The 71,201-nt window shown below is 46.5% G+C and overlaps 4 protein-coding genes, 1 long non-coding RNA gene and 2 pseudogenes across 7 annotated transcripts; 4 read left to right on the top strand and 3 right to left on the bottom strand.

The window, feature by feature from the left end:
• Positions 1–4,804: 4,804 nt before the first annotated feature.
• On the bottom strand, positions 4,805–7,081 carry LOC136499523 (putative F-box/LRR-repeat protein 9). The gene is made up of 2 exons (XM_066495144.1): positions 6,624–7,081; positions 4,805–5,507 (listed from the first exon to the last, which is right to left on the bottom strand). The coding sequence occupies exons 1-2, from the start codon at positions 7,079–7,081 to the stop codon at positions 4,949–4,951; spliced, it is 1,017 nt and encodes a 338-aa protein (XP_066351241.1). The 3' UTR covers positions 4,805–4,948.
• A 14,640-nt stretch (positions 7,082–21,721) lies between these two features.
• LOC136499522 (uncharacterized) lies at positions 21,722–22,285 on the bottom strand. Its single transcript, XM_066495143.1, has one exon. It carries the CDS (start codon positions 22,283–22,285, stop codon positions 21,722–21,724), a length of 564 nt encoding a protein of 187 aa, XP_066351240.1.
• A 1,902-nt stretch (positions 22,286–24,187) lies between these two features.
• On the bottom strand, positions 24,188–25,244 carry LOC136500304 (uncharacterized). The gene is made up of 3 exons (XR_010770003.1): positions 25,126–25,244; positions 24,842–24,957; positions 24,188–24,474 (listed from the first exon to the last, which is right to left on the bottom strand). It is a non-coding gene; the product is annotated as an uncharacterized lncRNA (long non-coding RNA).
• Positions 25,245–27,485: 2,241 nt separating this feature from the next.
• LOC136499521 (uncharacterized) lies at positions 27,486–28,170 on the top strand (annotated as a pseudogene).
• Positions 28,171–37,532: 9,362 nt separating this feature from the next.
• Positions 37,533–39,400, top strand: LOC136498842 (BTB/POZ and MATH domain-containing protein 1-like; annotated as a pseudogene).
• Positions 39,401–41,178: 1,778 nt separating this feature from the next.
• LOC136499197 (BTB/POZ and MATH domain-containing protein 1-like) lies at positions 41,179–42,441 on the top strand. Its single transcript, XM_066494898.1, has 2 exons — positions 41,179–41,274; positions 41,423–42,441. Coding segments are annotated over exons 1-2 (1,011 nt in total). The 5' UTR covers positions 41,179–41,272; the 3' UTR covers positions 42,432–42,441.
• A 14,995-nt stretch (positions 42,442–57,436) lies between these two features.
• Positions 57,437–64,754, top strand: LOC136501340 (large ribosomal subunit protein eL20z-like). 3 transcript variants are annotated; one of them, XM_066496850.1, is made up of 5 exons: positions 57,437–57,850; positions 57,950–58,070; positions 62,187–62,301; positions 64,004–64,290; positions 64,417–64,754. In XM_066496850.1, the coding sequence occupies exons 1-4, from the start codon at positions 57,637–57,639 to the stop codon at positions 64,061–64,063; spliced, it is 510 nt and encodes a 169-aa protein (XP_066352947.1). In that variant the 5' UTR covers positions 57,437–57,636; the 3' UTR covers positions 64,064–64,290; positions 64,417–64,754. The 3 variants fall into 3 exon arrangements, with proteins under 3 accessions (XP_066352947.1, XP_066352945.1, XP_066352946.1); XM_066496848.1 differs by having other exon boundaries at positions 57,437–57,853; positions 64,417–64,751; XM_066496849.1 differs by lacking the exon at positions 64,417–64,754 and having other exon boundaries at positions 57,437–57,853; positions 64,004–64,333.
• Positions 64,755–71,201: the final 6,447 nt, after the last annotated feature.

The following is a 71,201-nucleotide window of genomic DNA, read 5'->3' as shown; positions in this document are numbered from 1 at the left end:
AGTCGTACGTAAGTAGGCCTCATTGTGATCAAGCCATACGTAAGTAGGTTCGTCACCCTCTTGAAGGATAGGTAGGGGTACGTTCGCCCCGAATGGAGACAATCTTCCTTTTTCCTTCTAGGACTACTTTTAGCCTTCTTTTGTCTTGTTGTCCCTTGCATAGAAGACTTGCATAACATCTCTTGCAAGGACGAAGGGGTCGTCTCTGTATGCGGTCTTAGTGAGATCAACGGTAGTGAACCCTTCATTGTTAGTGTTGATTTCTTCGAGCTAGACCCACTGGCAGCGAAAAAGAGCTGCCTTCAATGGACCATAGGCTAGCTCCCATATCTCCTCCATGAAACCATAGTATGTCGCCTGCACGTTGCCGTTTTCATCGTGAGCATCAAAACGAACACCAGAATTTTGGTATGTGCTCTTTCCATCTTGCTTTTTGTGTAAAATGTGAATCCATTGATCTCATACCCTTGGTACTTAAGATATGTACTAAAATGTCCCTTGGCTAAGGCATCTAGTTGATTACCCAACTTTATTCCAAGCAAGCGACGTCGCAACCAGTTGACAAATTCCTCCTTATTTTTTTATCCAGCCAAGCCTGTGACCTGCTCGGATACAGAGTTTGTAGCGATTGCCTATGCTCGTCAATGTATGGCATCACACCCTTTGCTTGTTGGAGAACAGTGAACTATGCCTATCTAAAAGAAATAGGGTCATCTACTATAACAGATTTCTCCCCAATCGTTCCTTTGCCACGTAGTCTTCCCTCGTGACAAGATTCTAGAAATCCGACTCTTTTGATGTCCAGATAATATGTGCAAAACTCAATGGCCTCCTCCGTTGACCATCCTTCAACCATGCCCCCTTCTGGCCTGAATCTATTCCTAACATACCTCCTGAAAACTTTCATCAATCTTTCAAAAGGGAACATCTGATGCAGGTACATTGGGCCAAGGGCTCTAATTTGGTCAACAAGATGAATGAGCAGATGCAATAAGATATCAAAGTAAGTCGGTGGGAAATGCATCTCAAGCCTAACGAGAGTTTCATCTATGTCCCGCTGTAGCTGCTCTAGCATGGACACATCAATGACCTTTTTTGTGATCACGTTGAAGAACGAGCAAAGCTTTATGATTGGGGCGTGGACCTTTGGGGGGAGGATACTACGTAGGGCAATAGGGAACAGCTGAGTCATAATGACATGACAGTCATGGGCCTTCATAGGGCCATAGTTGAACTTGAGTTCTCTCATGTTCACTAGTCTCTTTGGGTTCACACAGTAGCCCATCGAGACTTTTGAGTTCATCGAAGAAAGAAATAAACGCATGCTTTTCTTCCTTCTTCAATGTCCATGACGCAACCGGAAGTTTGAACTGTCCATTCTCTAGCTCCACGGGATGCTGCTCCTTCCTGATTCCCAAGTGTCGCATGTCCAGGCGTGTGGCTAGTGAATCCTTCGATGTCCCCCCGGTATCCATCAAGGTGTTAAGAGTGTTAGCGCGCACATTTTTAGTGATGTGCATGGAATCAAGACAGTGGCGTACACTCAGAAATGACCAGTACGGTAGTTTCTACAAAACCGATTTTTTCTTCCAAACGCTCCCATCAGGCGCTGCTACTGCATTGTCCCCCTTCCTAAGGACAACCTCCAATTTGTTGAGTTCTCGATGTATCGCATGCCCGTCTTGATATTTTGGAGCTAAGTGTTTCTCAATAGTACCATTGAAATCTTTTCTGTTCCTGCAGTAAGGGTGATCCTTAGGTAGGAACCTACGGTGTCCCATATAAACTATCTTTGAGTTATTTGGCAGATTTACCGCATCGGTGTCATACAAGCACTCGACACATCAAGTATAGCCCTTTATCTTCTCTTCGGACAACGAACCTCGACCTGGCAGGTCGGTGATTGTAGTGATAAGTACTCCCCTGATCGTGACATGTTCCTTTTTGTACTCGTCCCAAACATCCGGCACACCCTTTTTAAACATCTTCACTAGTTCATCGATCATTGGTTCTAGAAACACATCGATGTCATTCCCATGTTGTCTTGGCCCTTGGATTAGTAGTGGCATCTGGATGTATGATTGCTTCATACAGACCCAAAGTGGAAGGTTGTATATACAGAGCGTCACTAGCCAGGTGCTATGATTACTTCTAACCTAGTCGAAAGGATTCATCCCATCTGTGCTCAAAGCAAACCAAAGGTGCCTTACCTCTCCACCGATGTCCTTATAGAACATAGTATTGATAGTCCTCCAGTCATGCCCATCGGCGGGGTACCTCATCATTGTATCTTTCTTATGCTCTTTGTCATGCCAGCACAACAGCTTAGCTGACTTTGCATATGCAAACAGCCTATGCACCCGGGGAGCTACAGGAAATACCAAATGACCTTTAAGGGACCTCCTCTGGTCTTGGTACCCTCATCTAACGGCTCTTCCTTGTACCGTGGAGCTTCACACTTGGGGCACTTGTCCAAGTCTTTGTATTTTTCTCCACGGTACAATATACAATCATTAGAACACGCGTGGATTTTTTCAACCTCGAGGCCGATGGGGCAGATCATTTGCTTGGCCAAGTATGTCTTTTCTAGCAACTCATTTTTTTTGGGAGCATTTTCCTTATTATACCTAACAACTGATTGAAGCCTTTATCACTCAATTCGTTTGTCGATTTGAACTCTAACAGCGTGATATCGGCTTCTAGTTTGCTCATTGGACAATTCCTATACAATGGTGTTTTGCCATCTTGTTTTATTTTCTCTAGCTTTCTCAGTTGTCTTTTACTAAGACATCCGGTCTCTACATTACGTAGCAGCTGAGAAATACCATCATTATCCTCGGTGTCGTCAACTAGCGTGTTCCTAAACACATTATTAAATGTGGCCATAAGTTTTGTGTTGACACCGGGTTCCTCGTCAGCATCGTGGATGGCTACGTCAGGCATGTCCATATCATCATCATTTTCCTGCAGAACATCCACACCAACCTCACCATGCATAGTCCATATCGTATAGTTTGGCATGAACCCCCTAGTAATCAAGTGCGATCGTATAGACTCAATTTGACGAAAGTTCCTTTGATTCTTGCAATCTTTGCATGGGCAGAAGACAGGGTTCCCATTCCCAGCATGGGCTTTGGCATCGATGATAAACTGGCTGACGCCATGCATGTACCGCTTGTCCGTCCGGGACAGATGCATCCACTCTTGATCCATCTCTGCACAAAAAAATACTGAGACAGTAATTACAAAGAATTAATAAGAAATCGAGCTTCATGAACAACAATTGTAGCTCAAAAGTACCATTTTTGGAAAACATTATTGTACACTAATTATTAAAAAATTGAAATTGGTAGCCCTGGCCCTATAAATTAAAAAATCATAGTAAAAAACAATTATTGCACAATAATGAAGAACATCTATTCTACTATACTTCTAAGAACTAATTATAGCATCACATACTAACAATGATGATCTTGACCACCATGGAATAATTAGCTAGGAATTTAAATGTGTTCATAGACACCAACCTTTTGGATGATGGATTCACCACAATTTGAGCCTTGCACAAATGTCTAATTGGAAAAGTGCTCTCTAGAATGAAAAAATAACTAGAATGAGAATCAAGCAATGTAGCCATCAAAACGAAGATAATTAAGCAACAAAATCAAAGGAGTGGATGTTTGTTACTAACCTTAAAGCAAAAAGATCAAGCCATTCTTCAAAATCTAAGCGCTAGCTTCATAGTGAAGAGCAGACGCAACAATGGAGGGAAGGGCCCAAACGCGTGCCTCTGTTCTCGGGATGGAAGAGAGGAGGAAGCAGGGGACGGCTGCAGCCTTTTTGTGCTGTAAGCTTATCACCGTCGGTTGTTAGCTAGAACCGACAGTGATAGATCAAAATCATTGTCGGCTCTTGGCTTAAACCGGCAGTGATGAGTGGCCGCTAAAACACTACCGGTTCAAGCCACAAACAGGCAGTGATGTGGTCCTTCACTGCCGGTTTTAGCCCAGCCCTAATCATTTTCTCATTTTCAAGCTCATAACCGACAATGAAGGTACATCACTGCCGGTTGTCACAAATCCGGCAGTGATGTCCAAATCTGGTGTAGTGTATCCATTCTATTTTCTAAATAATTACCCACCTATGTTATTAGGAAAGACAACATAAGTAACCACATAAATCTATATCTAAACTACCACCTATGCCATTATGAAACATAACCTAAAACAACCCCCCAAAAGTTTCATCTAACTATCTACCTGTTATTATGATAGATAATATAAGTAATCATTTAAATTTGCATCTAAACTCCACTTTTATCAATATTAAAAAAAAACTAAATATGTTCTCAAATCTACATCTAAATTACAAACATCTAGGATGATGAAAAATGTTTCAATAACCATACAGTATGAAATTTATGTTCATAAAATACCAACTTCTGTTAATTATTAATATACAAAAACTTAATACAATAAACAAACTTGTTGTGTTATCATGTACATCCGGTTTGGATTTCCTAAATCATGAGAATTTGGATTCTAGATAGTGATTATAGAATCTGGATTCTGGATTAAAAATAGATCTTTTTGGATCTCTTGATTATAGACCGAGATTATGGGGATCATATAAGTCAGATTTCTTTGTTTTTGGGATAGGTAAATTCTTTAGTATCCATCCCCTCTGAAAGTCATTTATGTAGCAGTGAAGATAAGCTCAATGCCAAAAGGAAACATTTTAACGAGTATAGCGAAGACAACAAATATATCAGGTATATATACAAAACTCAACGTGTACATGGTGTTTCGATGCAAACTCGATACTTAACACCTCACAGGTTTTCAGCCTCTATTGTAAATGATGATAGATATCGTTCAAAGTAAATTGTCGATCAAAATATAATACCATCATTCAGGTCTAGGGGAATACCCGTTTTAATAACCATCTGCTAAATATTGAGTAACCCATCATAGTAGGGATCGTAGAAATCGATATAGTAAAAGTCGTCATCAGAGTCCATATGATCCCCATCATCATCCTCGACAATGGAGCATTTGGCCTGCAGCAAAATTATGTCCTCACGACTCAGGCAGGGAATATGGCTGATGTCAAGAGACTGCAGGTTAGGGCAGCCATCTGCAATGCTCAGTACCACGTCTCTAGTGAAGCTGTCCCCAAACAGCTGCAGATACCGTAGCCCATGCATTGTTGGGATTGCAAATCCTTGAGGGGACAGAGAAAGCCTTTGACAGTAGTAGTAGCCATCGCTTTTGCTACCACCAGCATGGCGCACCGTGAAACACTTCAGATGGCTGCAAGCTTCACAAGCTGCTTGAAGCAGCTCTGCCCAGCATCTGGTTGATACTTTCATGGACGTCCAGGTGTCAGATTTTATCACGAGCTCAAGCTCTTCCAGCAGAGAGAACTCTTTTATTACCTCACAGAACACTGTGGAGGACACGCCGTCGTTGAGTGAACTGACATGTAGGCTTCTTAGAGACGGTGCCCTATAAAAATGTATCGTTTGGTTAGAATCTGAGGGGGTGAACAAAAAATAATTTAGAACTGTTTCTTGGATACAAGGTTTTTCAGGAATTTTGGAAATTACTATTGTTTTCTATAATACTTCAGTTTAAGTAACCTAAAAGGTTTTAATAACTTCTATCTATAGCTAGTTGACAATTATGGTATTGCAAAATCTCTAGTATTTTTTTAGTTTTATAATTCCACTCGAACTCGCTAAACTAGTTTACTGATATCAAGTTTTTTTTCGAAAGAAAAACATCAAAACAAGTTATGTGTTTATAAAAACTTCCACAATACCGAAGCCAAATTGCATTCACTTGTGCTTGGCTAAATGGATAGGAATTTTATTGCTACCATAACTTCAGCATGCTAAATATCTTGTGCAAGGTCTATCTTAAGATTATTAATTTTTCTGAAGATCATGAACACAGCATGGTGAAAAACAAACAGAAAAGAGGTCGGAACAGAATTCTTACTACTCCATACCAACATGTATAACATTTGTATCTATACATTTGTTCTTGTAAGAGTTGCAAAAACCAAAAAAAACACTACAACACACAGTGGTTATGGACAGGTGGGTTCCTAGGCAATGTTAGTTAGATCAGAGGAACTATTAATTAATTCACTCATACACTTGCGAACTAAGTATCGTCCTTTATACTTTTGCCATTTCAAAATATACAAGTCTTCTTCTATTTGCTCCAAGTCAGAACCTTTTTGCTAATAGTTATTCATATAGATCAACAACAAAGATTGGCTTCTTTCTTTTTTCAATAAAATATATTTCATAGATTACATATTGCAAACAATGACCATGGTCCATGGTAAATGCCTTAAAATGAGCTTAGATTTGGGATGAAAGGTAATATGTTGCAAACAAATACAGTCAAGTGTTCTTTTTTTCTAGAAGTAAATGAATGGAGAAAAAACATTACATATATTATCTGGCATTGTTTTGAATTTACATAATTCCATTGGCTACTAAACTCTGTTACTCTTTTGTTAATTTGATTGACCTCTAAATTAAATAAGCGCCAGAGTACTAATAAATTAACAACGTAAGGCTCCATCAAAGCGAAAAATCAGAACGTCACCTGCCGGCGAGGTACCGGATGACCTCATCGTCGGCGCGGCCCGAGAAAGCCTCGCACTGGCCCGCGCTGCGATCCACGGCGGCCCGCGCCCTAGCCTTCCACGTCACGATCTTCTTGTAGCCTCGGCACCAGAAAGAGACGTCGACGACGTCGCCTTCGTTGAAAAGGAGGCTGACAGAGTAATCCTCGTCTCCTTCTTTCAAAAGCCAGTCGCCGTCGTCGTTGTCGTCGTCCCCGAGGGCTCTGTCGTCTTCCCCGTCGTAGTCCGGAGAGGTCAGATCAATGCGGCGCCACAGCACGGGCTCGTCGCGTGCCAACCGCCGCCACGCGGAGCACACGAGCCCGGCGCCGAGGAGGACCTCGCACTGCCCGATCCTGAGGAAGACGTCCCACAGCACGTCACGTGGGAGACCCGCCCAGCCACTCGGTGCCGCCGCCGGATGGGGGTCTGAGGCCATGGAGCACCGGAACTACCTAGTAGGCCTTCTATTCGCTCCTCGCTCGTGCCTTGATCGGATTGGGGGATATTTAACTTTTTGTCATTATAACCAATCGCATCTCTTCAAATATCACTCTTAAAATTATCCCTACAGGCAAGGGCAAGCATCGTCTCGTTTACTATAGGTGTATCAAGAGGTTATGTGTTGATATCACTACTGGAGATGGCCTCTTTGCCGAGAGCCTCAGGCCCTCGGCAAAGGCCCATTAACCATCGGCAAAGGCTTTGTCGAGGGCGGCCCTCGGCAAAGAGCTCTCGGAGAATTTTGAGTCGGCGATGAGGGTCTTTGCCGAGAGCCCTTTATCGGGCACTCGGCAAAGCCTTTGCTGAGGGCTGGACCGGCACTCGGCAAAGAAAAGCAGCCGTCACGGCGCCGGCGCCTGGGACGGAGTCTTTGCCGAGGGCTGTCGGGGCCCTCGGCAAAGAATTATTCTTTTTAAAAAAAATCTTTGCCGAGGGCCTCCAACCATGACCCTCGGCAAAGAAATGTTGTAGAATTTTTCCAAAAAATCTTTGCCGAGGGCAATGGGACGGCCCTCGGCAAAGAATTATTCTTTTTAAAAAAAAATCTTTGCCGAGGGCTTCCCCTTAGGCCCTCGGCAAAGAAATTTTAATTTTTTTAAAAAAAGTCTTTGCCGAGGGCCTCCAACCATGGCCCTCGGCAAAGAAATTGTTGCAGAATTTTTTCAAAAAATCTTTGCCGAGGGCAATGGGACGGCCCTCGGCAAAGAATTATTCTTTTTTTTTTGAAAAATCTTTGCCGAGGGCTTCCCCGTAGGCCCTCGGCAAAGAAATTTTAATTTTTTTAAAAAAAGTCTTTGCCGAGGGCCTCCAACCATGGTCCTCGGCAAAGAAATGTTCCAGAATTTTTCCAATGAATCTTTGCCGAGGGCAATGGGACGGCCCTCGGCAAAGGACCCTTCTTTGCCGAGGGCCTTGGTCATTGCCCTCGGCAAAGAGGCAGAAATTTAAATTTTGTTTCGTTTTTTGCATTCCATCGACACAAGCATTTCATATATATACATATATATATCAACCATCACATATATATATATATATATATATATATATATATATATATATATCTCACAGAACCCATTTTCTCATAATATATCACAACCATAATTGTGAACCACAAATCACAATATATTACAACGACAAGTCACATGTTCACCATCATTCACATGTTTATTACGACAAGTTCATAAAATCCAAGCACAAGTCAGAACCATAAACCACAAATATTACAATAAAGTCCAACCACATCATCTAGCACTAGTCCTCATCAAGGTAGCCTATGAGACGGTGGTGAAGGAAAGGCGGGATCACCCGGTGACGCACTACTGGGATGATTGGAACCCGCGGACGGATGCTGCACAAAGGAGCAGAGATTGCATGTGTGAGTAATCCGGGAAAACCGTTTTGGAACTTAGAGATTGCATCTAGTAATCTAGGAATACAAAAAGATTAGACTCAATTGGAAATTTCGGCAGCACCTCCCCTGCACGGGGAGGTTTCCAAAACCTGCAAGAAACAACGGCACGAACGCCGACATCCACAACAGCACGAAGGCCGACATACATGCAAAGCACAAGCGAAAAGTGAACTTTCATACTTACAGGAGTAGCTGCAGGAGTAGGAGGTGGAGGAGCTGAAAGCTACACAGGTACACTCGATGCTTGCCCAAGACTTTGCATGATCACCATCATCTCCGCTATCTGCTTCTGCGCGGCCTCGAACGCGACCTGCTGGGCCTGCAGCTGTGCGGTCAGTTCCGCGTTCTGCTCTTGACTTTGCCTTTTTGTTTCTTGCAGCTTGGCCTGCAATATTTCACTCCAATATATCAGTAATGCAAATCTAATTTAGGTGTGTAAATATCAATGTACGACGAGTAAAACAGGAATTACCTGGAGTGCATGGACCTGCTGCAGTGATGGGGAATGCCGTGTGCGTATGGGCTGGCTGGAGCTCATGCTCCATGCTCGGATAGCGTCGAGGGCGGGAACAGTGGTGGGGTCGATGGCGCCGTCTGCAATCCACAGCCGCCCGTGCTTCTTGCCTCCTCCGAGCCGCATGATCGTCTCTGCATCAATGGGCTCAGTGCGCATATTGTAATCTTCCCCATAGATCTCCCTTACCGAGGACGTGTACTCTTGGACTTTAGTGTACACGTTCGGGTCGGAGTACACCTGGGGCGGGGCAGCCGGGTCAAAGGAGACAGAGGACGACGCCCTGCCCATGTGGGACATAGCCCACGCAGAGAACTCCGAGACCTCCTCGCCTGGGTGCGCAGCCTCCTACGAGAAAGACGGGAAGATGGTCAGAAATCAAGCAGAATTGAGCATCAAAATAAATGAAAGAAATCACTTATGTATGTTTATTTTTATCTGGGGAGGCTGCGGCTGCCTTGATGGTGAGTTGGACCTTGCCTCATCAGACGCTGTTCCCACTGCCTCTCGTGCGTGTCAACAAAGTCCTGTGATAACCACTTATCCACGATCATGGCCCAGCACTTGGGATACGATCGGCACCACCAGGGAATCACCTACAAGTCATCGAGTATTTGACATATAAGAAGATGAAATTGAACCTACTTAATATCAAAACGAATTATTATGAATGTTATTCGCCTACCTCAAGGTACTGGTCCCGGGTCAGCGTAATCAGTCTTGCTTGAGGCTTGGGGAGGGACTGCTTAAGTACCGACCTGTAGTAGTCTATGTGGGCTTGGACGTGCCCATGGTGGTGCATCTCGGTGACGTACTTCCTACAAGCTGCGGCAGTCGCCCGATCCGCCTGGGCCTCAAGTCCTTCTTCGGCCTTGAAAATTTTCTGCATACAAAACCGATGTATCCATTCATTATTTCAATAAAACATTTAACCAATGAATGAGATGTATTAAGCAATGTTGTGCGAGAGAAACTTACCCAAAACTCTGCCAATACCCGCTCCTGCTTGTTGCGGTAAGTGTCATCCGTGACCAGCGCGTACCTATCCCAGTTGGAGGCCGGCTCCCGCACCACCGGCTCTTCGTACAGTTGCACAATGCCGGGGTACCATTTCCTGCACAAAACACCAAGGATGCTCGCGGGGGTGCGTGCTGGAGTACCTGACAAAACCAACCAGGCCCTGCACAAGTGATTAAGAAAATTTATCAGTTTCTCTTATGATTTCCATCATATCTTATGAAGTAGTTGTGATAACATCTATAGTTACTTACCTCTTTGCCATAGGCCGAATCACTGGGCGGTTGTGAGGAAGCGGAACTGGAGGGAGGCTCGTGGGACCTCGCTCGTAGGGAGTCTGGGAAGCGGTACCCCCTCCCTCGCCCTCGAGCCCCTCGCCTCCCTCACCCTCGAGCGCCTCGCCTCCCTCGCCCATCTGCTAACCCCTCTCATCCTCCGACAAGGACGTGGTCGTGGCCGTCACGTGCTCCTCCTCCAGCACCTCGTCATGTGGCGAGGGAGGAGACTGTTGCCTCCTGCGGCTGCTACCCCTGGTCCTCCTCTCGTCACCTCCTACGGACGCTGCCCCGGACGACGACCCCTCACCTCGAAGGAGAGGGCGGTCTCTCCCGTAAATCGAGAGCATGTCACGGTGTGGACGTCTGCTCGCCATCTTTGTTCAATCACCTGCAATCACAAAGAATGAACAAGACTAATTAGTACATATATTAGAAATAGATTCAAAATATATAAACAAAACACAAATTAAAAAAACATAGTATTACATGTATTAGGAATAATATTCATGATTGGGATCATAGGTGTCATCATCACTGTCAAAATTGTCCAAATGGGCAACACTATCCGAAGGTTCTATGTTGTCATCATAGTCATTGCCTAGAAGTAATCGCTCAAGCATTGCTATGTCCTTGGCATTTACCACCACATCTCCATCGACCTCGCCATCAACCATTTTGTTGTCTACTTCCATTTCGATTGCTTCGGGTAAGACTATCTCAAACGTGCCTGGTAGCCTATCTTCTTGATAGAACTGTCCATCATATGTGTTTGCGTTGAAGTTGTAATCATCATCGTTTGGGGTAGGTAGTTTACCATGTGGAGATACCTGGTGCACAATAGCCCAACCCTTAAGATCCTCTTTGTCTTGGTTGGCGTATCAAGTATAATACACATGCACGGCCTGTTGAGCCACAATGTAGACATCTTTTCCAGGACAGATGGAATCTTTTCGAATCTCGACTAGCCCAAGATGAGGGGTTCGTCTCATTGATCGAGGATTAAACCAGTGGCATTTGAACATGATAGGTTTAAGAGGTTTGTCTCCATGAAATGAGAGTTCATAGATTTCCTCAACTCTACCATGATAGTCGAGGCCATCAGTGCCGGGCGTACAAACTCCGCTATTTGTGGTTTTTTGTTTGGGCCGAATCTGCTCGTAACTTGTGGAAGCGATATCCGTTCACGTCATAGCCGGTAATGACTTCACCCTAACATCACAGCCGTTTGCAACCTATTTCAACTCGTCACTAATGGACGAACCGGTCTGGGCCTGTAAGGTGAAGCATGATAGATCGTTATATTAATCAAACGTACGATCACCTTGGACGATCGAACGTACGAGCTAAATTGGACATTACCTTTTGTTTGAACCAAGAAATGAAATCAGGCCTCCTTGCTCCCGCACCCCGCGAAACAAGGGTGTCTTGTTCATGCGAGGTAGGATCCCTTGATTGATGCCAGATTTCACGAACAAATTCCCTGTCCGAACGAGAATCAATGGGGTTGGATGCAGAATAGTGACGGCGTATTCAAACAAGTTCGTTGCGAACTTACTTGATGAACGGCTGCACCTTGGTAAGGTTATTCAACACATATAGCATGATACTGCGCCACTCTTCATTTCCCAATAGCTTTGGGGATGATCCACTTGCACTGCCGAGTTGGCCTTGGAAAAGGCTGAGGGTCGATTCATTTTTGCTAGCATTGTAACAAGGGAGTGGATTATGATTGCTAGGAAGGTTCGGCTTGTAATATTGTGTTGTGAAGTTTGCCACCTCCTCCCGAAGGCATGCCACTGCAATGGAAGCCTCAATTTTGGCTTTATTTGTACATTTTTTGCGAAGAGTCTTTAGACATCTCTCGATTGGATAGCACCAACGGGCCTGCACGGGGCCCCCCAAACGTCCCTCGGATGGGAGGTGCACAATCAGATGCTGCATCGGTAAGAAGAAGCCGGGTGGAAAGATCTTCTCCGGCTTACAGAGCAACACAGGTGCCACTTTTTCCAAGTCCTGAGCGATGGTCCGAGATATCTCCTTGGCACAAAGCTGGCGAAAGAAAAAGCTCAACTCTACCAGCACTAGCCAAACATGCTAAGGGACATAGCCTCAGACCATCGCCGGAAGAAGCCGCTCAATCCATATGTGGTAGTCATGACTCTTCATCCTGTTGACTCATAGAGTGCCTAAGTTCACTCCCTGCTAAGATTCGCTGCATATCCATCTGGGAACATTAACGTCTGGATCCATTTTAGTACTTCCCTCCTTTGATCGATTTGCAAGACGAAATTGACCTTAGGCCTTTTCCAGTTCTTGTTTCGGCCACTAGGAGGCTGCATCGCTTGATTTGGTCTATCGCACAACGTCGCTAGGTCCACTCTAGCCTTAACATTGTCCTTAGACTTGTCAGTGTCCATGAGAGTTCCCCAAAGTGCCTCGGCGATATTCTTTTCAGTGTGCATTACATCAATATTATGTGGTAGAAGAAGGTCATTGAAATAGGGGAGCCTCGTCAAGCCGGACTTATGAGTCCACATATGTTCCTCACCATATCCCATAAAACCACCTTCTTCATTGGGCATGAGAGCATCTATCTGAGCATGAACCTCGACACCAGTCCTCAAGTGCGGTTTAGGGTCTATCACTTTGACACATTTCGTAAAGCTCTTGATGTCTTCTCTAAATTCATGGTCTAGAGGAAGGAACTGATGATGTTGGTCGAACGACGAATACTTGCCACCCTTCTTCAACCAAATGAACCTCATAGCTTCCTTGCATATTGGGCATGGAAACTTCCCGTAAACACACTAGGTGGCAAATAACCCATACGCCAGGAAGTCATGTAGGGAGTAGTGGTACCAAACGTGCATTTTGAATCTTGTCTTTGTAGCTCGGTCGTATGTCCATACCCCCTTCTCCCAAGCATGGATCAATTCATCAATCACAGGCTCCATGAACACACCCATATTACTTCTCGGGTGTCTAGGAATTATCAACGACAAGAATACGTTATGCCGTTGAAAGGAGATGTCGGGAGGGAGATTGAGGGGGATAACAAAAATGGGCCAGCATGTGTATGGGGTAGCCATCATTCCATAAGGATTGAACCCATCTGTTGCCAGCATGACACGTACATTATGGGCCTCAGCTGCTTTGTCACGATGTTTGTCATTGAAGTACGTCCATGCTTCAGCATCAGACGGATGTACCATCTTCCCAGGATTGTACCGTTTGCCATCTTTGTGCCATGGCATCTGTTTCATGGATTCCTCGATCATGAATAGCCGTTGGATCCTCGACAGGAAAGGAAGGTGCCGTAGCACTCTCGCGGGGATCAGAAGCTGCTTTTTCTGACCATCACCAGAGTCTACCTCTAGGTACCTGGAAGATTTACACTTCAGACAGTAATTTGCATCCTTGTGTTCTTTCCTAAATAGGACGCACCCCTTCGGACAAACATGTATCTTGTCATATGGCATCTTAAGCATACGAAGGAGTTTCTCTGCCTCGTACAAGTTCATCGGCAAAGTGTGCTTCTCTGGTAGCATGGTGCCAAACACGACAAACATCTTATCAAAGCCTTCTCGACTCAGGTTTAACTCGGCCTTCAACCCCATTACGCGTCCAACCGCATCTAGCTGAGAAATCGTTGTACGCTCGTGAAGGGGTTTCTGTGCCGAGTGCAACATTTTGTAGAAGTCCTTTGCGGATTCCTCCATCTCCTCCTTCTCACATCGTTCAGCGAAGTGAGCTTGGTGGGCGTCATCTAGCATGTCTGCTACCCCGGCCTCATCATCAAAAGCCTTGAGGCGTGCTCTCACCACCTCTGCTCTTATACAATCTGCTTCACCATGGTAGATCCACTGCTGGTAGCCAGGCGTATAACCATTGAACACAAGATGTCTACCCATGGTCTTCTCATCTACCTTTCTCCTGTTGTCACATTTGCTATAGGGACACCAAACTAGAGAATGTCCTCCTGCTCTAAGGCCAAATGCATGTTTCAAGAAACGATCTATCCCCTTCACCCATTCATAGTCGTAGTCACTCCTACTTCTCCAGCCCGTGTACATCCACTGACGGTCCTCCATCCTTTAACATTTACATCACAGAGTATTGTGACCACCAATTGCATCTACGCGGTGTTCCTAATGTCTAATAGGTGAGGATAGGTCCTAATCCCACCCACGGATGCGTAGATGAGGTCAGTTTCTAGGCTCCGCTCCTCTCCGAGATAGAATTTCGGCAGCACCTCCCCGCTGTTCTCCCGATACACGTCCTGCAAGGGAGAGTGTGTATCTAGAGAACAACAGGGAGGTGATGCCGAAACTCTGTCTCGGACCGGAGCGGACCATGGAAACTAACCCATCTATGCATTCGCGGGCTGTCCAAAAAACGTGGACAATCCGAAATAGATACGGTCGCATATATGCAAAGATCCGCATACCTACGATCGTATCTCTTTCGGACGGGAGACGCCTAACTGGGTTACGCGTGGGCTACGACAGACATGCGGAAAAAGAGGTTATTTATACCTAGGGTGTCGGTGAAGTCAGGCTAGCGGGGCAGTGGCGAGGCGACGCAGTGCAGGCAGAACCGTGACGCCGATGAAGACGATCGGGGTCCTTCGGGTCCCCTCCGACGTGCTCTTCTCCTGCATAAAAAGGCAATAGGTTATTGTTTGTTCAAAATTTTGGCAGCACCTCCCCTGCACGGGGAGGTTTCCAAAACCTGCAAAAAAACAATAGGATGGCCGACATTCACAACGGCACGAAGGCCCTCATATCAATTTATGGCATGAAGGCCCACACAACCACATACGGCACGAAGGCCGACAACGAGAGATTTACCTATGGTTGCGGTGGAGTCGGGCGTCGCGGTGCGGGGGTCACTTTCTTCTCCGGCGAGGTCGAGCGGTGTCGGAGTACTCCTCTCCCCCTCTTCCCTTCTCTCTTCTCCGCTTCTCCTCTTCCCTTCTTCTCTTTCTCCTCCTCCTCCTCTCCTTCTTCTCTCCTTTTCCTCTTCTTCTCCTTCTCTTCCCCTTCCTCCTTCTCCTCTTCTTCTCCTTCTCTTCCCCTTCCTCCTTCTCCTCTTCTCCTTCTCTTCTTCCTCCTACTTCACCCTCTGCCTCCTCCCCTCCAACAGCAGCCGGCGACAGGGGCGGCCTAGGGGCTGGTGTCAGGGCGGGGAGGCCGTCGCGGGGGGCCGGCCAGGGCGGCCAAGCTCCCCTTGTTCGACTGAGACGGGGAGGGGAGGCAGGGCGTGGGGGGCCGCCGGAGGGCCGGCCGGGGTGACCGAGCTCCCCTTGCTCGACCGAGACGGGGAGATGTCTGGGTTTTAGGCATCCGACGTCACAACTTGCTCGAAACCTTCTCGATTTTTTACCACAGCCTACACATGCGATAACATGACGCCTCGACAAGTTTCATGATTTTCGGACTTCGTATGGATTTTATATAATTTAAAAACACTTTTCTGACAAGTTCCTCGTCATGTTACATGAAGAAGATGCCCGAAATTTGATGCGAGTTCGTGGATAGGGACTCAATATACACCAAATACCACGAATAACATTTTTTGAATCACTAAATTGCATTATTCCATCCACCTGCAGTTCAAATTTGAAATATTCGAAAAAAATCAACGAAAAGAAATAAATTAGGGAAATATATCGAAAAAAGTCAAAATTGGCCCAAATTTTAAAATTGAGTTTTAAATAATGTATTATAGCACCACAAAAAAACTGGGTTCAAAAAACCAAAAAAAAATCGTTGCCGAGGGCCTAGCCTGGCCCTCGACAAAGGGGATCTTTGCCAAGGGCCTGGCCAATGGCCCTCGACAAAGAAAATTTAAAAAAAAATAAAAAATCTTTGCCAAGAGCCTAGCCTGGCCCTCGACAAAGGGGATCTTTGCCGAGGGCTTGGCCAATGGCCCTCAGCAAAGAAAATTTAAAAAAAATAAAAAATCTTTGCCGAGTGCCTGATGGCGGGCACTCAGCAAAGACTGACGCCAGTGGCCGCCGTGACCCATCCGGCCATATTTGCCGAGGGCCAATTTGCCGAGGGCTAGGCCCTCGGCAAAGATTTATTTTGCCAAGGGCCGTTTCTTTGCCGAGGGCCTATCTTTGCCGAGGGCTCCTGGGGCTGGCCCTTGCAAATAGAGCCTTTGCCGAGTGCCCGAGATCTAGCCCTCGGCAAACCCAGAAGCCCTCGGCAAAGGATGGGTTTCCAGTAGTGTATGGTAGTATACGGTGCAATAGTATTTCGTATGTAGAATGAACTCCCATGTGACATAAACTTCTATACGTTACTGAGGGGGAGATGGACAACCCTGCCCCCCCCCCCGACCCGTCCCTCTCCTCCGTCCTCCCCAAGCCGCTAGAACCCAATCCGGCCAGATCCGCTCCTTCCCCAGCCGCGCCTCCCCATCAACGCCCAGATCCGTCAGCACCATTGCCCGATCTATCCTTTGGTAGGTCACTCTCTAGCCCTCTCCCTGGTTTCGGTGAGTTCGAAGCCTTCGATGCTCCTACCCTTTCTCCACTGGCGTCGCCAGCGCCTCTGTCCAAGCATGGCTTGCACGCGGGCAGCAGCTGCGCCGGCGACTGCTCTGGGTTTGGAAACCACCGCCCTGCGCCGGCGCCCGCTATGGGTCTGGCGCCCACCCTCTCCTAGCCTGCCCCAGGTCAGAAGGACGTCCAACTTAGTCGGCCGGTGCCCTCCTCATCGTCTCCATGCGCGGCTAGCGGGCTTTCTCCCTCCGCCCTTCCTTTCCACCCGGGAGGTGGCTCATTGGGGAGGTCAAAGCTCCGCCGGTGGTCCGACGAGGATGAGGATCTCACTCTCTGACGACTCAGACGGTGATTGCTCTCCTTCGTCATACCTAGAGGCCGCTCGCCGAGCGCTAGCTGCTACCCCAACTGCTCCGGCCGGTCCACTGGATGTCGTGGCGCTAGGCACGATCGACGCTGCCGCTGCTGCTGTGGCCCCAACGGATGGCGACGGTGGAGCGACGGGGGTATGCCGCCCACGGCATCATCGTCGGCGCCGCCAACGCCAGCGCCGCAGCCGAATGCGACGCAAGGCCCAAAATCGTTTGGGTGGCTGAGGAGCCTAGGCGGCATCGGACCAGACGGACCCAGCATGCCTACGCACCAACGGCTTGGGCCATGCCGCCGCGTCTCAGCTCCTGACGCTGGAGCAGCCAAACGTCGGTGTCATCGCAGTCGAGTCCGATGGCCTCCCCAACGCCACCAGGATGACAAGTCGTCCTCCCATAGACGCAACCCTGTGCGCCAGTGTTTGGGGCCTCGTATCGCCCCGCTCGGCAAAGGCGTTGCCGTGGCCTCAAGGCAGAGGGCTCACGTGCACAGGCGGCTTGGCCCCTTCCAAAGGGCCTCCTCGCCGGATCGTGATGGGTGGCAAGAGGTGCTGCCTATCGCAGCCTCGCAGCACCACAGTCAGGTTCAGCAGGTCATTGGTTGGCGCTTCCCGATGAGTTCCGGGGCCAGTGTCTCAATTGCCTGTCCTGGACACACCGCGTGGCGACATGCCGCCTCCCATGCCGGTGCCTACGCTGCAATGGTTTGGGCCACCTGGGTCGTGCCTGTAAGCGTCCACGAACGATTCCTGCTCCAGGGTCGGCGACGGGAGCTGCTGGTGTTGTTGCTTGGGCACGCAGGCTGGTCGTCGACTACAGCCACCTGCCCATGTCGGTCCGGCGGAGTCGGGTGGGGCTATGTATGTGCCGTCAGCCGGTACGCCTGTCGGCCGAGGCCATCGGCGTCGACGCACGAGGCGCCCAAGACGGCCACAGGAAGGCACCAACGCCCCCTCCACCGACGATGCGGCCGACCTCGTGCCAGCCAGCGGGACGTGCCTTCCTTGGGTTGACCCGTTGACACCACAGGAAGGCACCGACGTTGCGGCCGACCTCGTCGTGCCAGCCAGCGGGACGTGCCTTCCTTGGGTTGACCCGTTGATGCTGTTTGTTTGGCCTCACGACATGCTCCCTGTTCGCGACACCACGGATGACCCAATGCTCGAGGAGTTGGTAGCCTTGATCGCCCCCAGCCGGATCGACCCACAGTTGGTCGTCTTGGAGGAGCCTTCGGGTGTGGGGCTCCCAGCAGGAGGGTCGCTCCTTCTGGCATAGCTTTGTGCTGGCCCATCTCGCTCGGCCCCTTCTTCAGACGAGGAACACTCAGACCATGTGAGGACGCCGTCCAGAGTTCCATCCCCGCCTATGGCCTTGTCGCCCATGGGCGCGGCGGTGACTGTTGCGCCAGCTCCGGTGTCACCAAGTGGCATCTCGCAGTATCTACAGTCGCAGCTTTGCTCTGCCATCACAGAGCCGATCTTGGTCGAACCTCCACGTCTTCGTGTTCCTAGGAGGCGTCGTGCGGTTGAATGCACATTCTCATCGCCACGTCGTAGCGAGAGGCTTGCGGCCAAGAGCAGATGCAGAGCCTCCAATCCGACCGTGCAAGCCTAGAACGTGATAATGGCAAAATGGGGACTCCGCCAGCAGGACCAGACGCCGCAGGCAGATGCGGAGGGCGATTTCGATAAGTACATGGCCCTATTCGGCGAGCCTCTCTCGGAGTCCAAGCGCGAGGCGATCAGGATGATCTTCCCGGCAGGCTGCGCGATTGAGGGCATCCAGCTGGTGGAGGGGGTTGACCTCGAGATTTAGCCTACCTTGGGGTACCCGCTCTAGGTTGTCCAATCGTTGCCTATGGCCTAGTTTACTAGCTCGATGTACCTTAGCCCTTTGTTGCTTTTAGTTTCTCTTGTGGCAGTAGCCGGGTTTCGTCGTAGTTTTATTTACTTTTTTCGCTTCTGTTTTTCTTCCTTGTCCTCGCCTAGGAAACCTTTGGTTACCTAGTGTTGAGCCGTTTGTTGTTTCGTTCGGTGTTGTCTACTTCCTTTTAATGAAATACGTGCTACACGGCACGTTCAAGAAAAAAAATTATCCCTACATATTTATCATTGGTGAGAGGAGATTTCATAACTTTGAGCCATTTTTGCATACGTGGCAGGACACATAGGCATGCCAGTGTGTCTTTGTGACGCGAAATTACCTTCTTGTCCTCGGGTCATCTTCTTCCTCGCGTCGCTCTCGTGGGCGGTCTGTTGCCCGACACCTATGCACGCGCACCTGCAGCCCGTGCTTCCGGCGCCCCTGCCCACTAAGGCCGGCCTAAGCTTCTCCTAGCGCCGCTGTGGCCAGGTGCCCGACACCCTGCACGCCTAAGTGGCATAGCCGGCGCCCGGCGTCCCATGGGCGAACGCCATAGCTAGTTGTCCGATGGCCCAGCGTGCCCCCGCAGCCAAAGCTCCCGGTGTCTCCACGGCCGAAGCCACCGAGGCCAGGTCCCGAAAGGTCCGTGTTCGCTCTGGCCCCTGCTCCGCATTTCTCACTTCCCCCAACATGCTTGCACGCGCAGTAGCGCACCGACGAGCCCGCCCACGGCCGCCGTCCACACGCCTCCGCGGTTACCGCCCACGCGCATCGGCGAGCCCGCCCACGCCTCCGGAGGCAGCTCGAGCTTAACGTCCGCGCCACGTTCGACCATGGGACGGTGATGGCAATAGCGACGACCGAGGTCGACGTCCTGGAGGACGAGCGCAACTCCCTCGACTACACCATCGACGGCGTGCTTGGCTCCCTACCCAAGGGCGTGTTGGACATCGGCTGCGGGTCCAGGACGTTCGAAGCGCAGATTCGGGAGCGAGGCGTCATGGTGGTGACCACGTCCAAGAACTTCGACGGGTGCACTCCATGGCTCCATGCACGTGCTCCTTCGACGGCGTGCTCTGTGCTCAGCATCAGCTGGATCCCCGACGCCATGCTGGAGCGTCTACCGGGTGCTGCGCCGCGGTGGCGTGTTCCGGCCGACGCCATCGCGGACTACAACCGCGCGCCCTCCGTGACGACAAGCTTCCAGAGGCAAGCTTCCGGCGGCAAGCTGGGCAGCGTGAGGTACCGCGAGATCGTCGGCGCGCACCGCAAACTAACGGCCTACATCCAGGGGCTCCACAACCGCGTCTCCGCCGGCGAGGCATGCAACATCGACTAGTACCTGCTGCTGGGTGTGCGGCGCGGGTTCACGCGTTCTGAGCTGGAACGCTGGCCGTCGGCTCTGCCGCGGGAGCGTGCAGGGGCACCGGGCCCGGGAACATGTCAACGGTGGCGCTGGGCAGAGTTCAGGCCGGCCTTAGTGGCTTTGCTTGCTGGGGCGCTAGGAGCTCCTGCTACGGTTGCACGCAGGGGCGTCGTGCAACAAGCCGCGGAGCGGAACTTCACCCACGGAAACAACACAAGGAAGAAGATGACCGGAGGGCAAGAAAAGTCATTTCACATCACACAGCCACGCTGGCAAGCGTGTCCTGTCACGTATACAAAAATGACTTAAAGTTATGAAATCTACTCTTTCCAGTGACAAATATGTAGAAACAATTCTAAGAGTGATATCTGAAGAGGCGTCGTTCGTTATAATAAAAAAAAGTTAAATATCCCCTGATTAGGAAGTGCCGAAGTGTTTTATGTGTCTCTTTTAAACATGTTACCGTGACGATTTATGGATTTACGGTAAAGATTGTATCGTCCCATTCAAGATGTTATAAAATTGGACTTTGTTAGCACATAATCTGTTCTAACTCATATAAACTTAAATAGTAATTCCAAATCATAGGGGCACTAGTTGAGTGCCCGTATGTTGCTACGAGCATAAAAATAATCCAATGACACACAGCCGCATGGGTAGAACATATGTAAAAGCTCATGTCCTCACAAACAATTAGCTCCAAAACACACACACACACACACACACACACACACACACACACACACACACACACATATATATATATATATATATATATATATATATATATATACTACTTGTCTCCTATTGTCCTCATGCTCTTTATATGACCTGAAATGTAGATAGATACGACAAATATGTTACAAAAGACACAACTGTAAGATACGTAATACTTATACAAAGCTGAAGACAATACCTTTCTATGGTGTTAGAACCTCTTTGTAGACAATATTTTTCGTGTATATACCATTAATCGTTGCCTTCTTTTTCTTATCCTTCTTATCACTGGGTGGGACAATAAGGATCCTAATCTTCGATCTGGCAGTGGCTCTAGATAGCGCAACATACAACTGACCATGAGAAAACACCGGTTCAGGCAAATATACACCAACATTGGGGATAGTCTGCCCTTGCGCCTTGTTAACCGTCATGGCAAAACTAAGCCTAACGGGCAACTGCTTCCTCTTGAACTGGAATGGGAATATCTCGTCATCAAAGGGGCATAATGAAATTCGTGGTAGGAAGATTCACTTTCCAGCATGGTCTCCCACCACAATTTCTGCATCGATGGTATTTCGTTGGAACCCCTGAACCACGGGCCTCGTTCCATTGCAAAGTCCACTTGCAGGGTCAATATTCCTTAACAATATGATCGAGCACCCAATCTTGAGCTTTAACACATGCGGAGGGAGACCGCTAGGGGTTAAAGTGTTAAGGAACTCGGAAGGGTAGTAGTTATGCGGATCGTCCACTGCAGAGTCAAAGCTATGGTACACGATCTCCTCACCTAGGAAACGACCTATTATCTTCATATTAATCATATCCACCCAGTCATTTCTTGTAGACAATATAGCTCTCGAAGTGACATAGTTTCGGTTCAACAAATTTTCATTGAGGCTCGGGAAAATATAGTCTATTAATGTATCAAGTTCATTGTCATTCCCCGTATATGGCACACAGATACCATCAGGAAGACAGACATCACCATCACCATTGACCTCCTCGGTACCACAACCAATGCGCAACAGATATTCAGCAAAACCTGGGTCACTCTGCGCCCTCATGTTACCCACCAGCTTTAAGTGGCGCATGGAATCCCAAAGGTATGACCTTCGTAGTGACCCACCAATTATCTGAGCCCTCGACCCCTTCCTTACAATAGGAATGACCTACGTGAAATCTCCACCAGACACAACAGTCTTACCACCAAAAGGAAGTTCGTGCCAATCCATTATATCACGTAGGCTGTTGTCTAGCGTCTCTACTGCTTGTCTCTTGGTCATAGAAGCCTCATCCCATATAATGAGGGATGTTGTCCGTAGAAGCTTAGCGGTACCACTCTGTTTCGTGAAACTACAAAAAGTGCCATCCTCGATAGTTAAGGACTATCTTGAAACGTGAGTGGGCAGTCCTCCCTCCAGGCAATATGCAAGCCGCAACGCCAGATGTAGCTGTAGCCACAGCAATCTTGTTTTTACTGCGTATTTTTGTGAGCAGGGCCTTATATAGATAGGTCTTTCCAGTGCCACCAGGTCCATCAACAAAGAATACTCGGCCTTGAGCAGAGTCAACGGCAAAAATAATGTCATCAAAAGCAACCCTTTGCTCATTGTTAAGGGACCCCTCTAGGGCATGCTTGACTCCTCAAAAATCTCCCTTAGAATGCCGTTGGCAGCATCATATGTGTCATTGATATCTGGCAGAGGGAATGACTTTATGTCCTTAGACATTGAGTGTAGCAAATTCCTAATATCAATCAAGACCATCTGCTCTACAGCTGATGATGTGGATTGTATATTGTGCCGATAGTCCTCTGACATGGCATCTAGGTGTCTATTCCAAAGTCCACGCACATCGCTCGTCTCACAGAATACTAATATTGTTGTAAATAGCCTTCGTAGCGAGGATGGCATCTGATACAGAGTAGCTTCAGTTATGCACACATCCAATGAGTCATCGGCTTCAATGAGACCCCTTCTCTCTGCAGCTTCACAGAATGTCGGTAGGATCAGTCCATCCACTGTTCTTAGACCATTGTAAGAGGTCGCACCACTCACATGGTTTACGAGAACACGGAGATAGTAGCGTTCCCCCTCGGCCGGATGAGCAGAGACGATTCAACCTACCTGGCCCTTATATTCTTGTTTCCTTCGTTGCCACTTTTTATCGCGTGGTTGCTGAGTATACCACTCGGGGAAATGATTGTACAAAATCTCACAAGCCCTTTCATCTAATCTGTTTTCCTCAAAGTATGCCGTGAGCATTGACCTATCAGCACATGGACGGTTAACCACTCTTTGTATACCTTGTCGTTGGTGAAACGACATCATGTGCATGTTCGGAAGATGGAGTTGCAGTTGTATCACAGGTGGCGAGTTCTTGCTCAACTCAAATCCATATATCCTCCACAATGCTTCTGGTGGGGTCACCCACCTAGCCTCTCTATATTGTTCAATCTCATCAATTTTTCCATTTTCATCACGCAGAAGCACGATCGTGGCCCTTGTATATGTACTTGAATAACTATTTCACGGCCTTGATGCTACCACATGCCTCAACATTTATGTGGCAATTGAAAAGTCGAAGGAGGTAAGGGTTGTAGGGGATGACCCATCTGTTATCTAGTACGGCCCCTCGAACTCTTGTCTGGCGTCTGTCTTCACGTCGCCTATAAATTGGGTAGGAGTCCTTGCCCTGTAAGGTAGCCTCGTTGTACGGTCGTGGATAATGATTCTTGCATGAATCACGACCCTTTATGCATGGGCAATCGCGATTTAGCACACTGCATGGGCCATGCATCATATGCTTGATAACCAACTTTCTGGTACGTGCCACATTGTATGTATCATTTTTGTTTTTGTGCAACCAATCAGTATTGTCATCTGGAACCATATTTTCCTCTTCTAAGGTGTAGCATTGGTCGACATTACTTAGGATGCTTGTAGACAAGATTCACATCAACCGGTGTTGTACAATACAATTGAAAGGAGGCAAGGAGTGTCACCTGTAGCAGTGATTGGGGTTGTTGGTTGTGGCTCTTCATCTGTAATAAGAGCTTGTGCTTTCCTTCGATGATAATCTTCTCGACGTTTTTTAGTAACTTTTCCTTTCGGTCTTGAGACATATTTGCGTACGCGTCCCTTGCCCTTTGCCTCTTACTTTCTTTTGGGTCTGTAACGTCTGGTTGCAGATTGGACGTTGTGGGTCCACTTACAATATTAGTAGTGTTGGATATATCTTTGAATGGGGTGTGGCACACAGTGTATTTCGAAGATGCCATCTGCAAAAAAGATTTCTAGTGTTACCAAACCATGTTGTTGTTCTTATGCATCTCTTACTCACCATTAGTGTGCTATATGGTATAGATCAATTACGAGTATCTCAAATGCAGAGTAAAGGTTGCCTAGGAAAGATTGTAGAACAGGGATTCGAAACTTTAGCTAGCATCAATATTGTTTAAATGAATATTTAGATGGGCACATTATCATTTCAATTTCCTACAGGTGATGGTGCCGCATGTCAGGTGGCAGCTAGCATGCTAGCAGCTGGCCACCTGTTTCCCGCCCAGTTGTCGAAGCACCATGGACGTCTATTGACTGCCTCAACCCAAGAATTATACAGAGTAAAAACAAAGCCCAAAATTGTACCTGTTGATAAGGACGACTACCGGAGGCTGGTTGCTGCAGAATCAAGGACGGGGAAGTCGTTACCACGACTGCAGCACGGCCGGTGGTAAGGGTGCAAGTCCACGTTGCTGAATATGCTGAAAGTATTGAGAACCATGATCCAGTATGAAATCACTAAAATTAATTAATGCAAAGGGAATCGGATCCAATACAAAAGGAAAATGACTAAAATTAATTAATGCAAAGGGAATTAGATGTAAATACAAAGGGAATTTGTTCGCAATTAAGGCTAACAGACCTCTTACCTGAGGATCTTGTCTTTGTCAGCCTGGACCACAAGTGATAGAGGTTCTTGTGGCACAGATAGTCTTTTCACACGCCTTCCACTGTCTATCGTCAACTCTTGTCTTCACTGTTTATCTATAAAAGGGACAACTACATGTTAACACTTGGAGTCACCCAACACATGAAAACACTCAACATAGTGTCGTTTTTGCTTGGTGAAATCGTACTGCAACATACTTCCTTTTCAAGTAAACTGTGTCATTTGCTGGATGAAATTATACTGCAGCATGAGATCAGTTCAATACCAGCAGGGCAACAACAAATGGGACTTGGATTCAGAACATAGTTGTTTTCAATACTGACTGATATGCGATCTGCATCCCATCGCAGGGCTGAATTTCAAGGGAACAAAAAATGGCTCTAAGGCTCTGAGTATCCTCAGCACTCGGCATTGGGTTGCCGTTCCTACCCAAACTCTGCCCTTCTCTGTTTACTCTCTTTTTGTCTTCCTGTACGTTAACTGCACTTCTTCTTGGAGCGCTACTGAGTCATGGGATTTTTGTTGAACTTAAACCCAGAATCTCCATTGCTAAATGTTCAGTAGCTAAGGAGGTTCAGAGTGTCACCATCACCAACATGTCAAGGAGTTATTTTCAGAGTTCAGTTGTCTGCATTGAGGAAACAACTTCTGAATTCTGATAACCTTTTGTTGTGCAGAAGCTTCTGAACTTACCAGAATGAAGTTTGTGTGGAAAGGGAGAAGCATGCCAAGGGAGCTGATCAGTGTTTTTTAGATTAGCAAATATAATTAGGGGGAAACAGTAGCCACCAATGCAAGGCTGAGGCTAAGCGACTACAGAATGTTGGGATGTTCCTATGGTATGTAACAAAACAAGGACGCAATTCGTTCCTCTTATCTCTAAGCGACTACTTCCTGCTTCATTGTGATAGAACTTATTATAGTAGCTAGAATGGAAGCACAAAAGCTTGTTTATATCAGTTTGCAGGCAGGAGACGAGAACATAGAGCTGAAACTGGTTTTAAATTGAGCTTGACAAAGATGAAAGTATGGAGAAGGACAGGCCTGGTGCAGTGGTGAGAGCTATCTCACTGAGTCACCAGGTCGTGGGTTCGAAGCAGCCTCTCCGCAAATTTTGCGGGGGGAAGGCTTGCCTCGGTTTTTCCCTTCCCCAGACCCCACTCATGTGGGAGCCTCCGGCACTGGGTCTGCCCAAAGATGAAAGTATGGCCCTTCTTTTCGTATTTTATGTTTGTCGTAATATTTAGCTTCTGCAAACATTGAACATCATTTATACATACAGGCAAAGCTGATCTAATTGCGTGGAAGTTATTATAAAATTAGCAAAACATTTTTCTAAACTAAACCACTGCCTCCTTATTGTCAGAGAAAAAGAGAGGCACCATTCACTCCTGTTTTTTTTTTTTTTTGTTTCATGAATCCTACAGTGATGGCGTGAGCTTTATATATTCAGAGACTAGTGATGGCGGCGTAATGAGATTATCTAAAATCCCAGCTCTACTCTATTCCTGAATTCTGTACTGCAATTTTTTTTTCAAGTTTGTGTAAGCTTTTCACATAGAGAGGAAGAGGATCAGAGCTCAATCTAAAAGAATGCTGGACTTTCATATTTGGGTTCATTTCCATCTGAGTTACCTAAGCTCTGATTATGGGTGGAGCTAACCTCTGTTAAATCTATGGCTTGTATTTCAGTTATTCAGGGTTGATTTGGTTTGGGCTTTGGACAGGCAACAATCAGCCTGTTCGCTTGTTGCTTTCAGCCAGAGCTTATCAGTCAGCCAACAATGTTTTCCTCTCATAACAAACCAGCACCAGCCGGACTTATCAGCCCAGAAACTAACCAGCGAAAAGGAAACATCGTACAAGCTTGTAAAGGACGTAGTTGACCGGGAGCATAAATAAAACATATGAAGAGTTGATTGCTAGACGAGACTGTAAAGAGAACCTATTGTTTCAGGCCGTCCCATTCGAGAAAATTGCAATTATAGGACACCAAACAATGTGCTTCGCAATTATAGGACTCCAATCGTCGACTTCGTTAAAATGATCCTTGAAACGTTGGCTTCTTATTTTAGATGACAATTGACGTATTTCTTCACTTTATTAATCAAAATACATGTATTTTGGCCCTCTTGTGACCCTTCTCCCCTACTCGGATACTCCTCACCCACTTCCTCAGCTCCATCCCTCGCCGCACCGGCGTGCCGTCGTCTGCTCCTTCCGTGTGGAGCCAGCTGCTGCGGGCAACCGGGGCCATGGCGGGCATTGACCTCAACATCGTGGAGGAGGAGGATGACGCGGGTCGCGACGGCGAGGACGGGGCGCCATGAAGCCGCTCGCATGGACGCCCCACATGTTCTGCAAGACGCTCACGGCATCCGACACCAGCACGCACGCGCGGCTTCTCCGTCCCTCGCCGCGCAGCTTCTCGCAGGAGCTCAAGGCCACTGCCAACCATGCCAAGCAGTTCTCGCAGGACCTCACCAAGCGCTTCACGCGCACCTAGAACCGCGCCAACCTCGCGGCGGCGGGGGAGCCGCCGCCGCGGCGCCGTCCTCGGGCATCGACGCCGCGCTCGAGGCCCACGCACAGCGCCGCTGCCACGCGCAGCTCGACCGCACCAAGTCCGGCGTGCAGCGCGCGATCCGCGGCCTCCGCTTCATCAGCGGCGGCAACAAGGCCAGCAACGCCTGGATCGAGGTCCAGGCCAACTTCGACCGCCTCGCGCGCGACGGCTACCTCTCCCGTGCCGACTTCCCCAAATGCATAGGTTCGCTTCAGTCCCCTCCCCCTTTCCCTTCGAGAAACCCCAGGCTTCTTCGAGCGATTAGTTCCTAACCGCATTGGAGTTTTTGGATGCAGGGATGACGGAGTCGCAGGAGTTCGCGATGGAGCTTTTCGACACGCTGAGCCGCCGCCGGCAGATGCAGGTGATAAGATCAACAAGGATGAGCTGCGCGAGATCTGGCAGCAGATCACCGACAATAGCTTCGACTCGCGCCTCTAGATTTTCTTCGACATGTAACCTTTGCAATCTGAGAACTGCTATCAAATTAGCGCTATATGAACACATCAGTTGTTCAGTTTTATTAATGTGTCTTCGTTTTTTTTTCTATATGTATATATTATCATTTTAACCGGTGCGGCGAGGGATGGAGCTAAAGGAAGCGAGTGAGGAGTATCCGAGTAGGGCAGAAGGTCACAAGAGGAGTAAAATACATGTATTTTGATTAACAAAGTGAAGAAATATGCCACATGTCATCTAAAATAAGAAGCCAACGTTTCGAGGATCATTTTAACAAAGTCGACGATTGAAATCCTATAATTATGAAGCGCATTGTTTGGTGTCCTATAATTATAATTTTGTCGTCCCGTTCTGGTTTCATTCAGGCTCGGCGGCTGCTGGTGGAGGCAGTCTCTTCATGGGCAGCGGCAGGCGGAGGTTAGAAACTTGAGGAGATTGACGCAGCAGCCGCCGGCGCCAGCACCGAATGCCTCCGCAGACAAGGCGTTGCAGGGGCAGATCGGGAGCGGAGGCCTTGGCGGGGTGGCGGCAACAGGACGCCTCCGCAGACGGGGCGGTCTGCGGCTGTGGCTTGACGGGACCGGTGCGGGCGGCTTCGACTGGACGCCTATGTAGATGGGCCGTCGGCGTCGTGACGGGACCAGGCGGGCGTTGGCCTCGGCGGGGCAGGGGCCGGTCAGCGGCGACCGGACGCCTCCGTAGACGGGGCGGTATGCGGCGGCGGCGGCGGCGACGGGACCGGTGCAGGCGTCGTCCTCGGCGGGGTAGGGGACGGGGTGGTGCGTCGGACGAAAACTACCTTGCAGCACAGATGACACAGACACTTCATTCTTCGTACAGTAGAGATAAGAGCGTACAGGAAGTATCCTCCTATATCAATACAAGTTCGGCGGATGTCCGACGACCGTTTCCGAGGAAAAAATATATAGAAAGTAAAAAAACGATAACGTTGCAGCTAGGGTGTCCGTCCGTCTTTCTTCACCTCGACGCTCGCTTGCTGCACTTGCAGAACGGCCTAGGCAAGCCGCCACTCATCTCTACTGCCCTTTACTAAAAAAACAAAAACGCGATTTCCTCAGCCCGACCATTGCGGCCGGCTACACACGCCGCATCCTGCTCGTGCGGTCGATCCACCGGCGCATCCTGCCCGCACGGCCCCTCCAACGCCGCATCCTACCCGTGCGGCCAACTCCACCGCGGCATCCTGCTGCTGCGGTCGCTCCATAGCGCCGCCCGCCACGACGTTCTCCACCACGCCCGCCCAACCGGCGGCCTCCATCCTCCATCTCTACTATATCCTAGCACCAGCGGGCGCCTTCCTTCCTCTCCACTACGCTCACCGACCTTTGCGCGACTTCCATTCTCCGTTGCGCTCGCCCGGCCACTTTGGTCCGTCTCTGGCGACAGCTCGCGCCAAGAGCGGAGACCAATCGGTCTTCCCCTCTTTCTCCACGCGCCCAATCTGCTTCCTCGCTCACCCGATCTCACCTGGTAGGCCGTGGCCAACGGCGACATCATCTTTCAAGTGTTTCATACGTTTCAGACTTATGTCTCAAGTGTTTCATCCTGATGTTTCAAAAGCAGATCTAGCATGTTGCAATGACAGTATGCGCATGTTGCAAGCCTGCGTTTCAAGTGTTTCAAGCGTTTCAGATGTATGTTTCAAGTGTTTCATCTGGATATTGCAAAAGTAGATCTAGATGTTGCATAACATGCCTGTTGCAAACGTATGTTTTCAAGTGTTTCAGGTGTTTTATACATATGTTACAAGTGTTTTATCTGGATGTTGCAAAAGTAGATCTAGATGTTTCATATGTTTTGCAATGGTTTTTTCAAGTGTTTCAGATGTATGTTGCGAAAGTAGATCTAGATGTTACCTATGTTTTCAGTTGTTTCGGACGTGTTGATGTAGGATCTCTAGTTAGCCTAGAGGGGGCGTAAATAGGCCTGTTAAAATAAAACTTGAGCAAACATCAAATTCAACCCACGGCATTGCCGCTCTGAACTCGTGGCACTGCCGCCCAGCGATACTAGAGAGCTAGAACAGCGGCACTGCCCCACGTGTAGACAATTTCGTGATACAGTTCAAAATCTAAGGATGAAAACTTAGATCGGAGAAATTACTGAGCTCCCTGCAGGGTAGTAGATCACAAATCGACAGCACAAAGTGGTAGCACAAGTGTAAGCACGTAGATCGGCCTCAAACCCTAGAAATCACCTCAACAACAATATAAAATGCAATGGAAGTAAATCAAGCACAAGATGACACAAGTATTTATTCCGTGATTCAACTCGTCACCAAGGCTTGTCTAAGTCCATGTTGTTGAGGCTGGCCACTAAGGCTTACGGCTTTGTAACCCTTTCTCGATCTCAAGTCAAGAGAGTTAACTCTTAAGATGAGGGGTGAGTTTACTAGCTTCAAGAGATGGTTACAAACCTCCCGGGCCTGCCACATAAGTTGGCAAGCTCCACGGGCGAAGCTCTAGCCGACTAGAGCAAGCCCAAGAGTAACAAACACAATCCACCGGCTAAAACACGGACCAAATGCTCTTAGACTTTGGGAACTAGTGGATGTGCTCTCTAATCGAGTTTTAGAGCCTTTTCTCTCAAGGATTGATGGAAAATCACAAAGAAATGCTTGGGAGTTCAAGGTCACCAATGAAGAAGAGAGAGAGTGAGCACTTTCTGTTCTGGTCGGTCTGAATGGCCAGAGGTCGAAGGAGACCGTTGTGAGGGAAGAGAAGAGGTATAAATAGCACCACTGGTCCCAACGGTTAGATAAGTCACGGTAGTGCCACGGCCTATCTGCGGCTGTGCCGCACTGCGGCATAGTTGCGCTTCAGGTGCGGCACTGCCGCACCAAGCCAGACAGCAAGAGATAGAAGGAAGTTGAGCTGGCTGTCTTGGCTGAGCTATGAGGATTCTTTTGTGTAGGATTGAGCACTTGGTTGCACACTTTAGCAGGTTTATTATGTCCCTCTTTATAGTGCGGCACATCCTATACTCAAATTCAAAATATAAAATGAAATAAACCTCCTTTTGAGGTTGATGTTGTCACCTTTTGTAATTGGGGGCTCCTCCGTTATGGGTAATATCCTTAATTTTAAATTCTCTGTTTGTCATCTCGATAACTCACATTAGTCTTCTAATTGCGTGGTTATTATCACTAAAACCCATAATTAGGGTTTGATTGCACTTTCAGTTGAATCAGATGACATAATCCTTAGTTAATACGTAGATTGTGGAAGCTTAAAGTTCAACCAAACAAAATTTTAGATTGGGCTAATAATACAACAAACTTGGAAAATAGAGACTCATTAGACTGAACACATTCATATATCAGACTCATATGAACTAGTGTATTGTAAGCCGTGCGTACAAAATTTGATTAAAAGATACATTTCTTTTCAAGAGCAAATACATTTCAAATAGGTAAAATAAATAAATGATTAATCTTTTTTTTGCAAGCGTGTCATTGCGACATGTGTTTCATTAAGCAGAAGTGGAATGTCAAGGGTTACAACGTTCCCGAGTAATCCTAGAATTACTTAGGAAAAGCGGAACCCTGACCAGGGCCTGCAAATACGGGAAAGTTTAATTTACATGAAACACATTTTGCGACTGATTAGCTAGCGCCGAAGGCAATAGACTACGCAGATGCCTGAACCCTGCCATAACCCAGAGATTTGCTTCATCGAAGATTGCACCAAGGACCTCACCCGTGCTACAACTGATCTTGTTGAATGTCTTTGAGTTTCTTTCTTTCCAAAGGTGCTAGCTGACTAGGAAGACAAGGGAATCGAAACCTCGTCTCAAATCCTTGCTTACTATTTTGCGCGAGCGTAACCACCATGACCAGAAAGAGTCATCTGCTGTAATCACCGCATGATCAAGTCCGAGCACCCCCAACACCTTGTACCATACCTGCTGACTGAAGGCACAGGAGAGCAAGATGTGGTCGATCTCTTCGACACCAGTTGAGCATAGGACACAGTTTGGCGTCAACTGCAGTCCATGACGGCGCCGACGAGCTGCAGTCTAACATTTCCTATGTAGTGCAAGCCAAAAGAAGTGCTTGACCTTTGCCGGAGCAGAAACCTTCCAGAGCTCCTTTGCCCCCAGCTGCCTGGAAGCACCAACGAAAAGTGATTGGTAGGCCGAAGATGAAGAGTAGGACATGCTCGCCGACCATCTCCATCGTAAGACGTCTGGAGCATTCGCCGTTAACTGCACGTTCCGGACGATATTCCAAAGCCTCAGATAGTCGAGAAGAACTGGCATAGTGAAAGGCCCTGCGATGTCCCGGACCCAGGCGTTCTCGTTGATCGACTCAGCAACAGAGCGTCCAAGGTGCCTTCGTCCCACAGCGTGCAGAAGGCTTGGGGCGACGTCGCGCACAGAGCATCCATCCGGCATCCAGCGATCGAGCCAGAAAACTGAGGATCTAACATCACCGAGTACGACGTCCGTCGCTGCGTGGAAAGCGGACAGCACCACCTTGTTCCCAACCGATGGCAACGTCACCCATGGCCGATTGGACTGGAGTCTGCGATGCCACTCCCATCTCAGTTGGAGGGCCACGCTGAAGCGTCATGGATCGAGCAGACCAAGCCCACCTAGCTCCTTCGGCGACATACGACCGGCCATGCCGCCCTGCACTGCCCACCGGTGACATGATCGCTGCCAGACCAAAGAAAGGCACGACGTCGCTTGTCGATTTGTCCCACAGCCCAAGGCGATAAGCAGACGGCGATGGATATGTGTGTTGGAATGGCTGAAAGAGTGACTGCCGTGAGAGTTGCTCTTCCGGCTAAGTTGAGCAAGCTCCCCTTCCAAGCCTAAATCCGGTTCGCCACTGCGTCAATTAGAGCCTGCTCATCTGACTGCTTTAGCTTGTGAACCGGAAAATTTTAGTTTGGTCAGGTGAGCACTGAATCGGTGAGGCAACACACTTGTCCATGTTTGTGAATAGACCTGAAGCTTCACCAAAAATCCGTAGGATCTCCTTCATGACAGCAATGTCCTCCTGCACCGGGGTTAAGAAGACGACCAGGTCATCTGCGTATAGAGAAGCACGACATCTTGATGCTCTGATGGGCAGAGGGCTGAGAACCCCATTTTTGATCCGCATAGCAAATGAGGCCATTGAGCTAGCACCTCCATGACAAGAACAAACAGCATAGGCGAGAGGGGGTCGCCTTGCCTGAGACCTCGAGCATGGCAAATTCTGTTACCTGGTCTTCCATTTAAGAGGAACTTTGTGCTTGCCATCGATAGTAACCGATTTTGACTTCTTTTTTTTGAATTTTTCTACATTTTCCAATGCATTTCACAAATCTCTTGGAAACCGAGCAGCACAGGAACGCGAGCGTGGCACGATTGGGCGAGGCAGCTGCTCCGGCCAGCATCGGGCGCGTGGCGAGCGCGCGCAGGGTGTGGAACGGGCGCGACGTCGGCTCCCTCTAGGAGAGAAGCAGCTGGAACGCACTACTCATCCTTGTGCCCCGACCCCGAGCGTCCCCTATGGGTGTCTCGGGGGCGCTCGCCGGCGCCGCTCCAGGCCTCCTCCTTCCGCCTCCTCTTCGGCTGCCGCCGCTGCCCTCTGGCGTGCAGCGGCGATGGCCCGAAAAAAGGTCACCATCGCAGCCTCCCATCCTTCCCCCATCTCTCGCTCCACCCTTCTACAAACATGCCTCTTCCGCAAGCTTCTTCGACGAGTCAACCGGCCTTCGGGCCAGATCCAGGCCGCCCGGGGCCGGATCTTGCCTCTCCCTCGCCGGATCTGCGTCGGTCGTGGATGTTGCTCTGGCTGGAGCGTCGGATCTACTCGAGCGCGTCGGTGGTTCCAGCCCCCTCCGCGTGGCCTGTGGTTACGGCTGGTGTGAAGCTCGGCGGCCTCTGCTGGCCGAGGACGGCCGGGCAGCGCCTGTCCACGGCCGGATCTGCGCCTATCCACGGCGCGTCAGGAGCCGAAGGCCTCACCTCGTCGGCCCGTGGCGGCAGCTTCGGCGGCCGCGTCTGGCAGCGACGGGCCAGCACCTGTCGTGTCCGCGCCTCCCCATGCCGAGCCCCCATGGTTGTTGACGGCTGGTGCCTGGCAGCCGGAGCACTGCCTGCCGACGCGCGGTGGCTAGAGATGCTGACAGGCGGTTCGTGTCGCTGCTACGGGTGGCCTGCTCCTGTGGACGTTCAGTATTTGGGTGAAAACCCTGCTCGGTTTCCTCGGGCCGGCGGCGGTGGCACAGCTGTGTCATCTACCTTCCTTGAGGCGTCGTCGACGTTTCTGTTCGTCGAGGTAGGCTGGGTCGGGTCGAAAGACCGACTCGTGTGCTTCTACCAACGTCGTTATCGTCTGCGGATGTCAAGGTCCTTCTTGAAGGCATCGTTTGAGCACTACTACAGGCCATCTCGTCGCTCTTGCCGGAGTCGCTTTTTGTGCTAGGCCTGTGTGCGCTTCATGCTCGTCTTCGCATTGGTCTATCTAGGCCGCTTGGTGTTGCCGTCGTCGATTCGTTCTCCACAGCGGATGCTTTGCTGCTGTCACTGTTCGGGCGGATACTTTACCGCCTATGTCGCCGTCGTCGATTCGTTCTCCACAGCGGATGCTTTGCTGCTGTCACTGTTCGGGCGGATACTTTACCGCCTATGTCGCTTCGTGCCCCCCCCCCTCTCATGCCTATGGCTGAGGGCCACCATAGTCTCGTCGCTTCTCGGTGGATGCTTTGCTACCGCGGCTTCATCTCTTTTATTGGCGGGCATGCGTTGATGTTTGTTTCTCCTGTACAGGTCTAGTCGTTTAGGTTTTTGATAGAGGGACTCTCCCTAACGCCGTTTCTTTCATTTATGTTGTCATCAGGTTCTTAACCACTTTCTCTGTGGTTCTGTAACCGGCACTATGTGTTCTCCCATAGCTGCTCTGTGTATGGCATTCTTTCGGCTCCCCTCCTTTTTAATGAAATACGTGTGAAGTCGTGTTCTACGGAAAAAAACAGCTGGCGTACGCGACGAGGAGGGTGACAGTGCACGGCCAGTAGTGCGGCGTGGCGTACAGAGGCGCTCATTGGCGCCGGCAGCTGACCAACGGCGTGGTGCTCGGGCAGGGAGACGGCAGCCACGCGGCGTGCGCGGGCACGGCCACGCCCAGTGCTCGAGTGCGCGTGAACGAGCGACTCTCCCCAGTTTGAACGATTCATTTGGAAAAGTCCCGGGACCCTCAACAGAAAATGAAGATGGAGTAGTGTTTATTACGTGCCATGATGTTTTAAGCAACAGATAACTATGGTTCTCCGCTCTGTCGTACTTGACATGAAGTGCCTGAAACTCTGAACCCGAAAAAGATATGTTAAATGTTACCGAAATGTTGTGTGCAGAGTGTCCGTCCATAGTCACAAAGTTTTTGGGTTGACGGGGTCATCGTACGGGGTGGAGGGACGTGGTAAGCTACTGCAAGACATTTTTACACGGTGGGTTCAAAATGAAGCCGCGAACCCAGGTCGCAGTCGATGAACCTAGGTCGAGGGTCGATGCCTTCAAACCCGTTTTACGTGACTATGCGTTTGTCTCGTCTGAATGCCTCTTTTGTGGCCTATAGACCAGCCAACCTCCCGAGTTTATCTCTTTCGTTGCTCTTACCGCCCGCCCCACCCGCCCCTGCTCTGCGCGCCCACCCCACTACTCCTGCTATGCCGCCCGCTCCACTGCTCCTGCCGCCGCTCCTCCTACTCCATGCGCCCGCGCGCTGCTCCTGCTCCACCGCCCGCCCCGCCTAACGACGCCAACAAGCGCCAAGCCATGGCACGGAAGGCCTCCGGCCATGCCTCCTGCTATGGCTGTGGTGCCCCGATGCAGACGGCGAAGGAGGCTGCATTAGGATACGATGCATGTTGCAAGTGTACATTTTAAATGTTTCAAATGTTTTAAAGGTATATTACAAGTGTTTCATACGAATATTGCAAAAGTGGATCGGGATGTTGCATATATTGCTATGGTTGTACACGTATGTTGCAAGCATTTGTCCCTAATGTTTCATTTTTTCATACGTACGTTGCGAGTGCGTTCATCTAGATGTTGCATATGTTTCATATATATGTTGCAAGTGTTTTATTTGCATATTGTGTATGTTTGTAATAGTTTTCAAGTGTTTTTGACGCATGTTTGAAGTGTTTCATCTGTCTTCAGACGTATGTTGCAAGTGTTGTTTCTAGATGTTTCAAAAGTAGATCGAATGTTGCATACGGGGCGTGCTGGCATAGATGCAAAGTGCAGGCGCGCGCGTGGAAAATGAATCGGCTTGGACCACAGTACTGTCCGACGAATCGGTATCCAATCAGACGTTGGCACCGGCAGTTCCGTAAACATTAATATTTCTCATCGTGCTCATCCTACTGTCCATGGTGCGCTTTGGTTCAGTATATGCACGAGACGACTCATTTGGAGCAGCCGACGACGAGGAGACAGCCATTGTCGTTCCTTTGCTCCTATGAGTCCGCCGATGACAAGAAGAAAAGGACCTATCTTCGTTTATCATTTTTAATCTAATTTACTTAGCTTTAGTTTAAATTAATCTACCGACGAAAAAATATATTTTTTATCAGAATCTTGTTCCCAATAATAACTTTAGTGATTGTCATGACAATGTTGTTGTCGCATATGTCAATTTCATCGATAGAAGGCCAATTCGTAGATTATCTACAAGGAAAGAGGTGCTCTTGGGCACTCTCCATGAGGATAGAAACCTTGGATCATCGATCTCATTATCCAGGGTCACGGAGAGAAAATCAAGCACCCAAGGTGAAAAATTAAGAATTCGAGGTGATGAATTTACAAGCTATGCTATACCCAACGATACAATTGTCGATGTTCTTTCATCGCTTCAAATTTGTTTTGGACAGGTTATGAAATGTTAGATCTTGCGACATGTCCAATATTTTTTTAGGTTGATCTTTGGATTTAGCATAAGTACTCTGACTTCGGTGTTCAACCATATTATATTCATCCAGAGCATTGACAGCATAAATAAAGCCACAAAGGAAGAAAATAGACTCTAGGTTGTCTATTGCATTTCTCCTCCTTTTTTTTTTTTTTTGCTAGTGAAAGCTTTTTCCGAACAAAGGAATAGTCCTACAAGTTAACCTCACTTAGTTCATGATTGAAGGTGTCCCTTTTAGTTCCTCAAAAGAAAGAAGAAGGTGTCCCCTTTTTTTTTTGAAAGGCGAAGGTGTCCTCAAGGGCAACGGTGGGCTTATCCGCTTTGATGGGCCTATTTTTTGTGCCACGAGCCCACGAGTCTCCCCGCAGCATGACTGGAGCGGGCAGCTTACGTCACTAGGCGGCGCCGGCCAGAGCATCACTCTCTCCCGTCCCACCACCGAACAGTGAAGCGAGCTGCGGAGGCTTGTCGGAGGCGACGATCGGCGCCAGGAGGCTTGACGGTTGACCGAGGCAAGGCGTACGCTGCTCCTTTCCTGAGGAGCCTTAAGCTGACGGCGGCGCCGGTGATAGATCGGCAGCGGCGGCGGCTGGTGCAACCAGCAATCCCACCAACCCTACCCCAGCACAAGTGCACAACCATTTGTTGGAAACGTGAGTATTTTCGCGTCCTTTTCTTCAGTTTTTCTTACGGTTAAGGGTTTTTGTTGCTTGCGAATCGGTGTTATTTACACGGGAATTCCTCTAGGATGCAGATAAGCAGTAGGATGTTGGGCTCTGGTTTTCTCGAGTTCAAGCTTAACTACGCGCAAATCCATCACCTCGGCGTTGGGGACGTCGTCAGCTCCGAGAACTTCTCCGCCGGGGGTTACCTGTGGAGGATTAACTGCTACCCGCATGGGGACAAGGTAGATGGAGACAACGAGCATTTATCTATCTACCTACAGGCTACAGCTGTTGACCAAATCCAAGAACGTCAGAGTCAGAGCCATCTTCGATGCTTCCATGGTGTGCAGAGATGGCACGCTGTCTTCTTCAGATGCGCTCAGGTCCGTGGAGGTTTACCCACCCAGGGGCGGCATCGAGCTGGGGTGGAAACGCTTTGTGAAGCGAAGTCATCTCGAGTTGCTCTATGTGATGAATGGCAGGGTCACAATCTTGTGCGGGGTCATAGTCATTGACAGCACCTTGCCTGTGCCGCCACCGCCCGACTTAGCAAGCCATCTGGGCCACCTACTGGATTCCACTTTGGGGACAGATGTGTATTTCATCGTCGGCGGTCGGCGGTGAGGTGTTCCCTGCTCACGGTGCCGTGCTCGCAGCCCGATCACCGGTCTTCAACGCAGAGCTCTTTGGCGCCATGGCAGACGCCACAATGCCATCCATCACGCTGCACGACATCCAGCCTGCTGCATTCAAAGTTATGCTCCAGTTCATTTACACCGATGCCTTGCCTTCGGATGATGAGCTTGGAGACCCTCTCACTGAGATGATGATACATTTGCTTGTCGCGGCTGACCGATTTGCACTGGACCGTCTCAAGGTTATATGTGAACTCAAGCTATGTGAGAATGTCTCAGCGGAAACGGCTGCTTCTATTTTAGTTTGCGCTGAGACGTACGGCTGTCCGGAGTTGAAGAGAAAGTGCATGGACTTCTTTGCTGTGAAGACAAATTTCAGGAAGGCAGTGGTCAAAGATGGTTTTGTCATGCTGTTGCAGAAATTCCCAACACTTGCTGCTGATCTGGCAATGACAGTGGGGCTATAGAATGCTTAAATCTTCACATATATATAGTTCAGAAGTTCGAGTATATATTTAGTAGTGTTTTGGAATGCTAGTGAGCATTATCTCGTATCCTTTAGTTTGGAGCATATTAGAATATGAAGTGCTTGATGAACAGAGAGCCTGCTCTTTCAGCTATACTTCTTGTATTACTGCACAAAGTTGCTTCAAGCTGATATATGCAGATATGTGGAGTTGCTACCAAGTGACATATGCAGTTTCGATGAAGTTGCTGCCTACTGATATATGCTGTTTTATGTGTTTCGTTCAAGCGCCATAGGCAGACGTGCAGTTTCAATGAAGTTGATGCCAACTGATATATGCAGTGCTAAATTAAGCTATTGCCAAAGTACCAAGTGATGCCGCTAAATGAAGTGAGGTGGGTCATAAGGCAGTGCTCAATTAGCCTATTTTATTCCTTTGGGGTTTCTTTTCACTATTGGGCTTGTCTTGTCCTGAACCTGATTTGTGCTGTACAACTTTGAAGATGTATATTTTCTTTCGCTACGCTGGTATGCGTCTAACTATATGTGGTCCTAGTTAATCTGAGTACTACCTCTGTTTTTTAAGATATGGCATTTAGAAGAAGCTAGCTAAACTGCTTTGCGGATGATGTGCCTTTCCTCATGGTGAAGTGCTGTTTGAAAGGTTGCTGGTGGCTTTCTGGGTTAACTCTTGAATCTTGATCCCACCAAAACATTGTCTTTCCTTCCACCTTTTTGCAGATTAGTGCAATATATGGCAATTTGTAGCATCGAATTTTGGGTTCCGACAGGCGTCTTTGATTTGATAAGTTTTATTAGCTGTTCAAATGGATTGCTCTGGGCTCTGGCCTATGGTACTTTGTTGATTTGATGTTCTTGTTGCTGCTTGCTCCTTTGGTGTGTGGATTTTTAAGCATGGAATTGGCACCGGGGGACTTCTTAGGTTTAATCGATTTCACCGGAATCAGTTTGCGGAACTTTGACATTTGGTTGTTTTATTTCTATTAACTCTTGAATGTTGATCCCACCAAAACATTGTCTTTCCTTCCAGCGTTTTGCAGATTAGTGCAATCTACGGAAATTTCTAGCATCGAATTTTGGGTTCTGACAGGCGTCTTTGATTTGATAAGTTTTATTAGCTGCTCAAATGGATTGCTCTGGCTCTGGCCTATGGTACTTTGTTGATTTGATGTTCTTGTTGCTGCTTGCTCCTTTGGTGTGTGTGGATTTTTAAGCATGGAATTGGCACCGGGGGACTTCTTAGGTTTAATCGATTTCACCGGAATCAGTTTGCGGAACTTTGACATTTGGTTGTTTAATTTCTGTGGTTTCCAAAACTAGTAGCAACTTTAACTGATCGCATTGATTCTTTTGAGTTTAGTTTCCACTAGTGACTTGCACGCGCCCATGCACGTGTAGAGCCTTTGTAATTCTATGTAACATTTGACCCAATGCAAAATGTGGCGGCAATTGTCAATTTACAATGTATTGGTTTGAAACATAAGTTCTGGGAAACTGAAACATCGTTATACAAACTAAATGTTTTGTCCAAGAAGTATTATACATTACATGGATTGAGCTATCACCGCCCCATTATCACCGGTTATGTAATAACCGACGGTGAAATTGTTGCACCGACAGTTAGAGGAGCCGCGGAGCCTGGAGTAAAATCAAACTGGCGGAGAAAAGTTGTATCACCGATGGGTGGCCGTTGGATCATGCGGTGATGTTGGGGTTTCTTTTTGTTGCCATATTATACGTTGAGCCGGCTGTGATACCTGTTATGGCCGTCGGCCCTAAAAATATTTAGTGGAACCGACAGTGCACATTCTTCATGACTATTGAGTAATGTCCCAATTTCCATCACCCTCATCGCCATTACTTCCGTCAGAGAAGCCGAAGAGGTCACCTAGTGCTCTACATATTCTTCCTTGTTCACCACCTTCATCATCCAACTTCAAGTCTCCATTGCCATCTCGTGTCACACACAGTTGCAGTCTCACGTCACGTACCTTAAAGAAGTAATCTCTTAGGCCTTATCCTTAGCAAAGAAGGCAACCATGGGCCTATCCTCTTTGATGGGCCTATGTTTGGGCCACGAGCCCACGAGTCTCACCGCAGCACTCGAGCGGGCGGTTTACGTCACTAGGCCGCGGCGCCACGGCGGCATGCCCATCGCTATCCGCCGTCCCCACAGCCCCAAACCGTGAAGCGGGCTGCGGAGGCTCGTCGGAGGCGACGATCGGCGGGCGGCGGCCGGCGGCAGCAAGAGGTTTGTCGGAGACAAGGCGTACGCCGCTCCTTTGCTTGGGAGTCTTAAGCTCACCGCGGCGGCGGCGGCGGCAGCTAGAGCAACCACCAAGCCCACAAACCCTACCCCACCACAAGTCCACAACCATTTGTTGGAATGTGAGTGAGTTTTTTCTTTTCAGCGTTTTTCTCTGACAGCAATTCAGCCACAACAGTGTTTTTCAGCCAGTTTGGCCAAGGACCAGCCAACAGGCCTAAGGGTTTTGTTGCTTGTGAATCGGTGTTATTTACACGGGTATTCTTCTAGGAAGCACCGAAGCAGTAGGATGTTGGGCTCTGGTTTTCTCGAGTTCAAGCTTGACTACGCGCAAATCCATCACATTGGCATTGGGGACGTCGTGAGCTCTGAGAACTTCTCCGCCGGGGGTTACCTGTGGAGGATTAACTGCTACCCTCGTGGGAACGAGATATATGGCGATGGCGAGCACTTATCTATCTACCTGCAGCTGGTGACCAAATCCAAGAATGTCAAGGCCATCTTTGATGCTTCCCTAGTGGGCAGAGATGGCACGCTGTCTTCTTCAGATGTGATCAGGTCCGTGGAGGTTTACAGTCCCAAGGACGGCACCGAGAAGGGGTGGGATCTCTTCGTGAAGCGAAGTGATCTTGAATCATCCTATGTGATAAATGGCACGGTCACAATTTTGTGCGGGGTCATAGTTATGCCTGACATTGACAACACCTTGCCTGTGCCACCACAGCCCGACTTAGCAAGCCATCTGGGCCACCTACTGGATTCCGCTTTGGGGACAGATGTGTCGTTTGTTGTGGGTGGTGAGGTGTTCCCTGCTCACCGTGCGGTGCTCGCAGCCCGATCACCGGTCTTCCGCGCTGAACTCTTTGGCCCGATGGCAGACGCCACAATGCCATCCATCACGCTGCACGACATCGAGCCCGCGGCATTCAGAGTTATGCTCCAGTTCATGTACACGGATGCCTTGCCTGCAGATGATGAGCTTGGAGACCCTCTCGTTGAGATGATGATACATTTGCTTGCCGCAGCTGACCGATATGCGCTGGACCGTCTCGAGGTTATATGTGAACTCAAGCTATGTAAAAATGTTTCGGCGGAAACGGTTGCTTCTGTTTTAGCTTGCGCCGAGACGTACAGCTGTCTAAAGTTGAAGACAAAGTGCATGGACTTGTTTGCTGTGAAGGAAAATTTCAAGAAGGCAGTGGTCACAGATGGTTTTATCATGCTGTTGCAGAAATTCCCAACGCTTGCTGGTGAGCTGGCGAGGAGGGTGGCGTTATAGAATGCTTAAATCTCCAGAGATGTATAGTTCAGAAGTTCGACTATATATTTACCTTATTGTTTTGGAATGACAGTGAGCATTATCTCGTATCCTTTAATTTGGAGCATATTAGAATATGAAAGTGCTTGATGAACTCTGAGCCTGCTCTTTCGGCTATACTTCTTGTATTACTGCGTGAAGTTGCTGCCTACTGATATATGCTGTCTTATGAAGTTTCAATCAAGTTACATAGGCAGATGTGCAGTTTGGATGAAGTTGATGCCAAGTGATATATGCAGTGCTCAATTAAGCTGTTGACAAAGTACCAAGTGCTGCTGCTGAACGAGGTGAGGTGAGTGATAAGGCAGTGCTCAATGAGCCTATTTTGTTCCTTAGGGGTTTCTTTTAGCTCTTGGGCTTGTCCTGTCCTGAACCTGGTTTGTGCTGTACAGCTTTCAAGATGTACATTTCCTTGCTAGGCTGACATGTGTCTAAGTATATGTGGTCCTAGTTAATCTGAGTACTTCCTCCGTTTTTTTAATATATGACGTTTGGAAGAAGCCGACTAACGGGTGATGTGTTTTTCCTCGTGGTGAAGTGCTGTTTGAAAGGTTGCTAGTGGCTTTCTGGCTTACCTCTTGAATCTTGATCCCACCAAAACATTGTCTTTCCTTCCAGCTTTTGTAGATTAGTGCAATCTACTGCAGTTTCTAGCATCAGAATTGGGTTCTGATAGGCGTCTTTGATTTGTTAAGTTTTATTAGCTGTTCAAATCGATTGCAATGGCACTTTGTTGCCTTGATGTTCTTGTTACTGCTTGCTCCTTTGGTATGTGGATTTTAAGCATGGAATCAGTTTGCAGAACTTTGACATTTATTGTTTAATTTTCAGAAGCAAGGATAACTGATAACAGGAAAGTGCAGTGCAGGAGCAGCTGCTAGCAGAGCTGGCATCAATTCTGAAACTAACTAACAATAAAGCAACAGCATCTGTCCAGTGTCGTGCGCGTGTTCCCGCAGTTCGGGAAAAGGTTGCCGTAGCCCTTGGAGATGCACATGGCGCGGCACGAATTGATAGTGCACCCCGGCAGATGCTGGCAAACTGCACAAATTCCATGAAATTAAATAAATACTCGATGGTATGATCGTGGCCATGTCTAAAAGACTAAATAAAACTATAAAATGATATATGTATTATGACATAACAAGAGTGCGCATATATAGTACGTACAGCCATTGCCATTTTTTGCTTGCGCACAGGGGGCTGTGAAGACCATGGGCATGACCACGATGGCAGCCGGTATTTAGAAGTGCTTTTATAGAGGGTGCACACAAAATACTCTGTGATCATGCTTTTATAGAGGGTGGTGAGCTAAGAAAACATGGCAGATAATTAATTTCTGCTTGTTCAATTTTGTGTGCTGAATACCAGACTACAAACCCCATATTTAGAAGTGCTTTATTATTATATCAATTTTTGAAGACTATTAATTAACTCTTGTTACGTTAAACCTTATATTTAGCAAACATTTAGTATTTGCTGCCTTGTAACAGGACTTGTGTAGTGGTTGGGTTCTTTTTTAGACACCATCCATTTAGGGGGTTTTCCATCATTTTTTGTTGCAATATATATAATAATAAATATTTTTTTTGAGGTTAATATAATAATAAATAAATAAAATCGTGCTTTGATATGCTGCGTCGGACTGATCTTTAGCTGGACTATTCGAAAACCGAGTCCCAAGAGTGGCCCGTATTAACCGTGGGGAGTCCAGCAGACAAATTTCGTTTCTGACATTTGAGGCCGGCAATCCAACATGGCCCATGGATCCAAGAGAACATCAGGATGTGTGCATCATGGGGCAATTTGGACTCACCTCAGTGTCAGTCCTTGGGCTTAGCGGCATGGAACGTGAAACATGATCACTTTGATGTGGGCTCGCTCAACACAGATCGTCTGTGTCTCCGAGTCTGCCATCCCTTGACACGCGTGCCCGCCACCCTCCGTCGTACCTTCATAGCTCCCCAGCTCCAGCTACCCGGCCCTTTCATGGCAAGCTCTGCTCGCGCGCCCTCTCATCGCTCGCCCCTCCCCGTCTCACTCCGAGCCAAGCAAAACTAGTTTCCCTCGTCGTCCTCCCTCTCCAGTCTCCACACATGCCCTCGGTTTAGATCGAACGAGATGATTCGGAGCTCCGACGAGTCCATGCTACGGGACAATGGCGGCACTATCAGCGATCGTCATGCGCCAAGCCAGCAAGCAAGCCCGGCTAGCCCCACAACCTACTTTCCCTCGAAAAAAGTCCACATTACCTCCATCAACTTGTGTGAAAGTCTGTTTTTCTTCCTGAACTCTAAAATCGGGTAAACCACCTCCTGAACTTTTAAAACCATTCGTTCTACCTCCTGACCGGTTATAAGCGGTTTTCAAAGATGATTTTATCTTTATCTTTTTTATTTATTTCGGCTGAATCTTTGAAAAAAATCATAGTAAATAACAGAAAATCATAAATGAATAATCCAAATTTGTTGGACTCCATGTGAGTAGATCTACACAGTGAACATATAATATTGTATGCTTTAGTAAATCAGCTTCAGATCTATGTTTTTCTATATTTAATTTATAGCTGCAGTTTCTATGATCCAATTGTGGTGAAGATTTTATGGTGCGCTAATTATTGTATGCTTGAACTGTAGTAAAAATTTTATACTCATTAGATCATGTATAACTTAGTTATAGATTTATAAAATTCAATGAGTATGAAATTTTTACTACAGTTCAAGCATACAATAATTAGCTCACCATAAAAATTTTACCAAAATTAGACCATAGAAACTGCAGCTATGAATTAATTATAGAAAAGCACAGATCTAAAGCTACAGCAAAATTTTTTTGAACTAAACTGAAAGGACCGAGAATGCCGCCTAGAGGGGGGTTGAATAGGCATTTCTAAAGATTCAACCCTTCAAAATGCAGAAACAATTAATGTTTGAGTTTTCAACCAAATCAGAGAAATAAACCTCTCACGAGTTAGCCTATAGAGAAAACAAGGTATATGAAATATATCAAGGAGCTGCAACCCTCCAACTCAAAGTTAGAGCAGTGAATAAATAAAAATAGCACAAGCTCCAAATACCGGACACGTCTGGTATTCATGGGCTTGCCGGATCAGCCCTCGGTTTGCTCTGATCGACTTCTCTTTTCAAACTAAGTTACTGGCATCTACTAGAGATCTGTCAACAAGCTCAAGCAACACAAGTAGATCACCAAAGCCAAATGAAAAGAGAAATCGAGACATGATATTTGTTTTATCGAAGTTTGAACTCCGTTGAGTCATACTCTTCATTGAGAGGGCTACGAGCGACCCAGCGAAGGTCAGCTCTAGAGGACCATGAAGGCCACTCTAGTCGAAATCTTTTTCAACTCATTTTCCTCCTTCCAATAGTTGATCCCTTCCCTTGTGGCGGTGGAATCGAATCGTTACAAACTTTCTAAGACACACAACAATCTCTTGGGTGCTCTTCGGCAACACCTAGCCATCTAGGAACGAAGAGTCCAAGAATAACAAATGCAAATCACGAGATCGACAAATATGCACAAGTGCTCAAGGATGGCTTGCTCTCAATTTTGAATCTCACTCAACCCACAAAATGAATTTTACAAATTTGATCAATCACTCACTAAAAGAGGGTAGGAGAGTGTTCTCAAGGCTCAAAAACATATAAGAATATTAGTAGGATCAGCAGCCTCCAAAGGTGGAGGCTAAGGGGTATTTATTGCCCCTTAAAAAACTAGCCGTTATAGAGCCATTAGGGAATACTGGACACCGCTCCAACGGTCACTAAGTCAGTGTCGCTGCGAGGCATCGGAACTCCCGACGATTGTTGGGACTTTCGACTCCCGGAACTCCCGACATTTGTCGGAACTCCCGACGAGCGAAACTCCAGAGAGCAGAGAGGTTGTTGTAGCTGACCCAATACTGGACACGTCAGGTATTATACCAGACACGTCCAGTATTTCTAGCACAGCTAGGTCAAGTTAGTTCCAAGCAATCTCTCTTTCTCTAACCTATACCGGACGTGTCCGGTATTTCCAATACAGCTAGGTCAAGTTAGTTCTAGGCAATCTCTCTTACTCTAACCTCATAAGGGTTAGCTTGAGCACTTATGAATAATCATCTATCAACATGATGCATTTCTCTTAATAGTATGTCATACCTATTTACTCAAGGTTAAATGAAAATGAAATATGAGATGCTTGAGTTGATTTGCTTCGAACCGAATGCCATAACTTTCAATTTTCGCCAAGTGAGGGTGTCAACATGTCGACTTTGATTTTCTCTTTAAGCATAACCATCTTGAGCATGTGACTTGGTTGCATTTAATAAATATGAGTTAACTCCAAATGTGTCAAGTCACTTCCAACACTTTATCTAAGATTTGATGCTCCACTTCAATATGACCATCATGGTTTGATTAATACCTCGACTAAATACAAGTACTTCTTTCTTTACCCTAGCTAGGTTTCTCGGTCGTCAAGCCGTCGCTTGCCCTTCACCCTTACTTAGTACCTCAAAGCTTTTCCTTGCTATCTTCACCATCTCAAGCCATCAAGTCACACCTTGTGTTGAATCATCCATTAAGCTCAATTATAATTGTCTTTCAATGTAACAAGCTTTAGCAAGTGAGACCATTCCATATGCAATCATTTATGTCTCATTTAATTAGTTCTCAACGTGCTTGCTTTTATGTGAATCATGGAAATCCCACAATAAATAAGCATTATATTAATTACATTTGCATTGTTGTCTTATGCTTCAACTATATTGTTTATATAACAATACATTATTTTGGTTTTCATCAAGTACCTATGAGATATTCAACTTCTTATCCAACACTTAGCAAATAGGTTAGACATTTAATCATGTTGTCATTCAATCATCCAAAACTCACTAAAGGGCTAGATGCACTTTCATAAACATTACCATATTATATGTTCATTGTGTAGATCTACTCATGTGGAGTCCAACAAAATTGGATTTTTTATTTTATAATTTTTATGTGATTTACTATGATTTTTCAAAGATTCAACCAAAATAAATAAATAAAAAGGATAAAACCGTCTTTGAAAACCGCTTATAACCGGTAGAGAGGTAAAACGAATGGTTTAAAAAGTTCATAGAGGTGGTTTACCCAATTTTAGAGTTTAGAGAGGAAAAACAAAGTTTCGCAAAAGTTGAAGGAGGTAATGTAGACTTTTTCTTTCCCCTTCAACCCAAACCTCCACAGGCCACATCAGGCCATCTACATTCGGCCTAATATATGACCACCTTAAGCCTAGTTCAGGCTTGAATAGGTTAGAGTGATTGAATTGTGGAAAAAGCCCATTTAACCTCCCTTAATTACAGAACCTAATTTTTAGACTCCCTCATCTTTTGAAATTGTTTTATTTACCTCCTTTGATGGCTTTGAAAGCGGTTTCAACTGACATAGAGTCACATCAGTTGTCCTACATGACGCCACGTCAGCCACGATAGAGATAAATCGAGCGTTCACCGTAATAAAGGGAGGTCAATTAAACTTTAAAAAATTGTAGACATATATATGAAAAAAATACCCAAACATTATTTTTCTAAAATAGGTCTACATTTAGAAATACTATATCTGACATGCCCTTAGAAAATTGTTTCAACTTAGGAAAATATGGAACATATATATACATATATATATATATATATATATATATATATTCTAAAATCATGATCTACACTTTTGTTCCTTGCTTAGATTTTTTTTTTCAAATTTTACATGTTCTCCTAAAATCTTAAACAGGGCCAAATATGAAATAGAGGATGCAAACCGCCACAAATCCTTGCAAAACAAAGGGTGAATCACCGTGCGACCTACTATGCAAACTACAAACAATGTGTCCTCGACAAGTCGACAACAATGTGTTGCTTAACCATTGAGACATGGACGAAAAAATTCCAAATAAAAGTACATTAACAACATGTATCATGTGGTTTAACTTTGTATCAACACTTTCTTCTCTAAGGGATGTCATGGCGATGACGTATGCAGACTCACAGGACCATCCGCAGGCAACCGATGTGCGGCTTCTTAGATTCCCGAACCAACAATACATAGAATCCGTAACTAAAATGGTTGTGTGGCCTTAATTTGTGTCAACAGAATGGTTGATGGCTATTTTGGAGAGAAAAAAGTCTTCAAATACATAGAACCTAAATCCAAGGATCCAAATGGATAAGTATTTTTATTATCAAGTATTCTGATTTTAAAATCCAAATTATATAGTTTAAATTTTGGTATTAGATTAAAAAAATTTTGACCAGCCCTGGAATTACTAAAATTCGCAAAATTCGGTCAAAATTTTGCTGAAAATTTTTTTAGTGGCTTAAACATGAAGTTTGACGTTTCTAAAATTTTTGGATATAAACAAAACATTAGCATGAGACTGCACATCTATTGAGTAGAAGAATATGCAACATAAACAATAGAAAGTTTGAGTTCAGTGTTATATAGCACATGTAGTGTAATATGAGATTTTGGATTCTTATTTTGGCCACTTCTGAAATTATAGAATTTCGTGAAATTTTGAAAAATGGTGTCGGGCCAACTCTTATAATTAGCTGGGATTTATTTTGCAGAAATTAATACAGCCAAGATTTGACCCTTGCCCACAGCCCCACACAACATTTGTACCTAGTTACCCGGTGGACATGGACAAATGGATTTAGGCAAGCATAGGTACACCCACACCCTCCCTGTTGGACTAAGTTTGTAGTCATATGAAGAAAATTTGTATATGAAAATTGTAGCTCCTGAATCCTAATGAGATCCACAGGTCATTACACATGGCAGAAAAATAGGCTCATCTATGAAGAAACACCTCTCAAGTAAGCGAAACCATTATAGATGCGTGAGAAGTTTCAAACGATGTAAAGGCTGATGAACATCACCTACTTACACGTTCCAAACCAAATAATATAGTAATAGTTATTGATGTTTCTAGTTTTAAAATTTGAGCAAATCTTATCCGAAGTGACAAGTATTTGTGACCAGATCAGGAGTTTGTAAACGAGATCATCTTTAGGCATCACACTTCGTTTGTTAATTAATTTTTTTTTAGTGGTAGGCGACGTTCCCGTCGACAGCGGAGTACATGTGATGACTTTGTCAACCTCGAGGATTTGCCGATCCAGTCTTCGAAGATACTCATAGAGGTAGGGTTTGCGTACGTACAACTACTACAAAAAAAAGGTTTGTAGCAACGGCTCAATTTTTTTGTAGGGGTGGCTAGGGATGGAGCCACCCCTACAGTGGACGTGCTCGGGACCCACGAGACCAACCGCCCCTACAAATGGCGCAGTAGGGGCGGCTGGTGATACCAGCCGTCCCTATAAATGGGTCAATTTGTAGGGGCAGCTCACTCACCTGCCGTTCCCGGTGTTGCAATTTATAGGGGCGGCTCAATCACTAGACGCCCCTACAAATGCCCCACGTATAAAAACCTGCAGCCCCTTCTTCCTCCTCGGGTCACTCACTTTAACCCGTGAAAAAAGGTAGGGAGGCCTTGGGCATCTCCAAAAAATTGTTCTAATAAGGGTGGGAGGTTTTGATCTCAAATTCTTTGATGGAGAGGTCGTAGAAGGTAAGAAAATGTTATTCCACACTTTTTTGAAGTTTTAATGGTTGGTTAGTGAGTAATTAGAGTTTTGCTTTTCTCTCTATTCTATGGTGCTTGAGCTACTTATGAAGCAAATTAGACCCAAGTTTTGAATGTACTAGGGTAAATTAGGTAGGAGAACAAGATCATACCCTTATTTAGTCCATATTTCTTGATTTTAGTGAACAATTAGTTAGTTTTATGGATATTTCATGTGCATGTAGATCTAGATCTAGATCTAGGGTTTGGTTTTTTTTATTAATTTTGTTTTTGTAAATTTATGTTTGATGAAATTGGACTAGGGTTTGTATGACAGATATTAGGTAAAATATTAATTGTTGCTAATTATTGTCTTTGAAATTGTTTATTGTAATCAACGAATATGTATTTTAATTATTTATGGATAAATAGGCCATTAATTAATTTTCCTCTACCATGGTATGTTTGTATGCTTCATATAATTATATTTGATTTATATTCATATATATCTGAAGTATATACAATTATTCTCAAGTAATTATTAATTTGATTTATTTTTATATATATCTGAGTAAGTAGTCCTTTAATGTTTGTTTTGTTGTTATTGTAAAAGATGGAGTGCATGAACTCTTAGATGTATGGTTCGTTAAGGTTCAAGGTAGGTTTCGTGAAGACGTGGATAAATTTATTGAAGCCACAAAGAAGCATACAACGACGTTGAGAGAGAATAAGAATACAATTATTTGTCCCTATAAAGATTGCAAGAACTGTATGGCATGAATAGATGTGACTATTATTAGATCACATTTGATTATGCAAGGATTTGTTGAGGACTACACAGTATGTGAAAGGACCTAGGATGCCGCCTAGAGAGGGGGTGAATAGACGTTTCTGAAAATTAACACCTTTTAAATGCGGAAATGATTAGTAACGGGAGTTTCCAAAATGGAAACTTCAAATAAAGAGTAATACGACTCCTCACAAGTTAGACACAGAGTATACAACATATACAGAATATATATAGAAGCTACAACCCTGCAACACAAAGTTAAACACATAGAACAAATATATTATGCACAGACAGGAAATACCGGACGTGTCCGGTATGTATATCAAACGTGTCCGGTATGCATGGTTTCTACAGAGCAGCCCCAAACTCACTCCTTTTGATTTCTATCTTTAAACCAAACTACAGGTATCTACTGGAGATGACAATATACACAGAGAACCTGCACAAGAGCTAAAGCAACACAAATATCGAATGAAATGCGAATCGAGACACGATATTTGTTTTACCGAAGTTCGGACTCGTTCGAGTCCTACTCTCCGTTGAGGGGGCTGCGGACGACCCAACGAAGTTCAGCCCTAGAGGGTACCATGAAGGTCACTCTAGCCGGAGTCTTTTCCAACTTCTTTTCCTCCTTCCACTAGTTGATTCCGAGGCGGCGAAATCGACCGTTACAAACTTTCCGAGGCACACCACAATCTCTCGGGTGCTCTCCGGCGACGCCTCTCCATCTTGGACCAAAGAGTCCAAGAGTAACAAATGCAAATCACAAAATAGACAATATGGACAAGTACTCAAGTGGTGGCTTGCTCTCTTTTTCAAATTCTCTCTTAACCCACAAATGGATTTTGCGATTTGGATCACACACTCACTAAGAGACGGTTTGAGAGAGTTGGCAAGGCTCAAAAACGTGTATTGCAACCAGCAGAATCAGCAACCTCCAAAGGTGGAGGCTTGGGGTATTTGTAGCCCCCTTGGAAAAACTATCCATTTTATAGCCGTTGCCATACCGGACAGACATGTCCGGTATAACTTACACTGCGCCAACGGTAACTGAGTTACAGTGGTGTTGTGAGGCGTCGGAACTCCCGATGAATGCTAGAACTTCCGACCGTCAGAACTCTCGACTCACGTCGGAACTCCCGACCCTCAGCATATTTGAAAACTACGATAACTGAGTTAAAATGTGTGAGGTGTCAAAACTCCTGACGCATGCTGGAACTCTCGACCATCGGAATTCCTGACTCACGTCGAAACTCTCGACCCTCAAGACATTTGAAAACTAGCTGTTGGCCTCTGCCGTCAGTATGACCAGGACAGTGAATACTCCAAGTCAGTTAGGCGTGAGACGTCGGAACTCCCGACCATTACCGGAACTCCCGACTTACGTCGGTACTCCCGATGAACTAACCCGAGAACAACAACTTTACCATTGCTAGGCAAATACCGGACACGTCCGGTATCAATACTGGACACGTCCGGTATTACCAGACTAGCAAAAATAGGTTAGCTCTTTTGTCTTTCAAACACTCAAAACTCATAGGTATTGGCTTGAGCACTTATGAAACATTATCTATCAACATGATGCATCCCTCTTAATAGTATGGTATTCCTATTAACTCAAATTTAAAGAGTATAACAAATTTAAACCTTTTGAGTTGATCTCTTTCAACCGAAGTCGTATATTCCAATCTTCATCAAGTGAGGGTGCCAACATGTTAACTTTTATCTTTTTCACTTGAGCAAAGCCATCTTGAGCACGTGACTTCATTCCATTCATCAAATATGAATAACTCCAAATGCATCAAGTCACTTCCAACACTTTGTCCAATATAGATTTGATCCTCCACATCAATATGACCATCATAGCTTAATTAGTACCTCAACTAAATGCAAGTACTTTCTTCTTCACTCTAGCTAGGTTCTTCGGCCACCAAGCCGTCGCTTGCCCTTCACCCTTGCTTAATACCTCGAAGCCTTTTCTTGCTATCTTCACCATCTCAAGCCATCAAGTCACATCTTGTGTTGAATCATCTATTCATTTGTATTGTTATCTTTTTCATTTTAATTTAGCAAGCTTCAAAAATGAGACCATTCTATATGCAATTTCTCATGTCTCATCAACTAATTTTTACCGGACTTGCTTTCACATAGTACATGGAAATTCCACAATAAATAAGTCTTTGCATGAATTTCATTTGCATTGTTGTCTTGTGCTTGAACTAGATTGTTTATACAACAACACATCATTTTGGCTTTCATTAAGTACCTATGAGATAACCTACCTGTCCACACTTAACAAACAGGTTAGACCTTTAATCACGTTGTCATCTAATCATTCAAAACCCACTAAAGGGCTAGATGCACTTTCAGTGTGGATTCATTATGGTGAAACGATTATTGTTAACGACGAGGATGATGAGGAATACGACGACAAAACCCTAGAATCCATGTTCCAATATTCAGCAGAGCTTGATGCATGAATGGATTCTGAGTTTGGCAATGAACAAGGTGGTGATGCTGGTGGTTGGGTTAGTAACGACGAAGGTGGTGCCAATAATGATAGCGGAGCACGTGTTGGGGATGAAGATAATCTAAAGGACATGATTCAAGCCTTTGGACCAGAGATTTTACTAAAGAGCCCTTGGATAGATGTGACTATCTAGTTCTATGATTAAATCCATACAACAAACACTGAATTTATATAGGCGTCGATGTCGGGAGGAGTATGACATGGGTCTTTGATTCAATAGATAGCGACTCGGTGACATACAAAGACTTCATATTGATTCTCAAGATGTATATATATCGACAATTCTCATTAGCTTATATGTTTATATGCATACTTGTAACGTTCACTTTTGAATACTAACAAGTTGTATTTGCTAAAATAATTCAAACAGGGCATTTAGGTTCTATGTCAATTAACATTACGGAAGGCATGATCCAATAGAAAAGGAAAGACTGGCTATAAAAACACTATGCGTGGTAAGTGTAACTTACTTTAGTACTCTATTACATGGTTGTCAAAAGCATTACTTAACATTTTCATATGCAAAACGCACAGTGCCCTAAGCAGAAGCTTGGGAGTGTACATTATGGATACTATGTATGTTCTATGATGAGTAACACCGGTGCGTACAGGAGACACCCCTTAAGGGTAAGTTTGAACCTCTTCACCTGTAGTATAAAAACTTCGCACATGATATGAAATACTAAACCGAAACTTGTTCTCTTGTAGTGGAAAGAATAGAAAGAAATGAAAAGAGACCCATACAAGGATGACCAACTCTTAGAGCTCGTTGGCGACCTTTGCAACTTTATATTGGACCAGATTGTACACGTCAAAGGCACCTACCATGACCGAGATTCTGACTTATGTAGAAATCCTCTTTACCAACACCTTCGTGAGACTGAAAGGCTAGCTCTAGGCTGTTGATAACAATGTGTATGGAATTTGACATTGGTCTTACCTTGTGGGACGGTTTGGCCTGTGGAACGAATTAGACTTGTGAATTATATCTATTTAATGATGGATTGTATATATTCTTGTGAATTGGACTTGTAATGGTAGTTTATATAATGCTCTTGTGCTTGTGGTCAGATTTAAATTATATATGTTCTGGTCAGATTTGAATTATATATGTATATATATATATATATGTTCAGGTCGAATTTGAATTATAAAGTTGATTTTTGACGAAAAATATACTGTAGGGGCAGTTCTCGACTGAATCACCCCTATAAATAAGTATTATAAGGGCGGTTGGTACTACGGTCGCCCCTATAAATCGATTTTGTAGATGCGGCTGATGTTCCATACAAATCGATTTGTAGGGACAGTCTGAGAACCCGCCCCTACAAATACATGATTTGTAGAGACGGTATGGTAGGGGCGGCTGGCCGAGCCGCCTCTACGAACCATCGCCAGCCGTCCCTACAAATACTTATTGTAGTAGTGTTCGTTCATTGGGATGAGTGTGTCTGTGTTGTGAGTTCGTATTGTACTATGTAATTCGCAAAAAAAGCAGTGCAAGAGGATAACTGATAACACTATAGCAGGAAATCAACAGCATGTTCGTTTCGTCGTAAACGATCGTGAATTATTTACTGCTGGCTGGTTTAGCTGGTTTGGTGTGAGAGAAAAATATTATTCCAGCTTATAATCCACGATCGTATAAGCCCAGCTGAACAGGCTGCAAGTGCAGAACCAGGTAGCAGATCTGGCAACTCTGAAACTAGCTAATCAAGCTAACTTTGTGGCAGAAGTGTTATAGCAGCAGCACTTGTCCAATGCCGTGCCCGTGCCCGTCTTCCCGCAGTCGACGACAGTGTTGGCGGAGCCCTTGGATTTGCACTTGCGCGGCACGATTTGATTGTGCACCCCGGCAGATGCTCGCACACTGCACAAATGTCCGTGAAATTAAACACTCGATCGATGATATGATCGTCGTGTCCATGTCTAAATAAAAGACTAAACAAAAGGATATATATTATGTTTATAGAAACATAATGAACGTGCGCATATATAGTACGTACCGCCATTTTTTGCTTGCGCACAGGGGGCTGTGAAGACCATGGCCATGATCATGGCAGCCAAGAACATAACCCTAGTTTCAGTACGCCTGAGAAGCGCCATGAGATGCTGATCGAGGTATGTGTAGAGTAGTTTTCAAGATCTTGCTATGTGTGTTTGGGTGTGTGGAGTTGAAATGCCATGCTCTGTGCCCATGCTTTTATAGAGGCAGGTGAGCTAAGAAAACATGGCAGAGAATTAATTGCTGCTTGCTCAATTTTGCACATCATCAGTTTAAGTATACCAGACCATATTTAGAAGTGATTTACCAATTTTTAATGGCGGTAATTAAGTCCAGTTACGTTAAAACTTATCTTTGGCAAGACATTTTTTTTGCTGCCTTGTAACAAGACTTCGTATAGCGATTGGATTTTTTTAGACATCTTTTATAGGATATATTTTTCATCCTTTTTTGTTGCAACATACTAAAAGAAAATTGTTCTTTGATTTTTTTTATTTTTATTTTAAGGTACAATATTTTTTTCAAGCATGAAATTATTATTTTATATATGTTTTCTTAGGGCTAAGAACTAAAACAAAATTCGTTTTAGGGCCAAATAAGCAAGTTCAATTGAAAAAGGGCTAAGAAACTAAGCATAACTTTTTGTGAAATTTTACGGTGCTTGGAAATAATAAGAGCCATCCATCCATCTGGATCGAAGGGTTACGAAGAAAGAACTTAAGTTGTGTACCAGAACTAAATTTTGTGGGCTTGGAACCATTGAAAAAAATAATAGCATAGGGCCGGTATATTGGTCATTTGCATCCCTTTAGTTTCTTTTCTGATCCTATCATTCTCGACCTTTCGTTCCCACCTAATCTCAGACGGCTGTCCATTACCGCCGGCTACCTCCTCGTCTGAGAAGCCCCAATGGTCTCAGGCCAATGCAGAGGGCTCCATAATGTTCATCTCAGCGTCCAGTCGGTGCTCGCGAGTCTCCGTCCACCCTATTCCTGGCCTCCGCGTATGCAAGTATCCGGCTACTGGCCGGGCGGTCGACCGTCGACCAAGAGCAGCAGCATCCAGTAGATATTGCCGATCGAACCTTTCCACCGTCTCGACATGACTACAGGCTATCAGGAATTGCGCGGTGGCCAAAAGACTGCAGCAAATCAAAATTGTTGTTGTCTGACACAAAATAGCACATACTTCTGACCGTGGAGTTTATCAAACTCCTGTATATGTATAGAAAGTGCAGAGGAAGCAAGATAACTCTTTTTTTCGAATGGAAGTAAGATAACTCTGAAGCTCACTTGTGGCAAAAACTAAAGCATAACCTGCCTGATCCACTCTGTGTGCGCGCGGTTGCGACCGCCGGCAGGTGCAGCGGTGCTTGGATGGCGCCGAGCCGCTGAATTTGGAGGGCCATGGCGAGACGTTGCTACTGAGTACTGACGGCATGAGAGGATGGGCAAGGACGCCCCTGCACCGAATAGAGCGATGATCATCTCGATCTGTCGCAGTACGGTTAGGTTCGCGAAAGACGACTGGATCAATTAAACTGCAGTGACTGAACTACCCATGCTTATACAAATTAATGTCTTTACGGCCCATGTGTTTTAGCGCTGAGGAACCTCAGGTTCCTCCCAAGCACTCTAATTTTTTTTTAATTCACAAAAAAAAAAGCACTCTAATTTTTTTTAGGGCCAAAGAACTATTTTCCGCTTTTCACTTTTTGAGAATTTATCGTGCTTTGATACGCTGCGCTGGGCTGACCCGTAGCTGGGCTATTCGACACCAAGGGAGGCCCGAATTAACCGTGGGGAGTCCAGCAGACAAATTTCGTTTCTGACATTTGAGGCCAGCAATCCAAGCCCATGGATCCAACACTGTGTGCATCAGGCAGCTATTTGGGGCGTGCTTGTTTGCAGGAAATGCACAAGCGTGGCTAGGCCTCGATGGGCCGGGGCAAGCTGGTGCTGCTGAACACGTAGCATTCATAATTAAAGCCTGGTTTGTTTGTTTGTTTCGCTTATAATCACCATGCACCAGTCTACTCTTGTCGCAGAAAAAGGAGAGCTCAACTCTCGATTCGGCTCATCCTTGCCGGTTCGCTGTGCCGCCGGTCCAGATTCCATTCCTCTTCCTCCAAACCCGGCGATCCCCCGTCGTCTCCACGAATCCACCGCGCGCAAACCTCCCCTCGAGATCCTACATCTCCGGTCTCCGCGCCTATCCGGCTTCCACCACTGAGGCGATGCAAGAGGCGAAGCACCCCACCACCACAAAGCTCCCGTCGCAGTCCCAAACCTCATCCCCATCCCCATCCCCATCCCCTTCCCCTTCGGCTCCCGCCGCGAACCCTCTCCGATACCATCACGGCTACGGTACCTTTCCCCAGCCGTTTCAGTCGTCGACGCCGCCCGTCGCAGGCGCCGCCGCCTACCATGACTACCATGCCTCTCCGATCGGTGGTTGCTCCCTGTCCCGGCGCCATTATCCTCGATTCTCGCCCTTCTGGTTTTGAGATATGACTCGATCGATGCTTCTGTGTCTTCGTTGGCGCTCAGGGCTCGGCGGCCAGGGCTTCGTCGCCTTCCCGTGCGCCGTGAAGCAGCAGGTCTTCGTGGAGGGCGTCCCCGTCCGAGAGCCGCCCCTACCGTTCTGCGGCGTCGGCGTCGGCTGGTTTCTGTGAGTGCTCTATGTACCAAGGAGACACGGATCGAGCTAATACTGTATGGCATGTTTGTTTTGTTTGGGGCAATTGACGTTTGGTTGGGGGTAACTGGAACAGAGGGAACGGGAGTTTGGAGTTAAGAGAAATTTTTTATTCGTTTCGTGGGAAGGAGAATTGGAGTTTGGAGTCCTAAGAGGGTCAAATGGTAATTGGGTGAGAATTGTGCTTTGAACTAGTTTCGTACCCGTGTGTTGCAAAGGGAAAAAATAATAACATGAAATTTTGAGTTTGAACGCCATACTTCTTGAGTGTGGTATTCATAACATTCCATTTTCTTAGCCAATCATCAATATTACAGTTCTCACGAAGCATGAACACTAAAAGTATAATTCAAATTTTGATGTGAATGAACATATATAAATATGGAGTCTTGATTAGTACAATGAAGTTATAGTGCAGATAATCATTGGTCTAAGATAATCACATAATTTGAGAACCGTTGCTGCCAAATAGCATCACAGTTCTGCCCCAAGCATTCTGTCGAACAACTGAAGTGCATCCTCCAACCTCCTATTCTGCTCAAGCCCATCAACTGCCCTCAGCCCCAAACCTCATCACTGGTTCTGCCTCATGCCAGCAACTCAGTTTTATGCAAATGTTCCTAGTCGCTGGTCCATCTGGCCAAACAGAGTAAATAGAAAAAGTAGGCATCAACATTAGCAAACTAAATAAATTCCTATAGATCCAATTTTACTTTGAATACTTGTTTATTTGCTTCAATGGCCGGAAGCTCCTAATACAGAAGAATATCATATTAATTAGTACTTGTAGAAAGGATTGGTAGAAAACAGAGAGAAAAGTCAGGCAGAGATGGAATGTTAATGGTCATCATACCAAAGGAGGAGGACGAAACTGCACACAAATGTCAGAAGGGGCAAAGGGCAGACCCAGTGCCGGAGGCTCCCACATGAGTAGGGTCTGGGGAAGGGGAAAACCGAGGCAAGCCTTCCCCCCGCAAAACCTGCGGAGAGGCTGCTTCGAACCCGCGACCTGGTGACTCAGTGAGACAGCTCTCACCACTGCACCAGGCCTGCCCTTCTACACAAACGTCAGAAGGACTTGGTAAAAACTGATCGGGCCTTGATGTCTCTGATGGTTACTCTAATCTATGCTAAAGGGAGTCATGAAGTACTTTTGAAGCTAGGCAATGTCATGTAGGATTTCAGTTGCTAAGATAATCAAATATCAATGTGTTAAGAGTCCTTTCAGGAAGAATAATTTATATAAGTAGCAAAAGATAATACTGAAATCCTCCTGCAAGGTTTAAAGTTAATTTTTTATTAAAAAAATATCATGAGCTTCCTCAAGATACACTCTTGCAGGAGGGAATATCTGAGAAGTATGTGACAGCGCCAGGATTGAACCCAATGCAAATCACTATGTCTAAAGGATGGTTAGACTTAAAACTTCCTACTTTCTGAGTCCCTTATTTTTTCTTGAGGAGCAACCATGTTTAAAATGTAACATGTAATGCAAACATGTTTGCCCCTTTGAATTCAACAAACATAAAGTTACTCACCCGAATAATCTTGCTTTCATCCAAGTCCCTTTGAATTTAAAAGAACTTGTAGCCTCTGCAGGAGAGAGAATTGAAATACATATAAATCATTGACGAATCAAGCTTTGTAGGTCGTGCCTGTGTGTTGCTACATGCAAACAAAAAAATAGAATTATGCCTCACTATATGGTATGAGAGGATGGTTCAACTTTGTGAGATGTAGATGTCAATTCTTCTCTCCTAGTTACTGATTTGCATGCTAATTTATTTCAGCCAATGACTAATGTGTGCTAATCTGAATGAAGATCTCTTTAGCATCAAATTAAATGTTGTCTTTAGATTCTAGCTAGTAGTAGATGCAAATTAAAATAGATGTGTAACATGTACTGAACTATACAATCCAAAGCTTCCTTCTTTTGCAAGAAGCAATTTTTAGGAAGGAAAAATGGTGTAGGAGGAAATCAAAATTTATATTACGCACTTGCAAGCACAAGCAGAGGTAGCTGCTCCTAATCACATAACTGGATAAAAAATTAGGTAACCCAATCCAAGTCCTGCACTATGCATGGACAATGACCTTGTGAACACAGACCCTAAGTCCTGCACCATATATGTCGGTCAGCATGATTCCACCTTTGGAGCTGTCATCTCTCTGTTGCTCCTGCGCGGTGCACGCCTGGACGTGCTTTGTGTCCCAGCAGCAAGGCTAGTGCTTCGCCTCCCAGCAACAACACATAGTGGATGGAGGTGCCAACAATCTCAATTGACACCACTGTTCGTAGGGAGGTCGTTGAGTACACCTCGTCAATTTTGACTGAAAAATTTGAAAAAAAAAAAAACACAAAGAGAAGGTGACACAAGGTTTGTTTAGAACTTTGCAAGCTAAAACTAAAAGTTTGAATGAGATACCAAATCTCTGTTATAGCAGAAACACCATGGTTCCCTCCCCTCTGCTTTTGGGTCATTGGGTGTTTGACACCACTGCAAAAGCTCATCACCATCCTCTCAGCCAGCTTCAGCATGCTCTTCCTTCCCTCCGTGCTAAGGCACCACTGCAACAAATGATTTTTCATAAGGATCTGAAATCTTTTAGGGATTCAATTGGATAGAGAAAATGGTACACGGCAATCCATGCCATAGACTGTATAGAGATTACCACCGATATCACTGTCGGAATGCTGCTGGCCATGACGACGCTGGCAAGGCGCTCGCACTAGCGATCCAGCATTCCATCGAACCAGTGTGCACCGAAGGCGAGCCCTGAGTTCACCCGTAGCGTAGATGTTGTGCACCAACCTGCTGTCCACATCGATGTGCTCCACCCAGCCCAATTGATATATGGAGACACAATACAAATCTCATTTTTAGATAATATAAAGTACAGATCGCATGATCAGTCTCTGAACCATCAGCTGCTGAGGATGTACAAAAATTGAAAAATTCAATCATGTACAAATTGCTGACCTTTGTGTAGCCACCATCTGATCCCACACCTCCTGAGCCTTGGCCACAACACCCTGGTACCAGCATGCATCAGGAAGAGTATTGTGCATGACCAAACTGGGCAACATCCCCCATCTAAGCATTTCGTCGAACAGCTCCCAGGAGCACCCAAACCTGCATGCCTGTGTGACCAAATTGGGCTCGTAGAAGCCTATAATAGTTGAGTTGTTGGTCCATGTGGCCCATGTGGCACATGAGGAGTTGTAGTTAGTGGGTTTAGTACCAGCTTATAATCATTGTGGTTCCAAACGTAGCACTTCCGAGTTAACCATTTTACATGAAGGGAGTAGAAAAGTGTAAGAGAGGTGTTACGTGTATGCAGGCCCGTTCCATGTGTGGAGCTGGGCCATATAAGCAGTTTTTGGACGTGAGGTGTTATATCATGTTTTACTTTTGTGGTGCTCGCCTGTCTAGGTGCAGCTGCCCGAGGACTCGGTGTATGGCAGTGGCGACCATTGTTTCTAGGCGTTGAATGGCCTGCGAGTTGCTGTCGACCTGTGCGTTGAGCGAGGATACGGAAGTCCGGATTGGTTTCATGTCCAACCTGATACTAAGATGTTGTGGCGTGGTTGGGGCACCGGTAGTAGCAGCAGCGCACCCCGACTACGTAGGTGGTACTCGTGGTCGGGATCGGGGCGAAGTTTTTCCCCTCTGTGCCCTATCTTAGAGGAAGGAGATATATGAGAAGGATATCATCTATTGCTTTACCTTTGTCTCATACAATTAAATGAACACCCCAAGGGCTGACAAACTGAGAGCTAATCTCTCCTAGAATTAAGGCCCACAGATTGGCCCTCACGGCATTTGGCGTGCTCGGCCACGCGTCCAACTCGTTCGGTGCGTTGGTGTGCTTGCGCCTACGGGAGTACTGCTGTCTGCCGACCCCACATGGCATAGTTGGTGTGATATTTTGTGGCATTACTAGCTTAGTTCTGTACGAATTTGTGCAAGTCTATCGTCTCTTGCAGTAAATCTGCTCATGTGCAACATTTATCCTTTATTTTTGCAAAAAAATTTCCAAAATACAATGTCTCCAGCATACAAACTTAGCTTCTGTATTCTATTGAAGGTTCTTATTGGGGTTCTTCTTGGCGGCAATCCCCTGGTATGCTGGCGCGTTCCTTCTATTCTTTGTTGCTTTGGACCACAGAGAGAAGCCTGGATTGATTGCATGCACCGTTGCTGTAAGTACCCCATTTGCTAAACTAAATAACAAAAAAGAGAGTTCTTACATGTTCTTCATGCTGAAGTGTTCTCTAGTCATTGTTGTATGTGTGATAAATGTGCTTATGCATTGATATAATTTTGTGCTCTTGCATCCTACAATTAAAATACACCACCTGTACTGTTGCTGGGTGTTAGCTGCCATTTTAGGTGCCCGTGCACTAGGTCAAGAGAGAAAAAAAAAATCAATGGGTATCTCTTGTCACTAGTGGGTTTGGATAAAATTGATAGTAGTCATCATAAGCATAACTGGGTATCTTCCTTGATGTGGAATTGTTTAATATCTGGGTGTTCCTGTTATGTTCCTAGTTGAATGCTTGGTATGACTCCAGTCTGCACTCTGCAGTACTATTAGGCTACATGTGTTTTATTATGTACCCCCTCTGTTCCAAATTGTAAGTCTGTTCTGGCTTTTATAGGTGCATAGCTTTTGCTATGTACCTAGATATAAATATTTCTAGTAGATACATAGGGAGTGATTGCCAAAAGCACCATAAGATTGTTTCGTTACCTGTTCATGCTCCTTGCCAGGCTTTACCTAGTGCAGGCGAGTCGGCTGTTTCTAGGAAGCCTGGTTTGTGCTAATGGTCAGAACTCAGAAGGATTTTGTCACCTCCCTCTCGTTGTGATGCCTGCAGCAGCTGTCACTAGTGGTGGCGGTGCCAAGGTGTTCTGCACCAAACCTCCACGAGGGCGCTACCCACACTGAGATCCCGGCTATGGAGGATGCACTCCAGCAGCTTGTTCGCTGAAGGTTATGCCTGCAGGTGCGCCCGCACCATGGGGATGAGATCCACACCATGGCTGTGTGGGTAACTCCACCAGCAGCACATCAATAGTGGCCGGGTTGAGCCAGTGCTGATGCGCCCTCTACCTCATTGGCGACCGCAGCCCGTGCACCCTGTGCATCGCAAGCTCACTAGGTAGTGGATGATGTGTGACTTGTGAGAGAAATTGGGAGGCAGATTACTAGCGGTGCTTGGTCCTTCGTTGGATTCGTAGACAAGAGCACCTTGGCTGGGTTCAGAGATGAGGATAGCAGGTCATGGAGAAAAATGAAGGAGAGACAAATAGCTTCGCAGATGCAAGCAATTGGAGAGGAGGAAGGCAGGCGGATGTCTTGGCGGACTCATACAGAGAAAGAGAGAGATCGTGAGATGTAAGCAATTGGAGAGGAGGCGGCCTCTTAGCACCAGTGAGTGATGGTGAAGGGAGACAACCAAGACGATGGAGGTAAGGTCACCATCACAAAGAAGAGGTGAATGTACCCAACAATCTTGGCCAAAAAGATCTAACAAATACAGGCTGAGCTAGTATATAACAACCAAACACAGATCCTGTTGCATTGACTTGGACAGGCTTAGGCTAAGCCTCGATTATTTTTCTAGCCAGGCTTATTAGAGAAACAAAACCAAATACACTCATATTAAAAGCTATGTATCTAGAAATGCTAGAACGACTTACAGTTTGGAGTTTGGAGTGGAGGGAGTGCTTAATTCCTTTTTTTTTTTTAAGTGGGTTTCAATGGAACATTCATAGCCTATGCCAAATCTGCACTAGGGCATGTCATGCTATTGACAACCTTTGATTCAAGAATTATATTACTTTCTTCTTATTTATGTTTTAATTGTTTGTAAAATTGTAACAGAGTTCTTTTTGCAGGGCATATTTGCACTAGTTGCATTCATTCTGAACGGTATCAGATTGCATCCTTTCTGGTGATCAATGCTTGCCAATCAAAATCCACATGACTAATGTTTTCAGCACCACATTCGATATGTTCATAGCTGTATTATTTTGCCCAAACGTGTGAAGAATAAAATATATGATGTTATGTGCGAAAAAGAATTTCCATGCTGTTTTTCGCCCGCAGGTTCATGCCCTGTGATCTGTGTAATCATGAATTGTACAGTTTGTCTGTACCGCAGCAGCTTAACAGCTTACCAGAGGTATAGTAAGCATATGCCTGTGCACTTTTACCCATCTTTCAAATTTTGCCTTACAATATTATCAATATCCTATACACACTAGTCAGCATTCCATCCGTTTTTCCTTGCATCCCTCTTGTTATATAGGTATTATCAAGCTGGAATTGGGGCTGGGGATACACATCGCAGTGAATTTTCAAATCCTGTGTAAGTGATCCATATTCAGGCCATGGCAACTGTCTACATCTCCCCATGTTGGGGCCTGGAGCTTTGCTACTCGTTATTCAAGTTGCTGACGTTAGCCGAGTTGCTCAAACTGGTTCGTTCAGAAAGATTGCAGAATCCACAATGTTATCCCTGAATTGAAATGAAACGGAAAAATACCAAATGTTTGCTATTTTAGCAAAAGAAAAACATGGAATGCAGTTGTGTTTTGTGGATGATGACGGGACTCTTGATTGGCCCTCATGGCACACATAAATTAACATACAATTCTTCGCATCGGATGAAATGTTAAACCCGTTTTTTTGCTTTCAAAATAACGGACTACGCAACACCATGGTTTCACTTCTGATTCAAGGAATGTGATTGTCCCAGTTCCAAGGTTGAGATTGAGACGATCCCTATTTTTTAGTTGGTTTGAGGGATAAAAGTGGATTGGATGAGCCCATCTCTCGTTTGAATAGAGGTATACATAAACGAGGCCAAACTTTTTTTCACATCCAAATAATTTAGATTTCTGATTTCTTACACATATCCAAAAACAACAATATATTATTAAACCTAACAAAGCCTAATCATTTCGGTTATTGCTTCTAGTTGCTGCTCTTCCCCCATCTACCTCTTCGTATGCTGTGTCATGTGTCGGCCATAACAAAATACAAGACAAATTACCATCAGCGCTTTAGTGGCACAAGACGTCAGTATCTCCTCAGCATGCTGAGGCAGGGGCAGCCGACGCCAACTTTGCCTCCAACGCGAAAGAGGGGGAACGGTCGTGCTTCCATTCTCCTTGCGGCGGGAGCGCCTACTCCTCCTTATGCAACATCTAGAATAGCATCACCCGTTAGAGTGTATCGTTAGATCTAGACCCAAACAGATCTGCTAACCGAAAAACACGGAAGCGTAACACCATAGGACAAGGGGCCCTTACATTTGCGTTTGATTATGTTTACTTTTGCTGGCTTTGCTTTGGCCTTATGGACCACTAGGAACAAGATGGCTATTGAGAAGAGATTTCCAAAAGCGCCGACTGATATTATCTATGTTGCCTTAACTCTGATGCAGAAATGGAGTATTTTGTTAAAGGAAGAGGATAGGGAGAAGCTGGCTGAAGGATGGCATCATGAGCTGGATGAAGAAGTTCAAACTGGTGGCAACTGATGTCATCGAATTTTTGTTTGAATGTTTAGCTTCTTGTTTGTATGATACTTTGAAACTAGCGTCCCCAGTATTGTACTGCTACCTTGCTTTCTTAAAGCAAGGTTTATTCTCCTTAAAAAACAAACACTTGCAAATGGACTTTATAACTTTTTTTAAATGGACCAGGTAGGAGAGCTACCGATTATATTAGTAAAGAAAAAGCCCAAACCAGACAAACAACGTCCTCTGAAAGGTGTTACATAAGGAAACAACTACTTTAAGGACAATCAGGGAAATTATATCAATAAACACACTCTACAACAAGAGCATACACCAACATAGCCGCAAGAACACCAACAATAACAAAGAGGCAAAGAAACCTTCGCCAACAAGTCCTAGCAGTGGCACAGCCAGGGGGCTGGTAGGGGCCATCCCCCCCCCCCCCCCCCCCCCCCCCCCCCCCCCCCCCACCCCCACCCCCACCCCCGAACATATCACACCATTTTTTGTACACTGGTAACAATCTTGTAGGCAGTTTGTGTAGCCTTTGTGTCCTCATTGAGCGTTTATCATCCTCCCCGACAAAGGCCTGAATCCTTCAGAACACAGCGACGAGCAATATAGGCAATCTGGAGGCGTGGAAATATACACGCTTACCATCAAATTGCGCGGAAATATATGCACGCGTATGGATAAGCCAAACTAAAGGTGAAAGGATGTGGGATAGAGTTTGCAATACAAACACATAAGAGAGACCAAAAGTATAAAAATGACAGGGACAATTTAGAAATAATCCAAGATTCCATGTAGAATGGTCCTCTAACTTTTAGTAGTTCGTTTTTTTAAAAAAATCCAACGAATAGGCTCCCTTCTTTTTTTTTGGAACTCGAAAAACCTAATTAAGTTATCAGCTTTTTTTTTGAACTATTGGAGATGTTCAAAGACCATCAATGTACATGTTTTGCCGAAATTTAGTTGGGCTATTACTATTAGTACAGCAATATGTAGGAAACAAATTGCGTTTGGACATTCCGGTCCAGAAATCCACCATGGCCTGCTGACGATCGATCCTCCTCGTCGCTTCGCTTGCAACCGGTGGCGCGGGCAGGCGAGCCAGCACCGGCAGAGGATCGAATCGGTAATCCTAGCATCCGGTCGTTTGACGTGCGAGATGTGTCTGGACGCTGCTCCTTTCCTAAACCCGTCTGCTCTCCGTGCATCGGAATAGAACGAAACAACCCCCAGCGTATCGAAAGAACGGAATGGAATTGCGCCCTGTCCTCCGTTTCCCACTGCGCCCCTATCCCCCATTCCCTAAAATGCACCCCGTTCCCCCACTGCGTCTCCTGTCACAAGAGCACGAAAACACTTCAAGTGCAACATCACAAACATATGAAAAAACTATGTAGTGCAACGTCATAATATGAACACTGCAACATCGAAAAATATGTACCGCAACATCAAAAGTTGTGTACTACAACAACGCAAAAACATGTACTGCAACAACGCAAAAACATGTACCGCAGCATCGAAAAAGCACGTACTGCAACATCAAAAATTATATGCTGTAACATCAAAAATTATGTACTGCAACATCTCAAACAATAGTACTGCAACATCGCAAAATCAACCATGAAACATGAAAATAGAAACATTTGAAAATCATGTGTTGCAACAACTCAAAAATCCCATTGCAACATCAAAAAACCCATTGCAACGCGGAGAAACAACAAGGACATACAAATAGAAGGGGGTGGATTCCAGGTGCAGGCTGCTCCAGCCCTGGCCCATGACCTTCGAGCTCGCCGGAGAAAGGAGGGAATAGAACCCCGGAGCTCGACGGAACCTTAGCCACCGCTGCGTCCCTCAGATCTAGAGAAGGAGAAGGAGGGCTCAGATCCAAAAAAGAATGAAGAGGGTTCAGATCCAGAGAAGCACCGACCTACCTCGTCGGAGCCGCCACCATCATCCTCGTCTCTGGTGGGGGAGGTCGCGGAGGGGGAGAGAGTGAGCGCGGGTGAGCGGGGCGGCAGCGAGCGGCCGGGACCATGCGATGGCAGACGAGAGAGCAGCGGTGTTCGTGTGAAAATGGCGAGGTCGAACGAAACAATGCGGGCGTCCTCTTTTGTTCGGTATGAGCGTCGCTCTATTGGGCCGTAGGCCCAGGTGCGCGGTGCCAGACGCGTGTCCACAGCTGATGGATCCCTCCCGCTCCCGGACCTCGTCGCCTAGCACGAGCAGCCTACTACTGTAGACTGTAGCGGCCGGGCAGTAGTAGCTGGGTCTGGGCTGCCCGCCGTCCGCTCGGGGTCGGATCGGGTGCGTGCATGCATGCGAGGCGTCGTGCCGGCCTGATACTGTTCACGTGCCACCCACGTACGAGCGCGCGGACGCACCCACCCCTGGGACCCACGTGCTGCTCGCTGGGCGCACGAGGTACCTGTAGCTTGTTCGGCTGAGCTGAACTTTGATTTTTGATTTATTTTTTTTAGTCAGAATAGTATTTTTCTCTCACACCATTATAGTATAAACAGTAAAAATTTTCATCTCGTCCGAACCGTGTTTCCAGCATAACAGCCCCCGGCGGCCGGGCCTTGACCAGCAGCAGGCCCATGGCTGACGGCGCTGCTCCATCATGCTGCTACTGCCTACTGTTCTGATGATCCAGCACCTGCAGCATTGCTCGTCTCGATCGGCAATTGTTCGTCAGTACCTAAGCAATGACTGATTAACCAACTAACAGCACATCGTCACGGCCATGGGACGTCGTCCACAGACAACAGACAGCCAGCCGGGCATGCACCATGGTCCACGGGTCCTTGCAGCCGCTCTGCTGCACTGCTGATTTTGGCCCCGTGCGGCTTACCCCATATTCAGCTTGTTCAGCTTCTTTTTTCAGTTGAAACAGTGTTTTTCTCTCACAATAATTCAGCCAGAACAGTGTTTTTCAGTCAGTTTCAGCCAAAGTTCTGCCAGCCGAACGGGGGCCTTTACAAGCAGCCGAATGCTGCAGATAGGTGCGCGCCCGCTCAACGCTCACGACGGAGCCTCGGACGACGACGAACGGCGGCGAAGTGGAGAAGACTGGACGCGCGCACTCACGACGGAGCCTCCGTGGGGCGGTGTTGGAGAGGAGGCGACGTCCGACGAGGTGGGGTCGGGCAGATCCGGGAGGGGGAGGCGCCCGGCGAGGCTAGGTGGGGTGGTGAGGTTCGGGAGGGGAGGTGGTGAGGAAGAAGTCGCGACTCGTGGCTCTGACTTACGACCCATCGTGAGCGGAGGAGAGGGAGGCGGCCGTTAGATATCAGGTCAGCTGGGGAGTGGGGAGAGAAACTAGGGTTAGGGGGTGAAAGGATGCATTATATATGTGAATTGTGGGCTGGGCAAAATTCCAAATTCCAATCTGACGGGCCACCACCGGGCCTCCCTCATTTTGCGGGCTGCGGGCCATCTAGACATCTATGGCCACGGTGCACCCACCTGCACGCACGAACGCACACGGCGACGACGATCGATCGAGTGGATCGTAGGCGAGTGAGGGCCGGGCCGGGCCGGGCCACACCGGCCGGGCGCCACGCAGTACAAAAGGTGAGTGGGCTGCAACCATGTGGGGTGGGAATTTTTTTTATTTTAACACCTTTTGTAAACTATTTCCAAATCTCACACCGATTTTTTTTATTTTCAAATCTAACACTTTTCGCGCCTATTGCCACGGCACTGGCAAACAACGTTGTCGCGCCATGCATGGTGACGCGGCAGCAGCGATGACGTGGCACTTCCCCTAGGCCATGGCCGCTGACATGGCAGGAGCTGTCACGCCTGAAAGGTCATAATGGCTAGAGGGAGGGAGTGAATAGCCTATTAAAAATTTCTACAACAACACTTAGCAAACCGGTTAGACAAATATAAGGCGAAGCGAGTGTTGCGCTAGCCTACAAAAAATGCAAGCCACCTACCACAATTCTAGATTCTATAGTCTCTATCCACACAATGGCTATGTCACAACACTAAGTTAGTGTGCTCTCAAAGGCTAACTAAAGAGCCACACTAACCAAACTAACAAGCTCTCACGACTAGCTACACTAAAGAGCTTGACAACTAGTTTACGGTAATGTAAAGAGAGAGAGCAGGATGTTTATACCGTCGAGTCGAGGAATGAACCAATCAATCACAAGAATGAATACCAATGAAGACCAATCACCTCAGAATCAAATGACGACACAATAATTTTTTATCGAGGTTCACTTGCTTACCGGCAAGCTAGTACTCATTGTGGCGATTCACTCACTTGGAGGTTCACGCGCTAATTGGCAGCACACACCAAACCCTCAATAGGGTGACGCACAACCAACATAAGATGAGGATCACACAAGCCACGAGCAATCCACTAGAGTACCTTTTGGCTTTCCGTCGGGAAAAGGTCAGACAATCACCAACCTCCGCTCGACAATCTTCGCTGCTTCAAGCCATCTAGGTGGCGGCAACCACCAAGAGTAACAAGCGAATCCCGTAGAAAAACAAGAACACCAAGTGCCTCTAGATGCAAACACTTAAGCAATGCACTTGGATTTATTCCCAATCTTACAAAGATGATGAATAAATGATGGAGATGAGTGGGAGAGCTTTGGCTAAGCTCACAAGGTTGCTATGTCAACGCAAATGGCCAAGAGAGTGAGCTAGAGCCAGCCAAACGCCTTATATAAGCGTCCCCTCGAAATAGAGCCGTTAGGCTCTCACTGCAGCCCAACTCGGAGCAGCCGGACGCGCCGGTCAGATTGACCGGACGCACCAACCCCATTGTCTAGTCACTGATCGTCGTTATAGATGGCCAATGGGTCGGCTCGGCACGCCACGCCACGGCACGGGCCCGTGCCAGGCACGTCCCGATGGGGGTCGGGCCGGCACGACACGTCGTGTAACACCCCTGGTGTTACAAGATCGTTTAGCACCGCGTTTTAGGCCTAACAAAAAAATTTCAAAGCGAGTTTCTCGGATTTTTGATTTAAAGTATGAAAAACAATTTTTATAATTAAAATAAAATCCATTAAGAAATCGAACGATATTTATATATGGCCTTGGTCCAGTGACATGTTTAAGTATAGATTCGTTTTGGTCTCTGCTATAAGTTGGTAACGTACCCGCGACAGCTGCTTGTCTGGCTGTTTCTTAAATTCACATGGTTCTGTCCCTGCCCACGCCGTGTCCTCTCTCTGTCGTGCACCGTTGAGTCACCACTGCCGCCGTTGTCCCATCGAACTGATAACCTGGTCGTGTTGCCTCTATCTCTGGTTGTGCTTGCCTGCCCCGCGTGTTCTTTCTCTGCTTGGTATTGCTGTGTACTGGACGCACAGTAGGCCACGTGCGCCTGCTTTCACACGACTTTGATCGGGAGCGCCTTAATGGGATTTGTCGAGTCGCTGCTCGCTCTGTCCTCTTGCTTCTGCTCTCTGCCTTTACTTGTCTTGCATACCTCTGCTGCCTCTGTTTCTCTGCTTTCCCCTTTTCCTTCCACCAAAGCAAAAGCATGCACGCAACCCTTGTCGCGTACGCCGTGGCCCGCTGTCACCGTG

This window comes from Miscanthus floridulus, chromosome 13 (genome assembly GCF_019320115.1).
Source record: "Miscanthus floridulus cultivar M001 chromosome 13, ASM1932011v1, whole genome shotgun sequence".
NCBI classification, from domain to species: domain Eukaryota; kingdom Viridiplantae; phylum Streptophyta; class Magnoliopsida; order Poales; family Poaceae; genus Miscanthus; species Miscanthus floridulus.
The sequence above is the reverse complement of the archived record's forward strand: the minus strand, read 5'-3'. Positions and strand labels throughout refer to the sequence as shown.

Excerpts from the sequence above, each read along its gene's own strand:
- LOC136499523 (XM_066495144.1), bottom strand. The coding sequence starts at position 7,081 with ATGGCCTCAGACCCCCATCCGGCGGCGGCACCGAGTGGCTGGGCGGGT. Across the intron at positions 5,508-6,623 it reads ATCCGGTACCTCGCCGGCAG|GGCACCGTCTCTAAGAAGCC; the intron begins GTGACGTTCTGA and ends ACATTTTTATAG.
- LOC136499522 (XM_066495143.1), bottom strand. The coding sequence starts at position 22,285 with ATGCGCCACTTAAAGCTGGTGGGTAACATGAGGGCGCAGAGTGACCCA.
- LOC136501340 (XM_066496848.1), top strand. The coding sequence starts at position 57,637 with ATGCAAGAGGCGAAGCACCCCACCACCACAAAGCTCCCGTCGCAGTCC. Across the intron at positions 57,854-57,949 it reads CCATGCCTCTCCGATCGGTG|GGCTCGGCGGCCAGGGCTTC; the intron begins GTTGCTCCCTGT and ends GTTGGCGCTCAG. Across the intron at positions 62,302-64,003 it reads TGATTGCATGCACCGTTGCT|GGCATATTTGCACTAGTTGC; the intron begins GTAAGTACCCCA and ends TTCTTTTTGCAG.